General features: G+C 38.0%; 2 long non-coding RNA genes across 2 annotated transcripts; both read right to left on the bottom strand.

Annotated features, from left to right (window-relative positions):
• Window positions 1-39,362: 39,362 nt before the first annotated feature.
• LOC131402580 (uncharacterized) lies at window positions 39,363-43,427 on the bottom strand. Its single transcript, XR_009218793.1, has 3 exons — window positions 43,409-43,427; window positions 39,943-40,000; window positions 39,363-39,379 (listed from the first exon to the last, which is right to left on the bottom strand). It is a non-coding gene; the product is annotated as an uncharacterized LOC131402580 (long non-coding RNA).
• LOC131402579 (uncharacterized) lies at window positions 43,426-69,354 on the bottom strand. The gene is made up of 4 exons (XR_009218792.1): window positions 69,238-69,354; window positions 59,964-60,027; window positions 44,839-44,934; window positions 43,426-43,606 (listed from the first exon to the last, which is right to left on the bottom strand). It is a non-coding gene; the product is annotated as an uncharacterized LOC131402579 (long non-coding RNA).
• Window positions 69,355-72,089: the final 2,735 nt, after the last annotated feature.

The raw sequence follows: 72,089 nt of genomic DNA, 5'->3' as shown, positions 1-72,089 counted from the left end.
CGGGCATTTTTACCCAGAGATGCATCCTGCAGTCAGCCCCATTAATATCCTACATAAACAAGCCACAAGGGGCATCCCTTGGAGAGTCTTTAAAAAAACATCTCAAGTAGTCTGTGCACAGCAGTAATCTCAAAGTCAGAGTGAGGCCACTGCTGGGGAGAGAGGAGTCCATGAGAAAAAGGAGAGGTTGGAACTGGGCTCTCATTCGGAAGTCCCCTTACCTCACTATCATTCTTACACATCCAATTAGACGTTGTCCTAGGCTGCCACACACCCCAGCAAACACAAATGAGGTGGGTTTTCTAGTTATGACGCAGATTGTGAGCACGCTCCCTGGAGCGTATGCTGCTCCATCCTGTGTCAGTGATCCAGAAAGAAAAGTGGGAAGAGATGGAACCAAATGGGGCCAAACTCATGGATTGGGTGTGGCTCCCTTTAGAGTAATTCTAAAACAAATAAAAGTGGATGCTTTGTAGAAAGAAGGGCATGTGGTCTGTCTGTTCCTGTGGCTCCCTCCAAGACTAACTGATTTCTGTTGGTGACAGAATTTCCTCAGTGGTGATACAGATGTATGTGGTACCTCTGTGGAGCCGTACCAAACAACAAAGAAACTATTCAGGAGATGTAAAATGATAATGATAATGACAGTAATAATAACTCAGCTGTTTTCCCTAGGAACTGTTGGTAAGAACTCCAGGAGACAGCTGTGCACAGACCTCACCATGAGCACCGAGACCCTTGACATCATTCGGCTATCTCTGTAGGCACAGAGCAGCCTGGTGCTGCAAGAGGCAGGCTTTCAGAGGGGAAACTAGAAAACTCCAGGGTCTGATGGTCGTGGAACCTCTAAATTCAGAGTCACTGCTTCCCCTCGCAGTGTGACAGAGGTCAAGGGGCATTTATATAGAAAGCATTAAAATTATCGGGGTGGAATGGATCCAAGTCAACATTTCTTCCCCAAATCTAAGAAAAAACAAAACATTTAGAAGGCCAGACCCACTCAGAAGGGCAGCCCTGCCCTTTACTTGCCCTCTTCACCACCAGTCAACCAGCGCTTAAGCACACGTCATGTGCAAGGCACCCTGTTGTGTGCTAGGTGCTCAACGATAGACACGACTGACAAGTTTCTGCCTCATCTACAGCTCTCATTCCAGTGTAAGCCTGTCGTTTTTTAAAGACAACTTTATTGAGATGTAATCCACATACCATACAATTCACCCATTTCGGGTGTACAATTCAATGGCTTTTCATATATTCATGGAATTGTTCAACCATCACCACAATCGATTTTAGAACATTTTCATTACCCTAACAAGTAGTGTAAAGCCTTAAGGAGCAAATCACTCAGTCGATTATTGAGTTACAATCGTGAGCATTGCTTCTACCTCTCTGAAAGAATGAAGCACATAACAAGAGGACCTCTCTGGTCTTGCGGCTCCAAGAAGGCTCCGTGCAAAGTGACATTTGAATTGTGAGCTGATGGATGAGGAGGAGAGAGTCAGGCAGAAGGAGTGGAGCGAGGAGGAGGCAGGCAAAGCGAGAGCAAAGGCTCTGTGGTGAATCTGAGGAACTGAAGGAAGAATTTTGAATTTTGTCTTAGAACAATTGGTTTTCTATTTTTCAAGACATTTAAGTCTCCCTGCTCTCTCTTCATCCACTCCTCACACTCACGCTCAGATTTTCATTTTGAAAGTGTATCTCCTGCTGATGGCTGGAGAATGGCTCGGAGGGAGGCAGGAGTGAAAGCAGGAAGACAGGAGCCCATCACAGGAGTCCAGATAAGAGGTGATGGTGGCCTAAGTCGGGGAGTTGGCAGTAGAAGCGAGAGCAGAGAGTTGATTCCAGATTTGTTAGGACCTGAACTGAAAGACCTTCGTGATTGATTGACCGTGGGAGGGATAAATCCCAAATAGGATGCCTCTGCAGCTGGGTGTACGGGCTATGGAAGGAAAACTGGAAGAAAATTAGGGTGTTAGGAGTTGAGAGATCATTACAGATTCAACACTGGATAACGACAGTGAAGCGTCTACAGACTGGGCTGTAGGTGTGAGTAGGTGTGAGTCTGGCGTCAGAGGTGAGATCTGGGGTGGAGACACAAATGCTGGGGTCATTGTTGCACAGCAGGCTGTTGACCACTGGTGTCCCGCAAGCAGGTGACACCCAGGGAGAGACAACGAAGTACAGAGGGGGCCTCAGGCGAAGCCAAGGGGAGGTCCAACATTGTAACAGTGAGTAGAAGAGGAGGAGCTGGTGAAAGAGGCTGAGAAGAGCTGCCAGCGAGGAGGTAAACCAGCAGTGTGGTGACCTGGAAACCAAGGCAAGATGGCGCTTTAAGGTGGGAGAGGCTATTTGTTTAAACACTGCTGAGACACGAGGCCTAAAATAATGTCCTTTGGACTTGGTGACTTGAAAATTATTGGTGACCTTAGCAAGAGTCCTTTCAGTGACAGACAGGGAGGTCAAAAAATTGAACGTGTGTGAATCGTTTTGAGAAATTTGGCTGGGAATGGGAGGAGAAAGACGGTGTGATGAAGGGCCAGGGGGGTGAGGGAGGAAAGTCTGTTTTAACATGGGGGAGATGTAAGCAAATGTTAATGCTAACAGGAAGGGTTCAGTGAGGAGTAGAAAAGAGAGGAATGACTGATGGGTAAGGCACCTGAGAAGACGGGAGGGGGTGGGATCCCAGCCTAGCTGCAGCGTGGGCCTCAGCAGGAAGGGAAACCTGCTTCTGCCCTGAGGAGCCTGAAGCAAACCCTGGTCTCAGTTATAGCCAGGAATGAACCCGAGCCACACTGGGAGCCGGGGCGTGTTCTCCAAAAGCCTCACTGGGCGTCGTGTGCTCTTCACTGTGCACTGGGTGTGGGATGAGCGTTCTTGTTCTGGCCTGCTGCCCCCGCCAAACACAAACACATGCACACACACACATGCACACGCACTCATTAAACATGTTCTGGAAACAGGAGCCTCATAGAAGGAACCCTACCTCTCCTTCCTCTCTGAAGCCCTTCTCCTTGCACAGCTGAGACCTCTGTTTATCCTTCACACATCAGAACACCCTTTCTCCATCCCTCCTGCTCTCAGCATTCATCCTTCACCTCCTCAGGACGATAATAAATGGCCAAGCTAATTGAGACATAATTAACAGCAAAAGGGAGGTCAGAAGTATAACATCACTCCAGGGATGGAGTCACCGCAAGACATTCTTTTCCCAGAGGCAACAAGACAGGCATGAAGAGGAACGGTGGCGACAGAGCAGAGCAGCAGCTGCCTGACGCCCTGCCCCTTCTGACCTAGAGAATTCATGGAGCCTCAGGCCTGACCTGTGAGGGAGGTGGCTGTCCCCATGTCTCGTCACAGAGTTCAGATGGAGGGGCCTTGGACGCAGCTCCAGAGTGGTCAGCAGGGGTAAGGACTGGGCCAGCATTGGGCCACCGCTCTAGGAGGAGGGGACCGCCCCAGAGCAGGGCCTCACAGGTGGTCAGGATAAAACGGGATGATGCTGGGAAAGGTGCTTGAACAGGTGACTAATATCGTCATGAGTCACTAATGTTGGAGGATCTGGTGAAGATTCACGTAGACCTCTGGCCTGTAAGGGAGCTTTGGACCAAAGGCCCATGCAGTCACTGTTGTCACACCAGCATGGACATATTAAAGTCAGGCTCCCATATGTACAACGATACAAGGCCTGTATATAGTTAAAACTTCATTTTTATACATCACGTGACGGAATAACTACCACGCAGGCCTGTCGTTTTACACCAGGCCACCCTTAATAATGATATACTATATAGTGAACTGTTACACTTTTCAGTGACCTTTCTCACTTATTGCCCCAGTTTTTCTCCACAATGACCCTCTGAGATGTGGTGGGTAACTATGGGTTCCCCTCATGCATCTGATGAGGAGAGGGGAGCCGGGAGACCTCTGGATGAGCACGTGTTTCCTCCAGTTACTAGTAACGCAGGGTGACTAAAGGCAACTGTTCGCTCCAGCCAACACTGCACACTGCTGCCTTGGGCCTCTCCTTAGTTAAAGGATCTAAGGAAAATTTCACTGGCATAATGTATTTTAACCAAACAGTTGCCAACTAAGCTCGTGTCAAGGATTTGGGGCACTGGGCCAAAAGTAGAAGGAACTGTGTTGGGCTCATCCTCCACCTCCACAACAGAGAAGATTCACGGCTCTGCCCCTGACACATTGCGAGAACCACTTAACTAACTGCTGACTCTGCTAGTTCTAGTTATTTACTTCCCTGTTCAACAGAAGTTGAAAAATCACTTGTGTTATTAATTTGCATAAAACCTTCCAGCTTCAGAAAATGACTCGAAAGCCATTTTTACAAAGCAAAGCTGGAATTCTCAGGTTTTGCTTTCAAATGACCAGTCATTCCTGAGCGGTTCTCATAAACACTGAGCTTACAATCTTTTTACCTTTCATTTTCTAGATGAGATAAACACATACAGGTTTACTGAATTTCTCTCTCACTACAAAGTCATATATAAAACTACCAAAACAGCCCTTAGTTCCTTTCCTATTTTCAGACAACCAGACGATTACATTTCCCTTTGGGAAAATCCCCATTCATGTCAAATGTTTGTTGTCCACTTCTCTTCTGCCAATCAACAATCATTTGTTCAGCTTCTGCTACATGCTCAGCCTGCGGTGGGCAGTAGGTGGAGACACCTGATTTATGTAGCCTTTCTTGAGTGCTCGGCCTCAGCAGGCTTATACTTCATCTAAAGAAAGCATTGGCCTCAAGAAATAATGAATATATCAGTGGATAGCCTATATTCTGTAACTGCATGGAATTATGTGGCGTCCGTGGGCATCCCGAGACAGAGACTAACAGGAGGAGGAGGGGACACGAGGATGGAAGTGCTGAATAAGAGAGAAGGATGGGACGTACACTTCAGGCAAGGGGGCCACATCTGTGGCTGTTTTGAAGACCATGAGTAGCCTGGACTGATTCAAAAAGGCAGATGATAGGGAGCCATTGAAGTTTCATCTGCAAGATGAACAAGGTGTTTACAGACATTGTTTTGCAAGGCTAGAAGGGAACAGATAATTAGACTTGAGTCCTGAACTGGATGGGAGGAGGGTATAGTCAAAGTATTTGGCAGTGGGATAGATCTAGGGACAGAAAGTGACTCTCTCATCCCCTGCCAGTGGGGGAACTCAGGGAGAACAAGAGGACCCAAAAGGATGTCTGGAGTGTGAAAGGGAGGGGGAAGAAACATACTGATTCAGAGCAGTATCACTGTGGAAGCAGTCCCACAGTATGATTACGATGTCCTTCAAGGATTCTTGACTCCCCAGGATAGCATCGTTTCTCTCCTAAGGCGGCAAGAAATATCTTGATAACCCCATCGAGGTCATATTCTTTTTAATGGGGGCCCACGGCTGGTGGGAGGTGTACCATGGACTGTAATGTGAATGTAAAATGTGCCCTCCCTCATGGAAGAGGTGCACTTCCAGGCAGTCCTGAGCTGTTAGAACCATTCTGCATGAGTACAACCCACCCTGTTTCAAAAAACACCACTCCAGCCAGCTTCTTCTCTAATCTTGGGAGGTGGGCTAGAGACTTGGAGAGGTTCCCCCCGGGATCCTTCCAGGGCCTGGCTACAGTCTCTGCTTCCCCCCTCCACTGACCCCTCCACAGTGTCCATCAGGAGTTACAGCTCCACGTGGGGCCTCACCAGGACCAGGGCAGGGGCACAGGTAGGAAAGCTTCTGTCTCATCACTTCCTGCTCATGGCATACAAACACCATGGTTTAAACCAAATCGAGGGTTTTGTTTTGAAACCATGGATATTAAAATATGTTAAGTCTCAGATGGGAGAGATGTTTACAAGCCCTGCTGTTCCTGTCAATCAAATGAAAATGAAAACACAACATACGAAAATCTATGGGTTGCAGCAAAAGTGGTACTAAGAGGGAAGTATATAGCAATACAGGCCTACCTCAAGAAAGAAGAAAAATTTCAAAGTGACAAACTATTGCTAAACTAAAAAGAACAAGAAAAAGAACAAATGAAGCCCAAAGTCAGTAGAAGAAAGGAAGTAATAAAAATGAGAGCATAAATAAATAAAAATAGAAACTAAAAAGGCAACAGAGAGGATTAGTGAAGCTAAGAGCTATCTCTTTGAGAGATAAACAAAATTGACAAATCCTTAGCCAGACTCACTAAGAAAAAAAGAAGGCTCAAATAAATAAAATCAGAAATGAAAGAGCAGAAATTACAACAGATACCTCAGAAATACAAAAGATTTTAAGAGAATACTGTGAAAAGCTATATGTCAACAAATTGGATAATTTTGAAGAAATGGATAAATTCTTAGAATCATACAACTTCCCAAAAATGAATCAAGAAGAAATAGAGAATCTGAACAGACAAATCACTAGTGAAGAGACTAAAACAGTAATCAAAAAACTCCCAAGAAACAAAAGTCCAGGACTAGATGGCTTCTCTGGTGAATTCTAGCAAACATTCAAAGAAGATTTAATACCTATACTTCTCAAACTCTTTCAAAAAATTGAAGAGGAAGCGATGTTTCCTAATTCATTTTACAAGGCCAACATTACCCTGATACCAAAACCAGACAAGGACAACCCCAAAAAGGAACATTACAGGCCAATATCATTGATGAACACAGATCCAAAACTCCTCAACAAAATATTAGGAAAACAAATACAACAATACATTAAAAGGATCATACACCATGATCAAGTGGGATTTATTCCAGGGAAGCAGGGATGGTTCAACATCTGCAAATCAATCAACATGATGTACCACATTAACAAATGAAGAATGAAAATCACATGATCATCTCAATAGATAAAAATAAAGCATCTGACAAGATGCACCATCCACTTATGATAAAAATTCTCAATAAAATGGGTATAGAAAGAAAGAACTTCAACATAATTAAGGCCATGTACAACAAACCCACAGCCAACACGATACTCAATGGTGAAAAACTGAAAGGTATCCCTCTAAGAGCAGGAACAAACAAAGATGTGCACTCTCACCACTCTTATTTAACATAGTATTACAAGTCCTAGCCAGAGAAATTAGGCAAGAAAAAGAAATAAAAAGGATCCAAATCGGAAAGGAAGAAGTAAAACTGTCACTATTTGTGGATGACATGATTTTATATATAGAAAACCCTAAAGAATCCACCAAAAAACTATTAGAAATAATTAACAAATACAGTAAAGTTGCAGGGTACAAAATCAACATACAAAAATCAGTTGTATTTCTATACACTAACAATGAACTAACAGAAACAGAAATCAAGAATACAATCCCATTTACAATCGCAACAAAAAGAATAAAATAGTAGGAATAAATTTAACCAAGGAGGTGAAAGACCTAAACACTAAAAACTATAAGACATTATTGGAAGAAATCAAAGACGACATAAAGAAATAGAAAGATATGCCATGTGCATGAATTGTAGGAATAAATGCAGTTAAAATGTCCATACTACCTAAAGCAATCTAGAGACTCAATGCAATCCCAATCAGAATCCCAATGACATTCTTCACAGAAATAGAACAAATAATCCTAAAATTTATACGGAACAAAAGACCCTGAATAGCCAAGCACTGAGAAAAAAGAACAAAGTTGGAGGTGTCACACTCCCTGACTTCAAAAGGTACTACAAAGCTATAGTAATCAAAACAGCATGGTACTGGCAGGAAAACAGACACACAGATCTATGAAACAGAACTGAGAGCCCAGAAATACCACACATCTATCGACAGCTAATCTTTGACAAAGGAGCCAAGAACACACAATGGAGAGAGGAAAGTCTGTTCAATAAATGGTGCTGGGAAAACTGGACAGCCACATGCAAAAGAATGAAAGTGGACCATTATATTACACCATATACAAAAATTAATTCAAAATGGACTAAATTTAAGACCTGAATGTAAGACCTCGAATCTAAGACATGAAACCATAAAACTCCTAGAAGAAAACACAGGCAGTGTGCCCTTTGACATGGGTCTTAGGAGTATCTTTTTGAATACCATGTCTCCTCAGGCAAAGGAAACAAAAGGAAAAATAAACAAATGGAAATACATGAAACTAAATAGCTTCTGCACGGCAAAGGAAACCATCAGCAAAATGAAAAGACAACCCACCAATTGGGAGAAGATATTTACAAATCATATATCCAATAAGGAGTTGATATCCAAAATATATAAAGAATTCATACAGCCCAACAACAGAAAAACAAACCACCTGATCAAAAAATGGGCAGAGGATCCAAACATCCATGTTTCCAAAGAAGACATACAGATGGCCAGCAGGTACATGAAAAGATTTCAATATCAGTAATTACTAAGGAAATGCAAATCAAAACCACAATGAGACATCACTCCATGCCCATCAGAATGGCTATTGTTAAAAAGACAAGAGGGGCTGGCCCGGTGGTGCAGTGGTTAAGTGCGCGCGCTCTGCTGTGGCGGCCCGGGGTTCGCCGGTTCAGATCCCGGGCACACACCGACGCACAGCTTGCTAAGCCATGCTGTGGCGGCGTCCCATATAAAGCAGAGGAGGATGGGCATGGATGTTAGCCCAGGGCCAGTGTTCCTCAAGAAAAAAGGAGAGGATTGGCATTGGATGTTAGCTCAGGGCTAGTTCTCCTCACAAAAAAAAAAAAAAAGACAAGAAACAACAAGTATTGGAGAGGATATGGAGAAAAGGGAACTCATACACTGCTGGTGGGAAAGTAAATTGGTGCAGCTACTGTGGAAAACAGTATGGAGATTCTTCAAAAAATTAAAAATAGAACTACCATATGATCCAGCTATTCCACTTCTGGGTATTCGTCCAAAGAATATGAAAACACTAATTCAAAAAGATATATGCACCCCTATGTTCATTGCAGCATTACTCACAATTGCCAAGACTTGGAAACAACATAAGGGCCCATGAACGAATGAATGGATAAAGTAGATGTGGTATATATACACGACAGAATACTACTCACTCATACAAATGATGAAATCTTGCCATTTGTGACAAAATGGTTGGACCTTGAGGATATTATGCTAAGTGAAATAAGTCATACAGAGAAAGCCAAGTACCTTACAATTTCACTCATATGTGGAAGATAAACACACAGATACAGAGAACAGATTGGTGGTTACCAGAGGGGAAAGGGGTGGGGGGAGGGTGAAAGGGGTAAAAGGGCACAATTGTATGGTGATGGATAGCATCTAGACTTTTGGTGGTGAACACAATGTAGTCTATACAGAAGTTGAAATATAAGGATGTACACCTGCAATTTATATGATGTTATAAACCAATATTACCTCAATAAAAAAAATTTTTTCTTAATCAAGTAATATATTCCCAAATCTTGGCTAAGGCCTGTAACAATATGTTTAGATCGAGTATGTCTTAGGGAAGGACAGTTTTTAGAAAGTGATTATCGGGGCCGGCCCCATGGCTTAGCGATGAAGTGCGCGCGCTCCGCTGCTGGCGGCCCGGGTTTGGATCCCGGGCGCGCACCGACGCACCACTTCTCCAGCCATGCTGAGGCCGCGTCCCACGTACAGCAACTAGAAGGATGTGCAACTATGACATACAACTATCTACTGGGGCTTTGGGGGAAACAATAAATAAAATTATAAAAAAAAAAAGAAAATGATTATCATTTTTATGATTTTTATATAAGTGTAAACTTAAACTGTTTTATCTTATAATCCCTTGCCGCATTCTCATTAGCTAATGAACACTATAGAATATAAAATATTTCACTGAGAAACAGAAAAGCATTGTGTAAGTAGAGACTTTTTAATGAAAAGCAATTTAGTCACATCGACAGTCTTAAAATGCTACAATGCTGCAGTAAACATCAAATCTTAATCAGTTCTTGTTAGGATAAACTTCTAGAATAGAAATTATTACATTAAAGAGTGTATGGTAAAAGAAACCTTGATATAGCCTAATGAAGAAACATTATATAGACATTTAAAATAATATTTTATAGAAATAATATGAAGAATAACTATGATAGTATAAATAAATGTTAGTGAACGCAAAACTGAATATCCAATAATGGCTGTAACCACATAATAAGAAAGCCTATGCACAGTAATAGCCAAAATGTTGAAAACATAATGTTTTCCTCCAGACTTTTCAGGATTTTTCACATTCTCTTTGACGAGAAATTAATATTATTTATAAAATGAGTTATTTGGAATAAAATAAAAATAGCAATATTTATTTAGCTCTTATAATGAGTCAGACATTTTGTTAAGAGCTCTACACACATTATCATTTAATCATATATGACTACCATGAGTTAGGAATTATTATCCCTATATAATAGACGAAAAAAGTGAGGTGTAAAGAGATTAATTAAATTGTCCAAGGTCACACAGTTAAGAAATAGAAGAGATTGGTTTTATAGCTAGGCCTATATGATGGAAAGCTACTTTCGTGTATCACCTTCTTAAAAATAAAAATTTATTATATATATATGTGGTATTCTTTAATCTTCAGGAAAATAATTTGTGGAAAATTTCATGGACCTGTATTTTCACAAAACAAAGTACGAAATCTCCTTTTCTCCATTAATTTGAAAAATGAGAGACCAACAAGTATATATGTTTTTAGCCCAGATCTCTATAAATCTGTACATGATTTAGTAAATAAGTACTGACATTCATCCTAAATTTAGAACCTTTGCAGCTTGGAAAATAAGCTCTTATGATTAAAAAGAATTCCTTTCTTATTGGCCTTTTCTCCAAAGACTGTCAAAGTAGATCAATCCATTTTAATTGACATATGAAATGTGCTAGTCTACTTCTCAGATTTAAAGTTTGGGTTCACTGAAAACGACAAATGTGAAACAATTCTTTCAAGGATGCTTCAACACACATGATCTGATCTATCATGATAATTATGCCATAAATGTAAAATACTGCTTCAAGTAGCTGACCAAAATTACTCATATTGTGTTCACCAGTATGATGGCAAAAATACATGGAACTCTCTAAGAACCTTATGAGAGAACGTCACACCTCAGGGAAGAAGGGGCTCCCAAGGCCCAGTCCTCTGGTTTAGAAGAGGGCAGCTCTTTACAATATGGCTCATTAAATAAGAGGGGGTTAGAATAGGACTAAATAGGATAGGTTTTTCATCAAAGTTCAACAGACCTTTAAAAACTGTTAATAGATTCAAAATAAGAACAAAAAGGGGGAAGGAAATAGGGAAGTCCCAGGTAAGTTTCTAGATTTATTTATATTTATGAATAAATATGATTTTTTTTCTCAGAGTAAAATGCCAGGAATATAGGCAGGCTCAGTGGGTTGGACCAGAGCAGGGGCACAAATTGAGACCTGTAGTAGATTCGGTAAAACAATACTAGATCATAATATTCCTTGTACATCTTTATTCTGGACCATAAACCTTGCTTTCTTATTTGAATCTGTTGTTCCTCTTTTACATTTCAGCCATAACTATAAGAAGTCTTCATCTTGTACGTGAAATATTTCATTATATCTCATGCCTATTATTGGAACTTCTAATTTTAATAAGTTCAGTGGGTTAATTAGAAGGATGCTATTAAATGTCTTTAAGCTCATTTTTTTTTTACTTCCAATTTAACTTTTCTCAGTTCTGGATATTTCTGATCAAGGCATTTAATCTTCATTGGCTCTGGTATAAATACTAGTTGACAGGAGACTTTCATTTCCCTTAAAGACTGCAGACAGTATTACCTGAAAAGAACCTCTGTGTAGCTGTCGCATATGCAGCCTAGGCTTTCAGAAGCAGTTCTGATGCCTTAACTATTTTATTCTGTTTTATTATGATAATCATAAGAATGTCTGTTCAGTGCTCAAATTCACTCCCATGCCTATAGATAAATTTGGCTTTCTGGTTCCTCAAAAACACTTTCTTTCTTTGCCAAACTAATGAAGTAGATGTTTTCTTTTAACTCTTTAAGTAGAAATTATGTCTCAAATGGGTTAAACTATTTGAGAGCATTAGAACGAAGTGAACCAAATAAAACTGAGCCACGTGCAAAATTTACTTAAATGGTCAAAGATTAATAAACCTTTAAGAACTGTGAATAGATTTGAAACAAGAATAAAAGAGGGACATCGGTATAGGTTCATGTTGCAGGATTGCTATATAACAAATCTACTAAATTAGGAGAGGTTTATACCCTTTCTTGGATTGCAGCAAACTCACTTCCTGAGCAGATGGTCTTCCACCATTTAATCGCTCTTTAACTCCCTACAATCTGCCTTCTGGGCACACTATCCACTAAAATCACTCAAAGGTCACCAACAACCTGGATCATGGAAGCCAGCAACAGAAGTGCTAGAAAGAGATTTACGAATCAAACCCAGCCAAATAATTTTATGGATTAGAGAACTACACTCCAGATACATTAGGAGACCTTCCCCAGATTACACTGCGGGTGAATCGTGCGAGGTCTGAAGACCAGCACCTGAATTTCTGCCAGTGCTGTGCTGTTCCTCCCAGCCAACAAGGTAGTCAAAAGCCTTCTTGAATCACCGTCTCAAAGTCAAAATTCTCCACACTTTCACATCCACTGACACTGTTTTACCTTCTCACTAGACTCCTTTGTCCTGCCCTCCTTGAACATCCCTTTACTCCATCATCTGCATTACCCACACTCTGGCAAAGAACTAAGCCTCAACCCTGGCCTCCCAAGAACTTTCTGCTCATCGTTTCAAATTCTACCATAAGCCATGTTCAATAGCAACACAACCTTGTACCTTTTCTTTTCATTAACTACTGGGCACCTCGATTAACTACCACGTCTGCATTGGAACTATCAAAATGCAAATATTAATAATAGCTAACATTTGTTGAGTGCTTAACTACAAACTAGGAGCTGTTTTAAGCTCTTTACCTGTATTAATTCATTTAATCCTCACAACTCTTGAGTATTATTCTGATTTTACATGCGAGGAAACTAAGGCATAACAGAGGTTAACCAACTTGCCCAAACTTGGATTCAAACCCATATACTGTGCCTCCAGAGGCTGTGCTCTACACTGTTTTGCTAGGCAGAAGGTCTAGCAATATGGAATCTCTCCTATTTATATTCTTGAATATTAACACAGCATTTTCATATCATAGTGGTTTTTTTTCTGTGACTCGTCCTTTGATGTTAGAATGGCTTATTTATGTAAAAATTCTGTTGCATTCAACATCAATTTCAAGAAACAACATCAAATTTTCTCAAGTTGGTTTAAAAATGAAGAAAAGAAACCCAATTCCTGGCTGGTCTTATGCTACTGCCTGTTAAATATGTTAGTTTCAGACAGAATCCTGCAAACATTTAAAAAGGTATGAAGTGTGTTTTCCTATTTAACCACTAATCTTCTGTATTTTGATTAGTATAATACACATTTCAAAAGAAAGTCCATTTGCTCTACAACTCCAGAAACCTACCCCTGGTTGCTATAAATGGATGTCCTCTGTAGGGTCACCTTATCCCCAGTGGACCACTGCAATGTAGAATACAAAGAATCAGTGAAATGTACATGGTCTGCTGCTTACACTTTCTGCACCAGTCAAATCTCTTCCAGATATGAATGAGCAGCAAAGGCTGGAAACAAACACAGCCTTCAAGAAACCATTATCTGATGTTAACATGGCAGAGTCACTGCAGTGCGAACAACGAAAGTCTCATCGACAGATAATCAGTAGGTAGTCAGCACCAGAATTACTGAGGCAACAGAAAACGATGAACATCTACCGACAACAAGTTAGGGTGAAAGGAGAGGGAGAGTAAACACTCAAAGAAGCTTGCTAGCCTCCTGAAAGTGTTTTCCTTTGGACAAGGAAGAAGAAAATCCCTAATAAAATTACTAATTATTAGACTGTGGACTTGGTCTCATCCTAGTGCTAACAGGGAAGAAGAAAGAAGCTAACAGTTAGACCCTTTTAACATGATCAACCCCATGAGGTGACATCTCTGCATCTAATTCTTCAGATCATTTCCACAGCCCTCTCAGTGTGCTAAGGCACAGGTGCAACTATTTTTCTGTGGTGTAATATTGAGCCAGCCTGTTCAGTTAATAAGCTATTTCCTTTGTTAATTCCTTCACACCATTACAAAAATCATTGCTTCCAAATGCTTGACATCCCCTCCCCCTTTCCTTCTTCAGGTAACACCTTCATATTGGTTATGCCACTTGACAACTGTGTGACCTTGGAAAAATTACTTAACCCTTCTGAGACTCACATTAGTTATTTGCAAAATGGGTATAATAATATATATTTCAGAAAAGTGTTAAAATCAGATATAATACATACAATACATATAAAATACCCATACCGTAGGAGCACAATCAATAGTGGCGATTCTTATTTCTCTCATTTCCTTTCTCTTGCCCTGACAAATACCAGACTAGGCTGATAGAACACAAAGAAGAATAAGACACATTCTCTACCGTGAGGAGCCTTGCCAGGCCACAACTACGACAGTGTGACAAGTGTTGTAACATGGAGTGCGTAAAGAGCTATAGGAAAGCAGGCTTAGTGGCACAGCTGCCAAACCCACATGACTTGTTTCCAGGGAGTTGTTTATAGGATGATTGGATTATATGGTCTTTTGTATAATTTATCTTCTCTAAATCAAATGTGACATAGGAAAGTGGGAGCAAGAAGAGCAGGCATTGTTACCCTATTTATAAGAATAAAGGACAGACTAATTAACAGGTTGGGGTTAATTATTTTCTTTCAAATATTTCTTTATCAGATAATATGAATAATTTTGGCGTTTAATTTACTTGGTTTGCATCTACTTGGGGTCATCACAACTGTTTAATGAACATTTACTCTGCTTAAATCCCAGTGTTAGGTTTATCAGCCCAGATCTGTGGAGCATAGAGGGTAGCTGGAGAACAAAACACTCACAGAAACAATGAGATAAGACTCAAGCAAAGGAGGTAAGGCTTAGGTTTCTAGTTCCAGAGAGCAAAGTGAGCACATGCACTCAATTCTCATTCCTCCTCAGACCCCACAGAAATGACCATAAAGATGTTAATAATAAATAAAAAAAACTAATGCCACAGCAATGAAGAGAAAACATCAAATAAGATATTTCAGCACATTTCTAGTATAAGAGACGGCAAATGGAAGTGCATTAATGCATAAAGCAGAGCAGAGGAAGCCCATATATGCCAAACTATACCACTTAGAGTATCACCAAAATGCTGCCACAGGTGTGGGAGTCGATCCACCGAATAGAGGGGCCCCAGAGGGGCACCTGGTTTGCAGGCACAATGGAGGGCAGATGGGAGAAGTGGGGTGTGACACAGAACTGATGAAAGGCCACAGTGGCCAGCCTCATGCCCCACACAGAGAACCACAGTCAGCAATAAAACCAAGTTTTTCTCTTAATATACTGAACAAACTGACTGGCGCAAGTTAATGCTTCCAGTGTAGGCAAGAGCCTCCTCAAAGTTTCCCCTTCACATTCTGGCATTTGGCAAGAATGATGAGGGTCTGAACCCTGAGAGACAAAACTCCTAATCCCATCTCCCTCACCTCTTGTTGAGGTGGTGTGGGGGCAGACCACTTAAGACACTGAGACACTTAAGTGAGACCACGTAAGATACAATCAGATCATCCATCACATTAATATGACTGGATAAATGAAGATCATCAGGTAGGTGACAAAATAACCAGCAGGAAGAAAGAGAAACATCACATTAATGAAACACAAAAATTACCTTGGATATTACATTTAGTGAAATAAGCTAGACACAGAAAGGTAAATATTGTATAATTTCACTTATATGAGGTACCTAAAATGGGCAAATTCATAGAGACAGAAGACAGAATAGAGGTTATCAAGAGCTGGAGCGTGGGGAGAAGGGGGAGTCATTGTTTAAGGGGTAGAGAGTTTTTGTTGGGAATGACGAAAAGGTTTTGGGTATAGACAGTGGTGATGGTTACACAACATTGTAAATGCATTTAATGCCAACGAACTGTACACTTATGAATGGTTAAAATGGTAAATATTATGTTATGTATATTTTGCCACAATAAAAAAAAAGAAAAAAATTACTCTGGAGATTTAACAAATGGCACTTTGACAACTGGATATTCACATGCAAAGAACCAAGTTGGATCCCTACCTCACACTATATACATAAATTAACTCAAAATGGATCAGAGACCTAAACATAAGAGCTAACCCTATAAAATTCTTAGAAGAAAATATCAGCATAAATCTTCATCACCCTGGATTAGGCAATGGTTTCTTAGATATGACAGCAAAAACACAAGCAACCAAAGAAAAAACATATAAATTAGACTTCATCAAAATGGAAAACTTCTGTGCTTCAAATGACACCATCAAGAAAGTGAAATGACAGTCTACCAAATGGCATAAAAAATTTGCAGATCATATAAGGAACTCATATTCAGAATACATAAAGAACTCTTACAATACAATAATAAAAAGACAAATAACCCAATTAAAAAATGACACTGTATCTTAACAGACATTTCTCCAAATAACATAAATACAAATTGCCAATAAACACATGAAAAGATGCTCAACAACATTAGTAACCAGGGAAGGCAAAAAAAAAAAACCCACAATGATATACCACTTCTCACCCATTAGAATGGCTATAATCAAAAAGACAGATAATCACAAGTATGGACAAGAATGTAGAGAAATTGGAACCCTCATAATTTGCTGGTAGGAATACAAAATAATGCAGTCACTTTGGAAAACAGACTGGCAGTTCCTCAAAATGTTAAACATAGAGTTAGCATATGACTCAGCAATTCCATAATGTCCAAGAAAAATGAAAACATGTCACACAAAAACTTGTACACAAAATTTCATAGCAGCAATATTCATAATGGCCAAAAGTGGAAACCACCCAAATGTCCATCACCTGATGAATGGATAAATAAAATATGGTGTACACATACAATGGAATGTTACTTTGCCCTAAAAAGGAATGAAGTACTGATACATGCTACAACACTGATGAATTTTGAAAACATTATGGGAGTAAAAAAAGCCAGTCACAAAATATCACATATATGAAACCATTTATATGCTATGTCCAGAATAGGAAAACCCACACAGACACAAAGTAGATTAGTAGTTGCCTCGGGCTAGGGTAGGGAGAGAGAGAAAGGTTGAGGAAAGTGGAGAGTGACTGTTAAAGGGTACAGGGTTTCTTTTGGGGGTGATGAAAATGTTCTAAAATTGATTGTGATGAATATACTAAAAATTATTGAATTGTACACCTTAAATTAGTGACTTGTATAGGATGTAAATTATATTCCAATAAAGCTTTTATTAAAAAAAAAGTTCAATAAATGATAGCTGTTATTGTTTTATACAATTACTCTGGAGAAAAAAGATGTTTCAAGAACAGAAGAAATCTTAACTCCAAATTTTACTTACAGAAAGACTTACAGAGAGAAAGTATCTATTGAAAAAAGGGAAATGGGAACAAGATGCGTAGACTCAGTTTTCCCTCCTACTCTAATTACAATTTTTTACCCTGGAAATAATCAATGGATAACAATTAAAGGACTCTGAAAGCTGGAAAGAAGAAGGTAGACTGGACTGGCTAAGAACCTCAGGACTTGAAGAATGGCAATACAGTGCGATTCCTGAGATCCCACATATGCTGGGCTGAGCACCAGGGAATCCTGCAGCCTGACACAACAGGCATAGACAAAAAAATAAACAAACACAAAAACAATAAAAGTCTGTTCTCTCTGGCGAAAGGACTGGGAAACAGGAAGCACAACAGAGACCAAGTGGGGACCCCAACCCTAGTTCCTCAACTGAGGTACTTGTTGGCCAATTTGCCTTTAGCAGCAACTGCAAAGCCCTAATGGGCCCACCCAACCTCTGCTTCACAACCAGGGCACTGGTGGGCCAATACAACTGTAGCATCAGCAAAGAAGCCCCAGTGAGCTGTCCAGATCCCTGTTTGGCAAACCAGGCTTCAGTAGGCAGTCCAATTCACCTGCAGGAGCGGCAGTAAAGTTCCAAGAGCCAGCTCAACCCCTACTTCAGAACCAGGGCACCAGCAGGCAGTCTGATCCACCAGCAGCAGCAGCTCCACAGCAGTGACAAGCCTACCCAGCCCCAGTGCCACACCTGGGAACCAGTGAGTGGGCCGATCCACCCACACCAGCTCAGGCTGGTGTCAGGCCAGAGAGAAATGGCGTATTACCTATAGAAGAACACAAATTTGAATCGACAAGGGATTTTTCATCTGAAACTACAGAGGCCAGAGGAAGTGGTACAATAATTCTTAGTGCTGAAAGAAAACAACTGCCAATCAGGAGTCCTGTATATAACAAAAGTATCCTTCAGGAATGAAGGGGAAATAAAGACACTATCAGACAATGGAAAACTAATAAGTTCGTTAGCAGACCTACTTATAAATAATATCAAGAGAAAGCTATCTAAACAGAAAGAAAAGGATAAAATGTGGTATATACATACAATGGAATGTTATTTGGCTGTAAAAAGGAATGAAGTACTAATATATGCTACCAGATTGATGAATTTTGAAAACATTATGCAAGTGAAAAAAGCCAGTCACAAAATACCACATATTATATGAAACCATTTTTCCAGAAAGCTGAGACATTCAGAAAGGAAAGAATAATGGAATGGTAAAAGTTGAGATAAGCAGAACAGACTCTCCTTTACCTCATGAGTTTCTTTAATCAAATTTTATGGTTGAAGCAAAAATTTTCACACAACCTGATGTGCTGCTCAATTAATGCAGAGGAAATACTTAAGAAAATTATGCTTAAAAAGTGAAAAAGGGAAAGAAAACTAAACGGAAGTAAAGTTTCTACACTTCACTTAAAGTGGTAAAATGTTGATACAGTAGAGTTTTGATAATCTAAGTATGTATATGGTAATTCCTAGAGCAACTACTAAGAAAATTTAAGAAAGCAATACACTAAAAAACATTATAAATAAATCATAATGGAATTCTAAGAAACGTCAAATAAGCCACAAGATATCCTTCAGTGGGTGAATGGTGAAACGATGGTATAGTGATACCATGAAATACTACTAAGCAATAAAAAGGAACAAACTTCATAACACGCAGCAATTTGTATCAGTCTCATGGGAATTATGCTGAGTGAAAAAAAACAATTCCAAAAGGTTATATATCATATAGTTCCATTTATATAACATTCCTGACATGACAAAATTATAAAATGGAGAACAGATTAGTGGTTGTCTGGGGTTAAAACTGGGGGTGAGGGAGTGGGTGTGGTTAAAAAGGGGTAACACAAGGAAGCCTTATTATGATACGGTGATGGTACAATTAAGTATCTTGACTATGATGGAGGTTACAGAAAGCTACACATGTGATTAAAATGGTCAGAGCTCTACACACACACACATACACACACACGAGTGTATGTATAACTGGTTAAATCTGAATAAGCTTTATAGACTGTACCACTGTCAATTTTCTGGTTTTCTGTTGTACTATGTAATATAAGGCATTAACATTGTGGAGGCTGAGTGAAGGATTCACAGGCCCTCCCTGGACATTTCTTTGCAATTTCTTGTGGATCTGTATTTATTTCAAAATAAAAAGTTAAAAAAAGTTTTTATTCAATTGATACCTCAAAAATTTTTGACTCTCCAAATTTGTAGTAATTGTGACAATAATTTTAAATAAAAACTAGAAAGCTATGAAAATGAGAACAAGAATGAGCTATTAGATATTAAAATGTGACTGAAAAAAAATTCAACAGAAGGGGCCGGCCCGGTGGCGCAAGCGGTTAAGTGCGCGCGCTCCGCTGCGGCGGCCCGGGGTTCGCTGGTTCGGATCCCGGGCGCGCACCGAAGTACTGCTTGGTAAGCCATGCTGTGGCGGCGTCCCATATAAAGTGGAGGAAGATAGGCACCGATGTTAGCCCAGGGCCGTCTTCCTCAGCAAAAAAAGAGGAGGATTGGCGGATGTTAGCTCAGGGCTGATCTCCTCACAAAAAAAAAAAAAAAAAAAAAAAAAAAAAAAAAAATTCAACAGAAGAGCTGGAACAAAAAGTTAAGGAAGATTCCCTGAATGTAGAGCAAAAAACAACACAAAGAAATAGAAACCATATGAAAAAAAAGAAGAGATTCAGAGGATCACTCCTTTAGGTCTAAGATCTCACTAATAAGAGCACTAATAGAAAGAATAGAGAAAATAAAGAAAAGGAAATTATCAAAGATATAATTTAAGAAAATTTCCCACAACTGAAGAAAGTCACAAAATGAAAGGGGCAACCAAATGCCAAGCAAAATAAATGAAAATAAGATTCATACAAAAACAGGTTCCCATGAAATTTTAGGACATCAAAAATAAGGACAAGTTCCCAAAAGGAGATGACCCAAAAAATGTAGTTTTATTACATCGTTTAAAGTTATAAAGGTGATAAATAAAAGAACTAAAAATAACTACTAAATATTGGGAGATTAAGATGGAAGGGAGGTTGGGGTATACAAGTGATCTTTCCAAAACAAAGAAACAACAGATACTGTGTAAAGGTAAAACATCAAGCACAGGAGTTACATCTACATTATTCAGAAATTTGGAGACAGAGGTGAAAACAGATATAGATTTAAAAAAGGCTTTTCTAGAGATGGAGAAATGGTGGAATGGTTAATACTCCCAATGGATTGTAATGCAATTGCACTGTAATCTTATCTGTATTATTTCACATTTTACAATATGCATTTATGTAACTTTTTTTTTTGGTGAGGAAGATTGGCCCTGAGCTAACACCTCTTGCCAATCTTCCTCTTATTGCTTGAGGAAGCATGGCCCTGAGCTAACATCTGTGCCCGTCTTCCTCTATTTTGTATGTGGGTCACTGCCACAGCATGGCTTGATGTGTGGTGTAGGTCCGTGCCCAGGAGCTGAACCTGTGAACCCAGGCCACCAAAGCAGAGCGTGCAAACTTAAGTACTATGCCACCAGGCCGGCCCCTGCGTTTATATAACTTTTATATGTAGTCAAAGAAAAAGGCACTGCATGGGGCTTGGATTTTAAGGATTCTGACTCAAAAAGAGGCCAGGGTTTCAGGATGAAGGTTGCACTAAGTGTGGAGGTCTGGGAGTGGTTGAGGGCAGGGTGTGATATTAGATCAACAATTCTGCGAAGGAAGAGCAGGGAGAAATTTGGAGAAATTGCAGGATATAGGTGAAAAACAAGGAACTGAGGTGACCGTGTGGGGCCTCGAATGTCGGGATATGGAGTTTAGAATCTATCGTGTAGGTAGCAGAGAGTCAGGGAAGGTTTTAAGCAGAAAATAACATGAATGCACCCACGCTTTATAAGATCATGTGTTCTCAAGCACAGATGATAAACAGGAGGAGAGACTGGAGACAAAGAGATTATAGTAATCATCCCATTGAGCAGTAATAAAGTCTGAGTGGTACATGGCAGTGCGGATGAATATGAAGAGACAAATGTGGATGTTACTGCGAAGGCAAAGCCAATATGACAATCAACTGAATACAGAAGCTACTGGTGTGAGAAGAGACTACTGCAGTCCTTTCTTATCCAAGATAGGGACTGTGGAAAGAGGGGCAGGTTTGAAAAGAGAAGACAACAAATTTGGCATTAGAAATGTTGGCTTTTACTTCTTTTTAAATTTTTTAAACCACTGTATTGAGAAATATGCACATACAAAAAGCTGTGCATATTTAATGTATACAACTTGATGAGTTAGAAATAAGTATACAACCAGAAACATCGGGTTTTAAATACTAGATCTGTGGAGAGATGATTACCAGGTAGTTGGAAATTCAAGTTTAAATATTAGGAAAGAATCACAATTAGAGAAACAGATTTAGAGATATCTGCATGAGAAGTCCACTTCAGGACCACTAGGACAGGTCCTGAAGCTACAAAAATGAATAAAACATAGTTTCTTATCTCTAGGAGTTTACATTCGAAGACCTCCAAAAGGTTTTTTTCTTTTTTGGTCAGAATCTCATAATACGTTCAAGTATATCTGCTATTGCTTACAATGCTTTTCTTTCTACTTCTCTAAACTTTACTTACAAAATGGGATTTGTTTTATTCTCTAACTAACATCAAGAGGAAACAGCAATTTCTGACTAAAGAGTGAGTAGTGAGAAGGGTTACCCTAGATGATACCACACTTCTCCAACCTCAGTCTTACCCCCAGGTACAAAAGTATTCCCTTTTCCTGAAATGAATTTGCTACGGGTATTGTTAAGAAAATCAACAGTTCTCAATTTAGTCCTCAACGTTTTGGGTTTGCAATGTGCCAATAGCCCTATGCAAACTTGAAGGAATGGACCTTTCTACAGTGCTAGCACACTCCCTGCTTTCTGGATTCTGGAAACTTCCTTCTGCCATAACCCTTCTGTGAAGGAATGAGTTGATTCGGCAGGTCTGTGTTGTTCAAACCCTGAACATTCCCAAGAAAGGCATGTTTTCAGGATGGGCCCTTGGCCGGCTTCTTGGAATGTTCTGTCAGATAAGAAAGAGTGTTTTGCATGCCTGAGGCCTTGGGCCACAGCTTGTGCTGTGGTTTGTCCAGAGGGTTTCCCCTAACATTGTGGTTTATGGGGAACATCTGCTTTTTCTCTAAGGGGCTAGAGCTTGAATGACCGAGGTCAGTCATGCGGGTGCTGTACGCCCACAGGACTGACCCCCAGTGAAAAGCCTGGACACTCCAGCTTGAGAAAGCTTCCCTGCTTGGAAACGCTCTGCACGCTGTCACACGTGGCTGCTGCGTAACTGCGTCTCGCACGGCTCCACTGGGAGAGCACACTGGGCGGCTTGTGCCTGGTTTACCCAGACTTGCCCCACGTGCCTCTGCTGGTTTTACCCTGTACCCTTTCACTGTAATACACCCCAAGTGCAAGTACAACAGCTTCCGAGTCCCGTGAGTCCTTCTAGTGAATCTCTGAGGCTAAGGGTGGTCATGGGGACCCCGATACATCTTCCTTCCAAGTCTGGGATTTCACTCGTTTTCAGGAATTGTCTGAAATTTACTCCTCTCTATTTACTTTTTCCAACACTTGGCAGACTTTAAAGCACCTGGTCAACCCCCACACATCAGCTAATTGCAAAGTCTGACCTGGTCAATCATGACCAAGAGGCCACTGACACCATTTCAAGCAGAGGACTACATCTGACCTCTATATTTCGCCAGTCCATGTCACCCAAGCCAGCAATGGACATGGGCACGCCAGTCTTGGCTACTGCTTATTTGGCTGAGAAAGTGACAAGGGCACCTCACCATTTTATATCCTACCACAACTAAGCTGCCAGTAGGGTGGGGCATGACAGCTCCCCGCAATTTTCTGCTGCCAATCCTCCCCATCATCTCCCTCTCAGAAACCATACACAACTCTGCACAGACGTAATCTACCACATGGCTGCAGGAGACGAGCCTTTGTCCTTACCCTAGAGCAAGTCTCTTAGCTGCGATGTGGCTCCACCAGGGAGGCATGCCACAGACAACATCAGAAAATGATTTCAACATTAAAAAATACACGTAAAGCAAATTTTCTATAAAAGTCACTCTCACTCACTCTGATATGCTTTCTTGAGTGAGAGAGAAAGAGCTGCAAGCATATTGGATGTCAAAAAATAAAAATAACCCACAGCCTTCCTTATAAGTATCAAGCATAAAAAATTGTTTATATTGTTGATTTTGCTAGCCATGTGCTTTGATGTTCTCTGGCTCCTGCCCCCACACCTCAAATCTGTGACCTATTACTTTCTTTTCTAAGAAAAGGATTTGAGACTTCATTGCCCTAGAGAAGTGGGTCACACATGTGAAATGCTATGTAAATGATAAACACTAGTCTTAAAATGGCTCCGAGTCACAGCACTGGGTAATATGAAGTTAAATGTATTCCCTATTTTATCATTTCTTCAATGATAAACTGCATGTCTCAAATCTGTACAGAATGTACACTTGTACTGCACTGACCCCAGTGGTAACTAAGATAAAGGCTAAATCCCCACCTTGTGTAGGAGCTAACAGGCCAGTGAAAAATTTCTATCACATATTAACATAGGGATTTTATGTTCTTGAGAAAATCTTAACATTTATTTACAAGTCTCCCAAATAGCTTCCCATCTATAAACCACAAGGAGCACTTAACATGTTTGGTTGAAGACCAGCAAAAGACTCAGAAATAGTGTGATAGAATGTAACGGAGCTGGCTGACTCTCCTTTCTCTCATTAAAACAAACATTTATTTCTGTGTGTGTGTGTGTTTGTATATGTATGTTTTTTAAAATAAAAGGAGCATTTCAATTTTGTAGACATGTCTTCTATAAGTGCTGATGCTGTTCTTATTAAATAAATGTTAACTGCTTGGAATCCCAGGCACACACTCAAGTTCATTCCCTTTCTCCTCGGGCAGTTTCCATAATCCACAGCATTTTCATTTTAACAGTCCCCATTACTGGTATCATTTAATACTTGAGAGTTTGCTCAAGTCTACATCAATCTTGCTGATCCTGCAAACACTTATGTTGTTGACACAACACAATCTGAATCCATAGCTACTAAATGTAAAAAACTGAGAACTATTCCTTCACCCGACACATCACCAAGTACTAAGAAGAACTCTGTCAGTCACTTGTCCCGTCACGGAGACACAGCGCTGGAGAGACGTCAAGCACAGGGCCTTTCACCAGACCCCATTCCCTTCAATATGGTGCCGTCTCATCTATCTCCCTGCCTCCCATAGGTACTGCATCTTCTCAAAGACATTTGACACCTTAAGCTTACCCACTTTGAAGAGGAAAATGTTTACCTGGAAAACATCTTGTTAGACATATCTGGCTCATACTCCCTCACTAAAAAAGAGCCCTTTACCACAAGTAAATCTTAACTAACCAGAGACGGAGAATCTTCGCCCTCGGAAAAAGCAATAAAAACCCCTTCAGAATAAAACTTCTTCTTCAATTAAGCTTTAAATGTCTTTGAATGAGTCTAAATCAAGAAATAAAATCTCTCTTTACCTGATTGGAAAAACTTCACGCTCACGTTACGTTGATTCTGTAGTGGGATATAGCACTGAACAGGATCAATGTCTTTAGGACTGATTAATTCATCAGCTGAAAAAAAAAGAAGGGAAATGACATTATCAAAAACGCATCTGTACAACACCATAAACCAACCAGACCTAATATATATCTATAGAACATTCCATTCAATAAGAGCAGAATATATATCCTTCTCAATGCAAATGGAACGTCTTCCATATGCTAGGCCATAGAACAAGTTTCAATAAATTTAAAAGGACTAAAATCATACAAAGTATGTTCTCTGACCACAATAGAATGAAATTAGAAATCAATAACAGGAAGAAGTTTTAGAAATTCACAAATACATAGAAATTAAACAACGTAATCCTAAATAACCAATGGGTCAAAGAAGAACCAAAAGGGAAATTAGAAAATACTTTCTAATGTACTTTCTGATGAGATGATTAAAATAATGAAGACATAACATAACTTATGGGATATAGGTAAAGCAATGCTCAGAGGGAAATTTGTATCTGTAAATGCTTATATTAAAACAGAAGAAAAGCCTCAAACCAATAACCTATTCTTCCACGTTAAGACAGCAGATGAAAAAGAGCAAACTAAGTCAAAATCAAGCAGAAGCAAGGAAATAATAAAGATTAGAGTGCAAATTAATGAAATAGAGTATAGAAAAACAATAAAGAATATAAATTAAACCAAAAGAAGATTCTTGAAAAGCTCAAAAGTTGACAAACCCTTAGCTAGACTGACCAAGAAAAAAAGAAAGAAGACAAATTACTAAATCAGGAATGAAAGAAGGAACATTACTACCACCTTTAAGGATTATAAGAGAATACTATGAACAGATGTACACCCAGAATTTAGATAACCCAGACGATATAGACAAATTCCTAGAAATACACATATTACCAAAACTGACTCAAGAAAAAACAGAAAATCTGAACAGATTTGTAACAAGTGACTGAAACTTCCCACCAAAAAAAAAGCTCAGAACATATGGCTTCACTGCTGAAGTCTACCAAACAGTTAAAGAAGAACTAAAAGCAACCTTTCACCAACTTTTCCAAAAAATAGTAGGGAGAACACTTTCCAACTCATTCTAAGAGGCTGGTATTACCCAAATACCAAAACCAAAGACACCACAAGAAAAGGAAATTACAAACCCAAATCTCTTCTGAATATAGACACAAAAATCCTCAATGAAAATACTAGCAAACCAAAGCCAGTAACATTTTAGGATTACACACCATGACCAAGTGAGATTTATCCCACAAATGCAAGGATAGCTTAACATCCCAAATCAATACTTGCAATACACCATTTCAATAGAATAAAGGACAAAAAACTACATGATCATCTCAGTAGACACAGAAAACACATTTGACAAAATTCAACATCCTTTCTTAATAAAAAGCATTCAACAAACCAGGGATAGAAGGGAACTTCCTCAACCTGATAAAGGGCATCTATGAAAAACTGATGGCTAATATCATACTCATGATCAAAGAGTGAATGTCCCAAAGATTAGGAACAAGACAATGATGTCCGCTCTTGTCACTTCTATTCAACATTGTAATGGAGGTTCTAGCCAGAGAAATTAGGCAAGAAAAAGTAGTAAAAGGCATCCAGATTGAAAAGAAGAAGTTACAGTAATTAAGACAATGTGGTACTGGCATGAAGATAAGACACACAGATCAACAGAATAGAATTGAGAGTCTAGAAATAAACCCTTACATTTACAGTCAATTGATTTTTGACAAGGGTGCCAAAACAATTCAAGAGGGAAAAGAATAAGTTTTTTTCCCCCACAAATTGTGCTGGGACAACTGGACATCCAAATGCAAAAGAATGAAGTTGGACCTTCATTCCTCACACCATCTACAAAAATAAACGGAAAATAGATCAAAAAGTTAAACCTAAGAGCTAAAATTATAAAACTGTTAGAAGAAAATATGCATAAATCTTTGTGACTTTGAATTAGACAAAACTACGACATCAAACCATAAATGACAGAAAAAATGAGATAAATTGGATTTTGTCCAAATTATAACCTTTTGTGCCTCAAAGGACACCATCAAGAAAGCAGAATGTTAGCCCACAGAATGGAAGAGAGTATTCGCAAATCATATATCTTGTAAGGAACTTGTACCTTGAATATGTAAAGAACTCTTAAAACTCAATAATAAAAAGACAACCTAATTTAAAAATGGCCACAGTACCTGAATAGACATATCTGAATAGACATTTCTCCAAAGATTTACAAATTACCAATAAGCACATGAAAAGATGCTCAACATTAGTCATTTGCGAAATGCTTATCAAAACCACAATGAAATACCACTTCACATCCATTAGGATGGCTATAATCAAAACAGACAAGAAGAAGGGTTGGAGAGAATGTAGAGAAATTGGAACCCTCATACATTGCTGGTTGGAATGCAAAATCGTTTAACCACTTTGGAAAACAATCTGGAATTGCTCAAAATGTTAAACACAGAGTTACAATATGACTCACCCCTAGGTATAGACCATACATTTCACCTATTTAAAGTTTACAATTCAGTGGTTTTCCACCCCTAGGTATATCCAAGAAAGCTAAAAACATGTCATTTTATGAATGAAACAATGTCAAACAATAATTTGTACATGAAAGTTCATAGCAGTATTACTCATAACAGCAAAAACGTGGAAACAACCCAAATGTCTATCTCCTGAGGAATGGATAAATAAATCAGATGTGGTATATACATACAATGGAATGTTATTCCACCACAAAAAGTAATGAGGTGTTGATTGATACATGGATGAACCTTGCAAACAGTGAAAAAAGTGAAAATAGACAGTCACAAAAGGCCCCACATTATGAGTCAAGGTACATGAAATATCCAGAACAGAAAAATCTATAGAAAATAGAAAGTAGATTAATGACTGTCTAGTGCTGGGGTGGGGAGTCAGCCTTGGTGGTCTAGTGGTTAAGATCAGGTGCTCTTCCACGGTCGCCCAGGTTCGTTTCCTGATCAGGAACCACACGACCCATGTCACAGTTGTGACACTGTGGCGGCTGGGTGTTGCTGTGATGCTGAAAGTTATGCCATTGGTATTTCAAATATCAGCAGGGTCGCCCCCGGTGAAGAGGTTTCAGCAGAGCTTCCAGGCTAAGACAGACTAGGAAGGAGAACCCGGCCACCCACTTCCAAAAAATCTGGCCACGAAAACACCATGAATAGCAGCAGAACATTGTCTGATATAGCCAGGATGCTGGGGGGAACGGGAGAAGGGTGAAGTGATTGGGGGGAAGTGGGGGGTGACTGCTAAAGGGTATGAGGTTTTTTGGGGGATGATGAAAATTAAATTAATTAACTGTTTGTAGTGACAGTTGCACAATTCTCTGTGAATATACTAAAAACCACCGAATTGTAAACTTTAAATAAGTGAAATGTATGGTGTGTAAATTATACCTCAATAAAGCTGTTCTAAAAATAATGCATTTGCATTCTCAAGGAAGGAAATCATTTCACTAAGGGGAGTCAAAGTGTCTGCTGATGCTAAATTCTACAATAGTCTTCTGAGATGGGGCGTTTTTTCTGGGGCACTGACCAGCATGACGGTAATGTCTCCAACTGCTGCTATACTGTAAACACGGAAGCTCTTTTCATGTGGTAGTCCCTTGTGGCAACTTTTGATAAAATCCAAGGATACAACAAGGAACGCCACTTAGATTTTTGGGAGGGGAGGTTGAGAAGAAGGTACTAAGTCAGTGGTTCTTTGCTGTCTTCTGCTCTAACACACCTGAGAGGCCCATCAGCACCTGAGACTCACTGAGGCAGGGATTCTCCCTGGGCCTGGAAGAAACTAAGCTGGGGAGGAGAGAGTCGGTGGTGGGAAACCACAACTCAAATATAATTCTGCATAATCTCGTCAGAGGACAAGTTGGCAGTATTACCCAAATTTACAGCAAGCATACTCTGACCCAGCATTTGCACATCTATCAAGTTATCTTATTATGCTCAGACATGTGAAACATAATTAAATAATAACATCGAAAAAGGAATCCAACTATTCTAAAGTGAGTCAGCACACTTTTTTATTTTTACCGCACTTAAGTTATGAAAATGTGCTCATTTCACTCTTGATCTTCAATTCTATATTGATCACATAAAAACGACACCACGCTGAGTTTTGTATAAATTCACCCACGTATAATATTTACTAAAAAAAAGAAAAAAATTACACCTCATTTTCCATAGCTTTTTAGGTACTGCTTTTAGACAGTGAATAATTCTGAAAAACAGAACAGGGAGTTAACCACAAAAATGCTTATAAATTTCTTTGCAGTTTTGGGAATGTTTCTCATTATATTTCTATTTGAGGGTAACTTCAGGGCACATGTGTAATGTTATCCAACAGGCAAAATCGCCAAAGGTGTTTATAGTAACACTTGGAAGATGTTTTTAATAACAGTAAAAGTGATATTAAAAATAGAATAACAAAAAAAGGAGGAGCAGCCCCAGAAGCCACTGCTGCCTCTGCAACAGCAGCCCTAGCAACACTCACACAGAACTGACTACATCCCTGGCAGTATGTCACATGTATTAATTCATTAATCGTCACAACAACTTTATCATTTTACAGATGATGAAATGGAGGTACTGAGTGGTTAAGCAACTTGCACACGGCTGGTAAATGACAGAGCTTAGATTCCAACACAGGCAGTCTCTCTCTGGAGTCGGGGTTCTAAACCACATACAATTCTGTCCTTTGAGAACACTGACATTCTATACAATACAGATGGAAGAGACACCAGGAGGAAGAAACAATAAACAAACAATTTAGACCTTGATATGTTATACTTTCCTACCCAAATCAGGGAGCATATTACAGAACATTCTTCTCTCTGAAAAAAAATATACTTTGGCAAAATTTAAAACAAACCAATACAGGCTTAATTATGGCAAATATCAACATATAATTCCAATTTATTACTATCATTTTAGCTCATGATGCAAGGTTGACCATGATAGTCTAAATAGCAGCAAATTGTTTCCCTATTTCATTTGTCTGATCATTGAGATGTGGAAAAATTTCCACTACCAACAAGCATTTTACATAATTGATGTTTCACTGTCATTCTATAGAAATGAAATTCTATCTTTATTATTTTGTTATTTATAAATGATGACAGATAAATTAAGAAATCTTTATGTCCTTGGAAAGCATAAATGCTAACGTATCAAAATTGATATGAATCAAATAGTTAACCAAGTCTTTTGAAAGTTTATTTCTTTGTACTTCCTTCTTATTTCTCTCTTTGTACTGCACCTGCGTATCTAGCCTGATGTTCCCCCACTTATACCATGTGCTTGTCTATGTCTCCACGGGCTGTATGCTTCTCACTCATAGCTGTACCCCACTACCTAGCACAGCATCTGGCATACAGTAGGTGCTCAAGAGACTTATTAACCAAAATAATAAATTGGTGAGTTAACAAATTTGGAAACATTAATTGCCATAATCATTACTTTAATTTCCATAGAGGTAAAAGCGACAGGTATTTTAAAAGGTCAAGTTAACAGACATACATTTTTTTCACTGCACTGATTTTTATCACTCAGGAGGCAAAAACGGAGCTCCTCATTGCGCTAATTCCGTGACAGCAGCTTTCTGGCGAAGTGTGAGAAGCCTGAAAGAACTTACACCCAACCAACTACAGAATCGCTAAAGGGAAAATGAGACAACAGGAGAAAAGAGCAATTGGCTTTCTACATTTCACAATACAGTACCAAAGCTCACAGAAAATCAAGCATTTCTATAAATAGGAGTAGCTGTCTTTAAATCCTTAGAAGACAGATTAGGTTCATTAATATTTGCACTTTTTTATGCATAGAAAGGCTTATAAAACATACCCTGGGTTCACCTCTAACAATAATTATTGAGGGTAAAAAGAAAATATTAAGGAGAATTTTTGTTTCTTTAATGAAATGACAATTTAAAGGAAATGTAACAGAGTGATTTTTTATCACGACACCAAAATCACATAGGACACACTAAAACAGGCTCAGCAGCTAATTCATGGAGTAAAATTCTGTGCTGCAAAGCCTGGTTGATTCTCAGGGGCAGGGACACATGTTAGCAACACATGTATTAAGAAATGAGCTATGAAGAAAAAGAAAATGTAGATCTTCAACCTAATACATTATACCAAAAAATTTCAAATGTATAATATATGTTTTTAACTCAATTGATTAACAGTGATGAACTTTCAAAGATTAAATGTTAAATTCTATGGCAAAAAGTTAAATAGAAAAACAATGAAACACCTGAATATATAAAGACTTTAAATTTCATTCATCAAAAAACAGGACAAGCAAAGTTTAGAGGCAAACAAACTAGGAAAACGTCAGAGAGGTTTAGTATACCTAACATATGAAACATTTATGTAGACTGATAAGAAAAATCGTAAAACCAAGGTTAAATGCGCAAAGCAGATATCCAGACGATTCACAGAGGATACAGAAATGACTAAGAAATATGTTTTTAACAATCAGCATGTAAATGAAAAGAGGATACAAATTAATTCTTATTAGGTTACCAAAGTTTTTACTTTTAATAAGCATATTTACTGCCACAAAGGTTACAGGTGACGCAAGCACCTCGAAGACTCCTGAATAAATCAATCAAGTCTCTGTCAGTCCCGGGCTGGGTGACCTCGGGTGAGGTGCTGAGCTCTTCGGAGTTTCAGTTATGACACAGAGTACCCATCTCATAGAGGTGTTAGGAGGATTACTTAGGACATTATTTGTAAAGGGTAGAGCACAGAATCTGACACATTTTAAGGCAGGCATTATTATTAGCATTTCTGGGAAATAGTTTGACAATATGTATGCAGTCTTCTCGAACTCTAGGCATCACTGCTTTCATATTCAATGTCACTAAGATATTTGAGGGTGGAATCATAAATTTTTTATACAAGTTTTCTAGCCCTAGTAGCAATTCAACTAAAAATTTCAGTTTTAAGAAAGCTAGTCATTTATACAATAAGCTAAAAGAAGAAAATCTTCCTACGTGAAGCTTTTCAAGTAATACTGTATTACATGTGCTCTCAAGATGTTTATAATGCCCACTGCACAGAAATCCCATTATAGGTCACTATCAATCACAAGGATACCATGAAAAGGATAACAAAAGTGCTCAGAAATTGATGTCTTTCTGCTTGAAGTTTCCTGAAGTGTAACAGATGGGAAATCTTTCAGCAACCACAATTTATAAATATATCTGTACTCTTATCTATTCATTTTACCTTTACTGATCAGTAACAAAACACGTGCTATACTGAGCAATAAAATTAAGTCAACTGCATTTGAAGTCAACGGACCAATGAAAATCAAGACCTCAGTTTCGTATGATCTCATGCACACTAGGGGTGTGATCACTGATTTACTTTAACTTTTAAAAGCATTAAATTTCCAGGCTTAATAAGTGGCTTTTATATTTGAGGTCAATTGGGCAAGAAATATCATGAATGAAATCAAATGCAAATGGACTTATCTTAGTTACAAACACTGGAATTAGGAAGCGGTATATCAGAATAACTAGGCTGCCCTCAGAGGACAGAAATATTTCCTAGATTGTCACATTCCTTTCTTGCTGTAGAGCTACTGGATATCACAGTGACTAGCACAGAGCAGGCCTCTACAAATAGGAGCTGAATCATCAAGCAGATGAACGGTTATGGAGCAACTAGGCAAGCATTCTCTTCCTATGATGTTTTGTGGCAATGGGAGTACTAGCAAGGAGGGCCCAGGAGCATCCTGAGTTGCCTGGTTAACAAGAACTATGCAACATATTTTCACAAAACTATATCCTAAATAGTGGCTGAGAGAGGGAGGGAGGGTAGAAGGGCAGGAAGTAGAAGAACCATTTAAGTATGTAGTTGTCCCACAGTCAATGCTTTATGTATATTTCCTCATCAGTTAATCTTTCTGACATAAAAATAAAGAAACTGATGATCACAGAAGGTAAGAAAATTCTTCAAGTCATATAAATAGTAAGTAGTAGAACTTATATTCAAACCGTGAACTGCCTAGTTCCTAAGTTTAGGACCCCAAAACTCTTGATCTTTCCACTACAGTCAAAGAAAAACATGAAGAAAAGGAAAAAAGGAAGAGAAACTAGGGGAGAAGGAAGTGGAGGAAAAAGACGATAATGTCAGAGAAATAATCTATATCACATGGCTACAAGTTTGCTAGGTATTAATACTCATTTAAAATATAGTCTAGTGGAAAATAAATTGAGTTTGAAACAATGACTTACCAAAGAACTTTAGGTACCCAAGAAATTAAGTTGGAACTTTATATGTACATAACACTTTGGATATTTTAAAGTACTTTTATATCCATTTTATCACTTTAAAAGTCTCTGAATAAAACTCCCAGGAAATTAAATAACATTCATGCCAAAAAGACAAAAAGTCTTCACAAAACTCAAGAAAAATTTCATTCACCTGAATATTTTGGGAGTTTGTGTATATTGGAGAGAAAGTTGTACTTATTAAAATTACTCAATAATTCAAGCTTAATCAAAGAACATGACTGACTTTAACTCCTGATGTTTACTAACAATGTTTTCAAAGTATCCATTCTAAAAAAATCCTTCTATTCGCCTGTCTTAAGTTATACAGTATATAAAGCTCTAATCTTTAACGATTTGGGATCTTACAGTAGGACCTACATGAAGGTCATCACTGTCAATGTCCTACGTACAGAGAAAGGAAAGTCAGTTGCATGTATATTAAAAAGACAAGATAAAATCTAGAAGTCAGATATTTTTTAAAGCTAAACAACTGATATGTTAGTTTCTCTTTTTAGAAAATACTAAGAAAACATATTAAAGTTAAGTAATGGCTTTGGGAAAGTTTTAGAGTAAAGTTATCATTAACCTTATGTTATCTTATATTTCCCTACTTTTCTTAACCTCAAAAAAGAAATGCAATCCAAAGAACTTTTACGTGATAAATACTTTTACAGTTATTTTTGCAAAGAACTCAAAAAGTACACTGCTTTCTACAGACTGATCATCTCTTACATGGATAGTTTCTAAACTTCCAAATTTAAATAACAATTGTAGGTATAACAAATGATCACTTTATTCTAAGACAAGACAAATGTATCTTAAAATATGTCTCTGGTTTAAAATAAACATGTTTACAATTTATTTACCCATTTTATAGCAAACACTGATATTCTAAAAGTCTAAATTTTCTAAAGAAAATAAAAGAAATACTGTAATAATTAACTATTTTCTAAGAACACAGTGGGTAGGTCAAGCCTTCGGCCAGGAAACACCATATTGAGTATTTTTGCTCTAACAGTGGAATACAAGTCACATAGTTTTTTTGTATAATTATTCACTAAGGCACACACAGGACAAAATATTCTTAGTGGATTTCACTGGATACAAACTGGCCTGAATTAGTAAAAGTCATATATTCCAGAATATTTTTAAAGATTTACTGTTCTATTATTTTCACATAACTCCAATCAATTAACTGTCCATAAAATGTTGCCAAGCAGATATCCAACTGAGGCTTCTTTAATGAATAAATAAGCCTTTGTTGGTAAAAGTGGCGTCTAGAATGCTGATTAACGTCCACAGAAGTGTGTTGGTTCTTGGAGCAAGTATACAATAGTTAAGAGTGAGTTGTCAACCAGAAGACACACAGCTAGGTAAGAGTGCTAAAGAATATGCAGCATCTCTTTCTCAGGGAAGACAAGCATGTTGTTTCCTAGTTTGCAACACACCTTCTGCGTGTTCTCTACCGCCTTTGTAGAAGCTCAGCAGGGAAGAAGAGAAACTGACTCTTTCTTTGAAGGCTCTTTCTTCTTTTTGATCGTGAAACAGATCAAGGCATGACCTACACTATTTCTGTTCACTCTGGTCTTAAGATAAGAAAATGGTATCTAAACTCAAAATCTGTCTACACTGAATACATTAATTTTGGAGTAAAGAAGGTCCAATGCTTTTTTACTGATTGATATTGTTTTCAATTTTTTTCTTTTTTTTTAAAGCTCAATTTGCTTATGTAGAGTATAGTCAATTCTGCATTCCCAATTCACTAGGTTTCTCAATTTTATCCACAGGCTTTGCTCAAATAGCACTTTTTCTCACTGTATCAACCTCAGGCTGAATATACAGCAAGAAGCAGAATGAAGAAGGTTTAGATCTCAAATCCCATATCCCAGGCACCAGTTTTCAGCCTCTGAATCACAGAAAAACTTCCTTATGCTCGTTTGTAATTTCCAAGTATAGTACTTAGGATTCTGATGTTAAAATTCTTGTCCTTAGGTAGGTTAGCTACTCTTCTACTATAATATGTTTTATTTAGCTGTGAGTATCAACAAGCCTTCTTCATATTCATGTTAGTGAGAAGGAAATAACATTCTACCCAGAGATAACCTTACCAACTAGGCTTGATTCTAAGAACACTACTTCATCTATATATATTTGTCTGTTGGAAAATCTAAATGCAAAACCTGTATAAATAATATCAACTCCTTATTAAAAAGCTGTCCTTTCAAAGGAAGAAAATTTTTCTACAGGTTTTAGAATTAGGATTAAGTTTATATGGAGACCCAGAAAATACAGTTAGGAAAAGAACAAACTGGAAACAGCATTAAGTTAATTTTCTCTTCTTTGGTTAGCTTCTATTTGCCCTTATATATCATCTGTGTAAAGCTTGAATTGGAAATCTGGACTTGGAAACATTCTTCCCTAATGGAATAGAAAAAAAAGAAACCAAAGACAATAACTCCTACAGCACAAATTTAGCATTTATGCAGTAGTACTGGGGACAACAAAGACAACAACAGTATTTCACATAGCAAGCAGTTCTTTTATTCACGATCAGCCTGTTTCATAATCTTTTTGTCATAAAGGAATTCTGCCTCTAATAAGATAGCCTTTTTGATGGAAATGCTAATAACATTTTAAATTTTAGCAAGGAATAGCACAGGAAGAGGCATAATAGTTCTTTGTGTTCGTTAAATTAGCCTTCATTTCAATGTGTCCAAAGAGTACTTTTATTCAGCTGAAGTTTTAGGAAAAGCTAAAGAATAATTCTTCAAAGAATTATGAATAATGTTCCCGTTAAGCCTCTAGCAAACTGAGTAAATTGCTAATGTGTATTTACCGGAAAGAAGAAAACTCTGGGATAACCAATTCCTTTTGGCAAGTGGTTTACTAAAGCTATGACCAAACATGATTGTTATATTAAATCAGAATTTTATTACATTATATAAAAGTAACTCAAAGTTCCCATAGGCTTCTGTTAGAAACCTATCCACTAAGCTGAATGCAGCCCTCTAAATGATAATGGTACCCACACTATCTGACTTTCTTCCCAGAAACCGTCCATCATCATTCAGTGAAACAGACATATTAATATACCTTTACATACTAAGAAACTCCCCCAAGACCTCTTAGCAGCATGAAACGCCAGGCAAACACAAGAAAAATGTCTGCAAAGACCTACTTCTTCTTCTTTTTTTTTTTTTTTGGTGAGGAAGATTAGCCCTGAGCTAACATCTGTTGCCAATCCTCCTCGTTTTGCTGAGGAAGATTGGCCCTGGGCTAACATCCGTGCCCATCTTCCTCTACTTTATATGTGGGATGCCTGTCACAGCATGGCTTGATGAGCAGTGAGTAGGTCCACACCTGGGATCCAAACCTGCAAACCCCAGGCCACCGAAGAGGAGTGTGTGAACTTAACCACTAATACACTGGGCCAGCCCCTGACATACTTATTTCTAACGACTTGATAACAAGAGATAAAATTGTTCCCAACCTTCTCCACTTACCCAGGAGTTTTACGATGATATAAAGGCCTTGTCCCCAAAGAAACAGTTTTCCATCACGGCCACAGTTGCTAGGAAATCGCTTCTGACTACCAGGGTTTCTTTTTTCAGATTCTACAAAATCAGATGGCACATAGTAGTGCTTTGGTACAACAGGATCACCTATGGAGTTTAAAAATAAATATTTAAAATATAACAAATCAGTGTCCTTCCTAAATTTTCTCTTCAAGAAATTGCAATAACTAGAAGGGAGAGAGAAAGGTTGTAGAGGAGCTAACAGATTTGATAGACTACAGAAAATTGGATATTTTGGCTCCTTTCAGAAATTGCAAGTGCAAAATGCGGAAAAAGCTTCTTGACTTTAAAACACTAATTTGACAGCATATGTTATGCTTTAGCCAACAATGTTAACATATCTCCTTTAACAACATTTAATTTTAACACCTTTAAATGAATCAACAAATATACAGTACGCAAATATTTAGAGCCATTGAAGAAGCTATTTTTAATAGGATTAGTCTATGGAAGTTTTACAAATGAGATACTGTATAATCTTAAATGAAGAATTATAACCCTGAGCCATTGCTTAGAGGGAAGAAATCCTCATTTTAATCATTAAACCCATTATCTACCACTCAATATCACTGAAGAGAAAAAATCCATCTTACCCTGTGAGCAAACTGTTTAAAAATATTCCTTGGTAGAAACTAAAAATTATTATTTAAAGACTAGAATCTCTGTGGATGATGTAAAGGGGGAAAAAAACCCAATTCCAGTAGAGTGCTACAGAAGACTTTTTGCAATATCAGCCCATAGTAAACTTAATTTCCCTAATTTCCCTAAAATTTGCTTCCTTCTTCATGCATCAATCAATCACGATATTTGTGTCTAAAACTAGTAAAAAGGTCTATGATTCACAGGGAGTAGTTTGAACACCACTCTCTGAATGTGATGAAGCCTAAAGTGTGGTACACTAAACCACCATCTCAAGGCAATGATTTACCACTGAGTACTAAAAGATCTCATTCAAGGGATTTTAAATATCATATGCATTACCACACGCATTACATTATTTCTCACATTGCACAAGTAATTATTTGGAGCATAAAGACATAAATAAATTAATTAATTTTTATTTCAAATTCAATGTTTATCCATAAACATTTCACTACTTTAACATTACAAGTATTTTAAAGGGTGAGCACATACTGTGAAGTATTTAGGGTACTTGTGGAAAACCCTAAAGAATATCACAAACTTCATGTGAGATAGGAACAGGGCTCAGTGCTGTAACCGCCAGTTCATGCATTGTGCCCATAAACCATCCATTTTTTACCAAGAAATCATATATATATATTTTTTTTTTGTGAGGAAGATCGGCCCTGAGCTAACATCTGCCAATCCTCCTCTTTTTTTTGCTGAGGAAGACTGGCCCTGGGCTACCATCCGTGCCCATCTTCCTCCACTTTATATGGGACACTGCCACAGCATGGCTTGAGAAGCAGTGTGTCAGTGCACACCTGGGATCCGAACCGGTGAGCCTCCGGCCGCCGCAGTGGAGCGCGCACACTTAACTGCTTGCGCCGCTGGGCCAGCCCCAACAAATCATAATTTTTAACTTCCAGATAAATATGTTTTCAAAGCTGTTCACTTATGAGAACATATTCTCATTTTATTAATACTTCCAAACCCCAAAGATATTTGGAACTTCTCCTTTGGAATTCCTTTGATAACTAGTTTTCTAGTCATACAGAAAAATCAGTTATGTTCTTTTATGGGCCCTGACAGTGTTTAACTGCAACCAACATACTACTCATAAGATGGGGCCTTTTGACCATTTCTAAAATATTAAACCCATCCTCAAAGGATGACATTTTAGCATCACAGCAGACATTCAAAATAACATGCTAAAAGCCCTAGAAGCAACTCCAAAGAGGAGGCCAGAATGTTCTTGACAATGGTAGTACCTTTAGGCTAGGACAGAGCCTCTAGCTGGCCCTCTGGAGGGGGTAGCAGTCACCTGAACATACCATTTCTGGTGACCTGAATACAAATCAGTCATTTTATATTATTGCCGCACTACACAGAGTGGAGTTACACAGTAGATAACAGATGAAGAACCTGGGCCTAGCCAATGAACTATTTTCCAATTACTACAGCCATGACGACCTAAATTCGTCTCCATCCTTGTATTGCCTAATGAACTCCTTTTATAAAAACAAATTTATTATAGCAAATTAATAAATTATTCTTTCTAATTCATTCAAGATCTCATTCATTTTTTTCAATTTAAATAAACTGTTCTGTTTAAAAAGCAATATTTAGGTATTTCAAAAGAATGTCAAGGAAATATCAGTAGGAAGAATTTCTTGAAAAACAAGCCAACTATACCGTCTGTGGTCTGACGAAGTACTGGAGTCAGAAGGTCCTGATATTCCTTTACTTGGCTGGGATTTTGCCTCTAAAAACTCCTAAAATGTAAAATATAAAATCCAGCAGCATCTGAGCTCAATAAGCACCACAGAAATTTTACCTTAGGAAAATCTATTAGCCCAGTTATAATTATTTTGGTAATTTTCTACATAAATGATAAAAATAAAATTGAAAAAGGTAATGCAAACGTGTGTGATATTTTTTTCAGGAAATTGATTTTAGAAGGTCATGTTAGCATTTAGAATCGAAAACAGAATTTTAATTGAAATATCTCTATTTATATGTGTAAATATTATAGATATTCACAATGTTACGAATTATGGTATTCGTGCTTTCTATTCATAAAAAAACTTCTTTGCAAATATGAAAATATGTTTGCATCATTTTTTAAATAAAGTATTTCTTTAATTCTTTAAATTCTTTTACAGAAAATGATTTAATATTCACTCAGGAAGCAGAAGAGTAGCATACAAAAATGCAGAGCAGTTAACATCACTGGGTGCGGTCTATTTTGCTAGCTGAAAGGAGTCATATTTCATTTTTCTCTTCTTTAAACCACTTATATCCTATAGCTTAAATTTCAGGAGGAAAGCTCACTTACCATCAATCATCATGTAAAGGAAAAATATGGGAAATTCACATTCAATGCCATCAAATAGCTAAAACAGAAAATAAAATATTAAAAATTTCACTAAATTAACTAGAAAATTATATTAATTAGAATAATTATAGTTAGGATGTACATAAAAGATTCATTTATAGTAATAACAAAATTGGACTGATTTATAAGTAGTTTCATTGTTCTTTTTTAAAAATTTTTCTCAGAACTCTTATTATTCAAACACTCATTCATTTAATCCATCACACACAGTAGTCATTCATTCAATAAGCATTTGCGAAGTACTCAGCAATGCCTGGCACCAACTAGACAGAGGGCTGTGAAGACAAAAAGACAGAGAAGCTGCCCTCAAGAGCTCACAGCCTAGGGGACAGGCAGGCATGTAAACGAACAACTGTAGCACCCGATGAAATCTGTATACGTGATATACCAGAAACACAGGGAATGAAAGACCCAAGTCTGCCTAGGGGGTCAGGGAAGGGTGTATAGGAAAAGAGATGCTTCAGCTAACGCTTGATGGATTTCTCCAGGGAGATGAGCTAAGGGAACTCCACACAGAGAAACAAAAGTATAAACTACAGATGCATGGAAGCACAAAGTTTCTTAAAGAAACTACCAGCAATTCAGTATTTCTGGAAGAAGCAGGGAAGAAAGAGGGAAAGCTGAAGCCCAACACGGGGGCCAGGCCAGCCAGACCAAGAAGAGCCTGGCGGGTCACACTAAGAGACTAAGACTTTGATCTGGAAGCGACACAGAACCACTGTTGAATACTGAGCAGGATCAGATTTATTCATTAGATTTACTTGCTAGATGGACAGCAGGCAGTGTTGAAGAGAGTTTTAGGGCAAGAAATGAGACCAATTGGAAGGCTGCTGGGAATAATCCAAAGAGAAAAGATGATAGCCTAAACCAAGGTTTTTCCACTTCAGCATTTATTGACATTTTGGGCAAAATAATTCTTGGTTGTAGGGGCTATCCTGTGCATTGCAGGATGTGTGGTAGAATCCCTGGCCTCTACCTCCAGATGCCAGTAGCACCCACCAAGTGGTGACAATGAAAAAATGTCTGCAGATATTGTCAAATGTCCCCTGGGGAGCAAAACTGTTCTTGGTTATGAACCACTAGCCTAAACCAAGGAGTTAATAGAGAGGAAGGTTAAATCTGTCAGCCTTGGTGAGTGACAACGAGGGGTGAGTGAGAGTGAAGTGCCTAGGATGACTCTCAGGTTTGCGACCTGGGCAGAAGAGCGGGAGACGCACATAAGCAGACTGCAGGGCATCCAAGGGAGGACGTCCAGAAGGCAGGTGGATACATGGTAGGGCACTCCTGGGGAGAAGTATGAGTTAAGGACAGAGACACTAAAGTTAACAGTGATAGCTATGATTGCATGAATAGCAGAAGAGTAAGGATGGAACCCAGGAGAAGAGTAATATTTAAGAGGTGGAAGAAGAGGAACCTGCAGAGGAGACTAACAAAGACAGTGAGAGAAGTAAGCAGAGCCAGGAAGAGAATGGGCTCACAGAAAACGTTCCAAGTAAGAGAACTCAGTTAAGACACCCAAATGCCAAGGAAATAAGTGAAATAAGGCCAGAAAAGCATCCACTATGACCCAGTGACCTAAACTGACTGAAGCCAGCACAGCTACCGGAAGTACTGGGAAGAGGAGCAGGGTTATAAGGTGAAGGAGTGAGTAGAGGCAAACGAGGTACTACACCTAGAATGGACCATGCTTTTCAGAAGTGTAGCCACAAAGAGAGAGGCGATGGGAGGCAAACAGGGGTGAGTGGTGAGGGAGAGTTTTTGCTTGTTTTTTTAATGATGAACTTCATTGTGTTTATGTGAAGAAAAAGAAGCTGATTTGAGTTGGGGAAGCAAAACAGCGGGAAGGAAGAAGTAGGGAAGATGAGGAGACAAAAAGAAAGAGATAAAAACAGACACCTATCTATCAGGGAAGAAGACAAATGATACACCAAGAATCCTAGGAACTAAAAGAGAACAGGATGAGGTGTACATATGGAGGGTTAGCCTTAGAATGAAGAACAGACAGCAACTTCTGGGAGACAAGAGAGATGGAGGTAAGTATGGATGAAGGATAGATGCAGTGGAGGAGGCCAAACAGAAATGTAAGGCTAACAAGTAGAAAGTGAGAAGTCAAGTCTGGGAACTTGAGTACAAATGGAAAAAATTTTGAAAAGCTTATAAGAGGAGTCCCTGGCAGGGTCACATAGCAGAACTAACAAGCAGTGAAAGCAATGATGAGAACTGAACCAAGATGGATGTCCTAAATCCGGGGTGGCATCTATCCACACTGCTGTGGCCTTTCTCAGTGGTGCTCAGCAATAGGTGGGAAATAGAGAGAGCCTGCTGGACTGATCCAAACTTGAAAGTACGCAGGGTGGTAGTTACAGGGGGTCCAGTTCAAATGTAAGTGCTGTAAATCAGCACAGGAAAGGTATTAAATAGAAAAGAAACATCTCAAGGTGTTTAAGAGATAAACGGATCTTTTGGCTTAATCTAACAGACTGCTGTAAGGTTTCAAAGATGTACACAATACAATGGCTCCTAATGCTCCCAAATGATAGTCAGTTGTGAAATTAAATAAAATGATAAATAGTGTGTCTCGCTGTTCTGCAAAACTAAATGTATATTAAATTTTAAAAGAGTATTTAATTGTCAAACAAATTACAAGGTACCATGCTGCCTGGACATTTTTTATATACAGATTCATGGGATTTTCCCTATCTTCAGTGAATGAGTCAAAATTATGACAATGCTTACAAAAGTAATTTTCAATCTACCCCACTAATTGTATTCAGCAATGTGGAGGCACGCTTACCTTTTTGGGGGGTGTTATAGTTTTCTGGACAGCTTAAAAACACCTAGTATAAATCTAGATATAGTGGTACATATGTATATTTGAAATAGAAAATATTTTAAAACTAATTATTTAGAGGACTATATTTCAAAGGGAAGTGTCTAAGTGAAACAAAAAAAAAGAGCATTTGCTTAACAGATTGAAAATTGGATCACAAATAGATACTTTCTATTACATGAGACAAATGGTATGAAACAGGCAGGCAGAGTTCTGAAAGTGTGAAAGAAGAATTATTCACCCGATGAATCAATATGGCTCCATATGAGCAAATGGGCTTCACTGGTGGTAAGAGCTAACACTTATCAAGTGCTTACGATGTGCGAAGCACCGATCTAAGCATTTTTATACATACTAACTCATTTAATCCTCACAAGAACCTCAATAATAGGACCAATAATAGTAGGTACTATTATATTACCAATGAAGAATATTAACACAGAGAGGTTAATTAACATGCCCAAGGCCAGACAGCTAGTAAGTAGCAGAGCCAGAAGTCAAACCCAAGAAGTCTGACTCCTCAATCGGTGCTTTTGACCACTCTGTTATGCCCTGATATGGAATAGTTTTTGATACCTTCATTTCAGCTGGTTTGTAGCAGCGTCTGTTGGGATCTTCCAGTGATGTTCTATATCCATCTCTCAAGAAACGTTTAAATCCATATTTTCCTTTTAATTTTCTAACCACTTTATCAAGTGTCTGGCTAAACAGAACTTCATCATCCAGGGCAAATGCAGGATAAGTGATGCAGGGGAGCAGGGCAGCATCTGTGTTCTGGCAGCAATAAAAAAAAAAGAAGGGACTGTAAGTGCCTGCAGTGATATGATCAACACAGCCCAAGGAGAATCATGGAGATGAAAAGCCGATAAAAATAAGTCAATAAATAAGGAATAGATAATAAAAGGTAAATAAATAAGAAATAAGTCAATAAATAAGTCAATAAAAGTCTTTAACTGACAGTGAGATTGCTGTGCTGCAAGGGACACACAGACGCTTATGTGGTATGGTTTAGTGAAGCTTACAGAGGAGATAAAACTTTATTCACCAATAAGGAGTATTTTCAAGGTTCAACACTGGACTCAAACTTTAAGATATTAAGTAAGGCAGTGTGTAAAAATTTAACACCAATAACTAATCATTAAAACTTAGTTTCTCATAATTTTTTGGTATCAGTGAAAAACACAAAACAATCTAAATGTCCAACAATTAGATAAGTAAATTAGCAGCCATTAAAGTTTATATTGTAGAAACATTTATTGATCTGGAAACATGTCCATTCATAGAACCAGATTATCAAATATTATGAACAATATTCTCCCAGTATTATAAAATGAAAAGTATATATGTATATAAAAATATATAAAAACATATAAACACAAATGTTGTCACCCTAAGATTATAACTGAGTGGTGGAATAACGAGTGGATATTATATTATTATTTGCTTATTTGTGGGTTTTGTTTTTCTTTTATCATAATCCTGCATTACTTCTATAAAACAGTTATTTTTAAATAATTAAATTATTCCATTTTCAGTGCTTTCTAAGAATAGAGCCATAAATAACCCCTATAAAAATCCGCAATTGCGTACTATAGGCATATAAAAGTTTATCAGACCAAAAAAATTGTGACTCGAATGAGAGAAAAGAAGCATGAAAAATAATTTTATTCAAAAGGAATATAAATTATGAAAAATATTTTTCTAATATTTTGTGACAAAAAAATTCATTTTGGTATAATGTTGCTACTCCCTCCTGAAAAAATAAAAGGTCTACTTTTCTCCTGTTCTACAAAAGACTCGAAAGACAAAGCAGCTGTGTCCACAGCTCTGCTCACTTCCTGAACAAGACCTCCACAGACCAGGCAAGTGAGAGGCAACGTCTATTCTCTCTTCTCTTCTCTGCTGGCAACCTCTAACATTCTGGAACACATTCTTAGAAAAGTAAACAAAATTACATAACAGTCATAAACGATAGCTCATATTAATTTATTATAAAAATATCTCACATGAGATCTTGATTCTCTGGGTAAGAGTGAGCACAAAGTTTGCCTATTGCGATTGTGAGCATCGAGATCCACAAATATAACCGACCAAGAACAGCCCTGGAACGAGAAAGAGAAAAACATTTCCTAAATTAAGAAAAAACGACTTGTAGAACATTGGGCATTTTGACTGTAAGAAATTTCACAAAAACACTAACATTGGTTGCATTGAGAGTGGCATTACAGAAGATTTTAATTTTCTTTTTTTATACTTTCAGCATTTCCCAAATTTCTTGCAATAAACATTCATTTTATAATCATAAAAAATGTTATTTTTACATTTCCCTATTTCTCCTCAGTCTTCTTATAAATCAAAATGTATTGATTATGAGATACCTAATCAATTAAGGATATTTATGTTAATAAAAATACAAATAGTTTACTCACATTTTTGACAAGGAATAAAACAAGAACCAATTTGAGTTCACAAAATCTGAATTGTACAGTCCTAATAAAGAATGTTGATTATATGATCAAACTAAGCAAATTTAGATACAATCTAGAATTATAGATATAAAAACTACTTGATTAAAATATAGAGACAGGAGAATCTCAAATAATAAAAATGCAAATAAAAGCTAATATTCACTGTGTGTCAGGCACTGTGCTTTATGCTTCACATGGATTATCTCATTTAATCCCCATATATAGAGGATTATTATCCCCATTTTACTGAAAAAGATGCTAAATCTTAGTTTAACAGAGCACGGGTTCAAAATCAAGTCTCTAACACAGAAGCCCACACCTTAACCACTAAGTTATACAATTTCCCACAATAAAAAATATCTTTCAAGTAAGAGCCAAAAAACTTGAACAAAAAGACAGGTGTAACAAAAAATGTCAATTGGTCTGCTAACCAAGTTAAAAAAAATTTAATATTTAGCCATTAGTGCTTTCCATATTTACGAGCATAGCCATAAGTAAACATAGCTTTGTTCTTTTACTGGGGAGCTAAACATTTTGAAAACACAGAGAATGAAACTGGAATACAAATACAGCTTCCATTATAAGAGAATACTCAGAAAAACACATGGGGAAGGAAGAAGAGAACTATCATTCTAATTCTCACCAACTTCAAAGACGCATGCACTCTGAAACTAAAATACCTCAAATCAATCACCTAGACTGAAACTCAATGTCTAGTGGTACTAGGCCCTACCTCCAAATATCAGACTCACTATATGTACATTTTTCCTGTTAACCCATGTACATACATGAGTATTAGCTCATAAAATAGAATGATTTCTCAGGCCGGCCCGGTGGTGCAAGTGGTTAAGCGCGCACGCTCCGCTGCGGCAGCATGGGGTTCGTCGGTTCAGATCCTGGGCGCGCACCAACACACCGCTTGGCAAGCCATGTTGTGGCGGCGTCCCATATAAAGTGGAGGAAGATGGGCACAGATGTTAACCCAGGGCCAGTCTTCCTCAGCAAAAAAAGAGGAGGATTGGCAGATGTTAGCACAGGGCTGATCTTCCTCACCAAAAAAAAAAAAAAATAGAATGATTTCTCATTCATAATATCATTTCTTTTTTTTTTTTTTTTTAATTTTTTTTTTTATTGATGTTTTAATGGTTTCTAACATTGTGAAATTTTGGGTTGTACATTTTCGTTTGTCCATCACCCCATATATGACTCCCTTCACCCCTTGTGCCCACCCCCCACCCCCACTTCCCGGGTAACCACAGTCCAGTTTTCTCTGTCCATGTGTTGGTTTATATTCCACATATGAGTGAGATCATACAGTGTTTGTCTTTCTCTTTCTGGCTTATTTCACTTAACATAATACGCTCCAGGCCCATCCATGTTGTTGCAAATGGGACGATTTTGTCTTTTTTTATGGCTGAGTAGTATTCCATTGTATATATATACCACATTTTCTTAATCCAATCGTCAGTCGAGGGACACTTAGGTTGCTTCCACTTCTTGGCTATGGTGAATAATGCTACAATGAACATAGGGGTGCATAAGCCTCTTTGGATTGTTGATTTCAGGTGTGTTGGATAGATTCCCAGTAATGGGATGGCTGGATCATAGGGCATCTCTCTTTTTAATTCTTTGAGGAATCTCCATACCGTTTTCCATAGAGGCTGCACCAATTTGCATTCCCACCAGCTGTGTATGAGGGTTCCTGTTTCTCCACATCCTCTCCAACATTTGTTGTTTTTTGTCTTGGTGATTATAGCCATTCTAACGGGCGTGAGGTGGTATCTTAGTGTTGTTTTGATTTGCATTTCCCTGATGATTAGTGATGTTGAGCATCTTTTCATGTGCCTATTGGCCATCTGTATATCTTCCTTGGAGAAGTGTCTGTTCATTTCCTCTGCCCATTTTTTGATCGGGTTGTTTGTTTTTTTGTTGTTCAATTGTGTGAGTTCTTTATATATTATGGAGATCAACCCCTTGTCAGATGTATGTTTTGCAAATATTCTCTCCCAGCTGGTTGGTTGTTTGTTCATCTTGATTCTGGTTTCATTTGTCTTATAAAAGCTCTTTAGTCTGATAAAGTCCCACTTGTTTATTTTTTCTTTAGTTTCCCTAGTCTGGGTAGGCATGTCATCCGAAAAGATTCCTTTAAACCCAATGTCAAATAGTGTGTTGCCTATATTTTCTTCTATGAGTTTTATGGTTTCAGGTCTCACCTTCAGGTCTTTGATCCATTTTGAGTTAATTTTTGTGAATGGCGATAGCACATGGTCCACTTTCATTCTTTTGCATGTGGCTGTCCAGTTTTCCCAACACCATTTATTGAAGAGACTTTCCTTTCTCCATTGCATGTTCTTAGCACCTTTGTCGAAAATTAGCTGTCCGTATATGTGTGGTTTTATTTCTGGGCTTTCAATTCTGTTCCATTGATCTGTGTGTCTGTTTTTGTACCAGTACCATGCTGTTTTGATTACTATTGCTTTGTAGTATGTTTTGAAGTCAGGAATTGTGATGCCTCCTGCTTTGTTCTTTTTCTTTAGGATTTCTTTAGCTATTCGGGGTCTTTTGTTGCCCCATATAAATTTTAGTATTCTTTTTTCTATTTCTGTGAAGAATGTCATTGGGATTCTGATTGGGATTGCATTGAATCTGTAGATTGCTTTAGGTAATATAGACATTTTAACTATGTTTATTCTTCCAATCCACGTGCATGGGATATCTTTCCATTTCTTTATGTCATCGTGGATTTCCCTCAATAATGTCTTGTTGTTCTCATTGTATAGGTCCTTCACCTCCTTGGTAAGATTTATTCCTAGGTATTTTATTCTTTTTGATGCAATTGTAAATGGTATTATCTTTTTGAGCTCTCTTTCTGTTAGTTCATTATTAGCATATAGAAATGCAACTGATTTTTGTAGATTGATTTTGTACCCTGCAACTTTGCTGTAGTTGTTGATTGTTTCTAACAGTTTTCCAACAGATTCTTTAGGGTTTTCTATATATACAATCATGTCATCTGCAAATAGTGAGAGTTTCACTTCTTCGTTACCTATTTGGATTCCTTTTATTCCTTTTTCTTGCCTAATTGCTCTGGCCAAAACCTCCAGTACTATGTTGAACAGGAGTGGTGAGAGTGGGCAGCCCTGCCTCGTTCCTGTTCTCAGAGGAATGGCTTTCAGTCTTTCCCCGGTGAGTATGATGTTAGCTGTGGGTTTGTCATATATGGCCTTTATTATGTTGAGGTACTTTCCTTCTATTCCCATTTTATTGAGAGTTTTTATCATAAATGGATGTTGTATCTAGTCAAATGCCTTCTCTGCGTCTATTGAGACGATCATGTGGTTTTTATTCTTTGTTTTGTTGATGTGATGTATCACGTTGATTGATTTGCGGATGTTGAACCATCCCTGCGTCTCTGGTATAAATCCCACTTGATCATGGTGTATGATCTTTTTAATATATTGTTGTATTCGGTTTGCCAATATTTTGTTGAGGATTTTTGCATCAATGTTCATCAGCGATATTGGCCTGTAATTTTCTTTCTTTGTATTGTCTTTGTCTGGTTTTGGTATCAGGGTGATGTTGACCTCATAGAATGATTCAGGAAGTGTTCCATCTTCCTCTATTTTTTGGAATAGTTTGAGGAGGATGGGTATTAAATCTGCTTTGAATGTTTGGTAAAATTCACTGGAGAAGCCATCTGGTCCTGGACTTTTATTTTTGGGGAGGTTTTTGATTACTATTTCAATCTCTTTACTTGTGATTGGTCTATTCAGATTCTCCATTTCTTCTTGGTTCAATTTTGGGAGGTTGTATAAGGCTAAGAATTTATCCATTTCTTCTAGATTGTCCAATTTGTTGGCATATAATTTCTCATAGTATTCTCTTATAATCCTCTGTATTTCCATGGTATCCGTTGTAATTTCTCCTCTTTCATTTCTAATTTTATTTACTTGAGCCTTTTCTCTTTTTTTCTTAGTTAGCCTGGCTAAGGGTTTGTCTATTTTGTTTATCTTCTCGAAGAACCAACTCTGTTTCATTAATCCTTTCTACTGTTTTTTTGGTCTCAATATCATTTATTTCTGCTCTGATTTTTATTATTTCTCTCCTTCTGCTGGCTTTGGGCTTTGTTTGTTCTTCTTTTTCTAGTTCTGTTAGGTGTAATTTAAGGCTGCCTATTAGGGCTTTTTCTTGTTTGTTCAGGTGGGCTTGTATCGCTATGAGTTTCCCTCTCAGGACCGCTTTTGCTGCGTCCCATATGGTTTGATATGGCATGTTATCATTTTCGTTTGTTTCCAGATAGTTTTTGATTTCTCCTTTAATTTCATCAATGATCCATTGGTTGTTCAGTAGCATGTTGTTTAATCTCCACATTTTTGTCACTTTCCCAGTTTTTTTTTCATGGTTCATTTCCAGTTTCATAGCCTTATGGTCTGAAAAGATGCTTGTTATGATTTCAATCTTCTTAAATTTATTGAGGCTTGCTTTGTTTCCCAACATATGGTCTATCCTAGAGAATGTTCCATGCGCGCTTGAGAAGAATGTGTAGTCAGCTGTTTTTGGGTGGAGTGCTCTGTATATGTCTACTAGGTCCATCTCGTCCAGTTTTTCATTTAAGTCTAATATTTCTTTATTAACTTTTTGTCTGGATGATCTATCCATTGCTGTAAGTGGGGTGTTAAGATCCCCTACTATTATTGTGTTGTTGTTGATTTCTCCTTTTAGGTTTGTTAATAGTTGTTTTATGTACATTGGTGCTCCTATGTTGGGTGCATATATATTTATAAGTGATATGTCTTCTTGATGGAGTGTCCCTTTTATCATTATATATTTCCCTTCTTTGTCTTTCTTAACCTGTTTTATCTTGAAGTCTACTTTGTCTGATATGAGTATGGCAACACCTGCTTTCTTCTGTTTGCCATTAGCTTGGAGTATTGTCTTCCATCCTTTCACTCTGAGCCTGTGCTTGTCTTTAGTGCTAAGATGTGTTTCCTGAAGGCAGCATATTGTTGGGTCTTGCTTTTTAATCCATCCTGCCACTCTGTATCTTTTGATTGGAGAGTTCAATCCATTTACATTTAGGGTAATTATTGAAATATGAGGGCTGAATTTTGCTGTTTTGTCACTTATTTTCTGGTTCTTTTGCATTTCCTTTGTTTCTTGTCCCATTTGTTTTGGACTGCCAATTCAGTTTGGTTGTTCTGTCTTATGATTCTTCTAGTTTTCTCTTTGTTTATCATATGTGGTTTTAATTTGATTATTTGTTTAGTGGTTACCTTGAGGTTTGGGCAAAAAATCTTGTGTATGAGATAGTCCCTTATCTGATAGCCTCCTATTTCCTTATACTAAGTCAATTCAGTCACTTTCCTCTTCCCCTTCTAAGTTGCTCTTGTTATACCTTATTCTATCTTGTGTTGTGGCTGTGTGTTTACAGTGATGAGGTTAAATTTATTTTTGGTGAATTTCTTCCTTTGATCTTTGAGTTTAGTATTTAAGTGGTTGCTAACCTATTCCGGTAAAGATCTACTATTTCTCTGATTTTGTCTACCTACTTTTCTCCTTACTCCAAGCTTTGTGTTCCCTTTCTCTTCTTGTTTTCAGGCCTGAGGGCCTTCTTGAGTATTTCTTGTAGTGGGGGTCTCGTGGCCATGAACTCCCTTAGCTTTTGTTTATCTGGGAGAGTTACTATTTCTCCATCATATTTGAAGGATATTTTTGCTGGATAGAGTATTCTTGGCTGAAAGTTTTTGTCTTTTAGTATTTTGAATATATCATTCCAGTCTCTTCTAGCCTGAAAAGTTTCTGTTGAGAAATCCGCTGAGAGCCTGATGGGAGTTCCTTTGTACGTTATTTTTTGTTTTTGTCTAGCTGCCCTTAATATTGTTTCTTTGTCGTTGACCCTGGCTAGCCTTACCACTAGGTGTCGTGGTGAAGGCCTTTGTCTGTTAATATATATAGGCGTCCTGTTGGCTTCGCTTACTGGTATTTCCTGCTCCTTCCCCAGATTTGGGAAATTTTCAGCTATTATTTCCTTGAATAGGCTCTCTGTTCCTCTTTCCCTCTCCTCTCCCTCAGGAATACCTATAATTCTTATGTTACATTTTCTAATAGAGTCCGATATTTCTCGGAGTCTTTCTTCATTTCTTTTTAGTCTTAGTTCTCTCTCTTCTTCCATCTGGAGTATATCTGTATTCCTATCCTCTAAAGTACTAATTCTTTCCTCCATATTGTCAGCTCTGTTCTTTAAAGATTCCAGATTCTCCTTTATCTCCTCCATTGTGTTCTTCATCTCCATCAGCACTGATAGGTTTTTCTTTATGATTTCAATCTCTTTTGTGAAGAAACTCCTAATCTCATTTAATTGTTTGTCTGTGTTGTCTCGTATTTCGTTGAGTGTTTTTATGATAGCTATTTTGAAATCTCTGTCATTTAGTTTATGGATTTCTGTGTCTTCGGGGTTGATTTCTGGGTGCTTGTCATTTTGTTTCTGGTCTGGTGATTTCATATATTTTTGCATTGTGGTTCCTGTGTTGGTTTTGATTTTCCTCATCCTGGAATTCTCTGGTTGCAATTTCCACCTGCCACCACTGTCTGGTGGTAAAGGGCTGTGTAGTCTAAGCCCCCTGCGCTCTGCCCCAGTTTTTCTGCTGCGATCCGCAGTTTTGTTTTGTTTTTTTTCCCCACTGCGATCCACGGGTCCAGTCCAGTTTGATCAGGTCTGCCTCGGATCGCTAGATCTGGTCGAGCTGCAGACTCCGGGTTGCGGGGAGGGGGGAGCTCTCTCTTTTGCCCTCTGGGTCCCTGACGTGGGAGGCTTCTCGTTTGCCCCTCTTTATCCGCTCTCTGGGGTGCTCAGATGTTGATGGTAGCCCTGTGGCTCCTCTGAGCCCTCTGTGCGGGAGTTTCTCACTGGCTGAGAGAGCCCGAAGAGCTACAGTTTCCCGCCAAGGGCTGCCCCTCCCCCCTCTCTGGGAGCCGCGCGGACCGGATCGCTGATCTGATGGGGAGGGAGCGGAGTTCTCCTTACCTCTCCCCACTTCCTCTGGGGGCCCAGCACGTTCCGCTCTCAGATGTGTGGCAGTGTGGATCCCTCTGCTCTAGCTTTTCACTGTCTGGGATTCCATTGTTGGTCTGTGGCTGTTGCTTTTATTGTATCTTGTGGGGGAAGAATTCACGGGAAAGCTCACTCCGCCATGATGCTGACGTCACTCTGATAATAATATCATTTCTTAAATCTGTTTTAACTCTGACGAGTAAATTAATAAATGAAGAAGAAATGAGTGAGGCTGTCATTCTACAACCAGATTAACACTAAACTGTCCTTTCTATTATTTGAAATTCCCTAGTTTTCATATCCACTGACAAAATTGAATTCAACAAAGCTTCATGCGGTATCTGCCACTGTCAGAGTGATGTGTTCTCTGCTTTGAGGAAAACAAGATAGAACTTGACCTCTGCTCTCAAGGAGCTGACCCAGGTGATATTCAGTCCTAACCAGATGAATATTAAACAAAACAAAAAGACTGCACATGGCAGGCAATACATGACGATGTACCAAGATATGGGCCTATGTACCAAGTGAGTGGCTTAGATGAGAGAATAATAATGATAATAAATCTCTAAAGGTAACATAAAAAAAACAAAATAGGGAACCTGGGATACTTCATGGAGAAGGCAAGGACCAAAGCTAGGATCTGAATTTTTGTGGGAAGGGGAGCAGGCAGGGTAGTTGGAACAAACAGCAGAGAAATGAATAGGTATGAGATGTTGGGAGCCTGTGAATACACAAAATAACAGGACTTATAATTTATCCTTAGGCTCATAATTAATAAAGTTAATTGCATGCCAAATCAGTCTGCCTTGAACTGAATTTTTAAAAGATAAAATCTAACTAGTGTAATTTATAAATAATGAAGTGAAATAGCAAATTTGGCAATTCTTGCCATTATCTGATTAATGTAAACAAGCCAATTTCTATTTTCTGGCCACGAATAAATGGTTTATTTATCTAAATTCATCAAAGTATTTGTTCAGGTTTCTTCCTCTGCCAGCCTCTAAGAAATATGCACAAAGGGAAAAATAATTTCATAGTATTACTGGATTTTAACAGTGAGAGCAAATGCTAGTTAACTATATTGTGTGGCTGTCCTCTTAAAAAATATACCATGCTTAGGCATAGGGCCAAGATTCACAGGAAGATAAAATTCACCATAAAATTCACCTAAGACCATGGGCACCTATTCCTGTTCAGAAGCAAATTTTTAAGAAAGTCATCAAGGAGACCCTACTTATGGAATTAATTATCACCAACTTTAAATCATCAAACACATTAATTTTATGCCTGCAAATTTCAAAGGAAGTTTGATATGTCTGCATTGCTTTGAATGCTCTGCATAACATGAGCAATTTCTCTAGTCATTACCTTTTAGATTCTGGCCTCAGCTCATTTGTCAGTATTGTGATTTCTCCAATCAAAATCAGGAATATGAAAGGATGTTTTATATGTATATGTCACTCCAAAGTATCTGATTAACACTGTATATTTTATTTTCATCTTCCATTTCCTGAACAACTCTACCATCATATCCTGACTCCATCTACAAAGCATATTTTAAGACTGATAGCTCAAACTGTATTCCCAAACTGAGTTTCTATGACTACTTTCTAGTAAATACACTAGAATATGATTCAACCTAACCACTGTCATGGGGACTTGAGTTCCAATGGTGGGGAAGAGCTCCACTGAACCATCTACCCCAGACTCCATGACTGCAACAAACACTTTTGAGATGGTACCTAAAGCCAAGGGTGACATCTATGACCATAAGACACTGCTGATCTCTTTAGTCTCAATTCAAAGGGAAATGATTTGAAGGATTGTCTGGGCCTTTCTTTACCCCATCAATCACTTCTCTGAACCTGAGCTAATAGGCTTGCTGCCACATAGCATCAAAGCATAAAACAAGATGAACCCACTCAGTGTATCTACTACACATGATTTCTGTTCTTCTGAACGCAAAATCATACCACAGAACTACCATCAGGAGACTTTCTTCCCTAGTTCAGCATTAAGCTGTTCTTGAGCTCCGTGGCAGAGCCTGGAGAGCAGGATTCTTACAGAAAGGATATTTACTGATGGGAATTACCCCTCTGCATCATGGCTGTGGTGGCAATGGGCATGTAAATAGTCAACTTTTACTTACTGGCCCAACAGTAGCTTCCAGCAGCCCCTCTCACAAGCCATGCTTCTCTTTTCTACAGAAGATTCTACTCACATGCGTTAAAAGAACTTTCCAACTACAGAGCGAGGTGAACCTGAGTAGTAATTCTTAGGGTTTCAGAAAGGGGAGAGCTGAGACTCAGACCCAGGAACCACGAAACTGTTGCTTAGCATGTCTATGACATTTGCTGAGTGTGAATTATAATTTATTTAAACAATGATGAAATATGTGATTCTCATATTGATGAGTATGTTTCTAAATGCTCCAAATTAGCCTTTATTATAAACTTATCACTAAAGACATTAGGTCATTTTATCACATTTTCTTCTTAGATATTTTCTGCCAAAGAAAAATAACTTGCTTTCAAAGGGAAGATTTAAATGATAAGGTTTTTTCCCTTGAATAATAAGACAAGTCTGACATTTTAAAAAAAAGAAGAAAGGAAGTGTAAGAACACATAATAACCATTATCAAAGCTAAAAGCTTATTCCACCCAACAATTTTCCATAAAAATAAAAATTAACATTTGTCTTATCTCATACACTGAAGCACAAAAAGGGCAAAAGGCAAGCCTTTCACGCTGTTTGCCAAGTGGATGTCTCATTCAGAAGTTCAACAATTAAGAAGAAAATAATGTGGTCAAAAGGTAAAAACTTCCAGTTATAAAATAAATAAGTCATGGGGACGTGATATACAGCATGGTGACTACAGTTAACAATACTGTACCGCATATTTGAAAGTTGCTAGGAGAGTCGATCTTAAAAGTTCTCACCACAAGAAAAATAAATTTGTAACTACGTGTGGGTTTGGATGTTAACTAGACTTATTATGGTGATCATTTCATAATATATACAAATACTGAATCACTATGTTGTACACCTGAAACTAATATGTCGATTACACCTCAATAAAAAAATTAAAATTTTTAAAAAAGAAAAAAATGGCTTAAAAGTTTTCAAAAGCAAATGCACAGTTCTCACCTCTAAAGGTAGAAAGCATTCAAGATTTAAGATTTGCTGTACTAATAGTTGATATTCCAGATTCATTACCAAGTGGCTTTGGTTTAATTCCTGTTCTGCCTCTTTGTTGCATGACCAGTGAAAAGCCACCTCAACTCTGTGACCACTCATTTTGAGAGAAGGGCCCTTCCAGCTCCAAAGATCTAAGATTGTCTGAGTTGTGATCAATAGGTGTACTTTTTCAAAGCTCTAAATTAATTTAGTTAAAGACACATGATCAGGTCTTCTAAAACACTACATCAACAGTTTTTGGAAATAGCTGAGAATATTCATCTGATCTGAAATCCCTCAAATCTTGAGGAGGTTTCTATAGGTTTTCATTTGAATAAAAACATTTCTTTGTTACATCAGTTCTTTTCCCAGCCACTGACTTCTAATTAGACCACAGCCCATTGAAGTACATGGAGCAATATGATAAAATGATTAAACACTGAAAAGATCATATGCACTCTTAAATGTGCTACTATTTAACAGGTATATTTTTAACTTTGCTGTAGAGGTGGGAATTTTAACATTAACAAAGTCAGGTTTCTGTAATTCTCCACATCAGAAACAAAAATGAAAGGGAATTGGTAAAACTAAGATACTGTTTGATATTATCCAAAAAAAAGGAACATGGAGAGCTCCACTGGCAACATGTGACATCTATGTGGCTAAAGGAATAAGACATTATTTGTCTATATTTCCATCCAAAATACTCAACGAATAGTCAACTCGGCAAACATTTGGCACACAGCTCTGCTGGGAATGGACATGAGCTAACCAAGGTCAATATTAACTCTGCTTATAGCAGTCGTTCTCATCCTTGGCTGAACATTACAATTCCTGGGCAGTTGGAAACATCTCAAGGCCAAGGTCTCCCCCTAGACCAATTAAATCAGAATCTCCAGGGGTAGAGCCCAGCAATCAGTATTGCAAATAATTCCACTGTGCAGCCAAGACTGAGACATTATGTCTGAGGAACAATTCTAGCAGTATATTTATAACTCAGAATCAGAAAGTATAGTAGAGCAATTCAGTGCTTTTAGAGTTATGGCTAAGAGATCTATGAAAGCTTCCTGGGAAAAGTAGGCTGAAGACAGAGCCCTGAAAGATGGGTAGTTAGGAAAGGTAGCATGTATATGTGTGGGCTTCTATGTAGGTGGAGGCATATATGTAGTATATATACCAGACACATAAGCAACATACACTAAGACTCAGGGACATCAAAGGAGATGGCACGATTGCAAAAAAGAGCTGACCAATACCTTATAATGTCCAACCTAGACACAAAACTCCATTCAGCACACTACTTGGTATGCCATGGAAGGCAGAAGAGCAAGACCTGTATCTTTCCAGACTGCTGCTGTAACACTATTGATTTAGTCCATGACTCCTCTAAGTCTCCTTGAGATACTCTCTAGAGGCTTTTCAGTCCAATCTCTTCATTTCCGTTCTTTAACATTACCAGTACTTCATTAACAATAACAAGAGATAATATTTATTGAGGATTTAATCTTTGCCAAGCACTATACTAAGCTTTTTATTTGCATGAAAACCTTCTGAGTTAGGTCCTAGTATCATTATCCCTATTTTTTTAGATGAGGAAGCCGAGACAGGTAAACAACTAGCCAATGTCACAGAACTCACTGGTGGGAGTACAGAGCGTACAGTGAGTCTCCTGACTCCAAATACAATGCCATTCTTTTTTTTTTAATTGAGGTATAATTGACGTATAACATTATATTAGATTCAGGTGTACAACATAATGACTCAATATTTGTTTATACTGCAATATGATCACCACAATAAGTCTAGTTAACATCCATCACCGTACATAGTTACAAAAATTTTCTTTCTTGTGAAGAGAACTTTTAAGATCTACTCTTAGCAATTTTCGAATATGCAATACAGTATTATTAACTATAGTCACCATGATACACATTACATCCCCATGACTTATGTTATAACTGGAAGTTTGTGCCTTTTGACCCCCTTCTCCTATTTCACCCACCCTCCACCCCCGACCTCTGGCATCCACCAATCTGTTCTCTGTATATATGTGCTTGGTGTTTTGTTGTTTTAGATTCCACATATAAGTGAGATCATATGCTATTTGTCTTTCTCTGTCTGACTTATTTCACTTAGCATAACGCCCTCAAGGTTCATCTATGTTGTCATAAATGTCAAGATTTCATTCTTTTTCATAGCTAAATAATGTTCCATTGTATAGTCATGCATCACTTGATGATGGGGATATGTTCTGAGAAATGTGCTGTTAGGCACACTGTATGCTGTTCATCATTGTGTGACTATCACAGAGTGTACTTACACAAACCTAGATTGTATAGCCTACTACACACCTATGCTACATGGTACTAATCTTATGGGACCACCATCATATATGCAGTCCATTGTTGACCAAAACATCGCAATGCGACGCATGATTGTATATATATTTACCACATTTTCTTTATCCATTCATCCATCGATGGACACTTAGGTTGTTTCCATATCTTGGCCATCGTAAATAATGCTACAATGCCATACCTTTATGCCATGTTTATGCCTTTATACCTTTATGCCATACTCCTTCCTTCCTTCCCACCTACCTATCTATCTAATATACCTATATACATACACAAACACAAACACAGACATACACACACACATATACACACACAAATTCATACATACACACGTACACACTAATTTAAAGGAATGTACTGAGAGTGAGGCAAGGGTGAAAAGGAAATGAGAAGTACTGAAGGATACATGTGGGACTTCCATGAGTATGTTGACTCTTCCAGTGAGAAAGAAATGTTGACATAAGCCAAGAGATCAGTGCCAGAGGCACCAAGAATCTCCAGGAGAGGCATAATATTAATAATCATGATTTCGATAGGCTCACACCCCTCAAACCCCCATGAGCTCTGATCTCTCCATTTCTCCAGCCAGAGGTCTTGAGAGAGGAGGAAGAGTGTGGGAAGTGGGCGATTTAGTCTTGGGCACCCAAAATAAGGTGCTGCTCCCCTCTTCCCAATCCGTTCATGTCTATGTTCATTCTTCATTCTTCATGTCCTGGATGTAAGCAGAGTCCATCCTCCAAGAGGAAGTTAGAGTGAGAACAGAAGTGAGTTTGTGGATGTAGGGAGTGAAAGAGAGGCAGTTGTACTATAACACTTCAACTTAAAACTTTCTTAAATTCAAGACTTCGGGTACATAGTATTATAATTGCCATAACAAAAACCATGTTACCTTTTGCATATCTGCATAACTTTCTAAAATGTATTTTTACTGACTCGGCATTTTAATTGGTTGTTGTTTTTAGTGCCATCAAGTCCGTTCCGACCCCTAGTGACCCTGTGTACCGAAGAGCAGAACCCCGCCTGGTCTTTTTGCTCCATCCTCTCACCTTCTGGTGCTGTATCAGATAATGCTCCAATGCTATTCATAGGGTTTTCATGGCCAATTTTTTCAGAAATGTGTGGTCATGTCCTTCTTCCTAGTCTGCCTTGGTCTGGAAGCTTCCCTGAAACCTGTCCACCACGGGTGACCCTGCTGGTATTTGACATACCAGTGGCATAGCTTTCAGCATCACAGCAACACATGGCTGCCACAGTATAACAACCAACAGATGGGTGGTGAGGTTCCCTGACCAGGAAACGAACTCAGGCCACAGCAACGAGAGTGCTGAATCTTAACCACTAGACCACCAAGCATTTCAATAGCTTAGGGTTAATTATAATATCAGCTGGAAACTTCCTTTGCCCTCCCATCTTAAGAATCTTTACAAAAATTGCTAAAGACAATTAGCCTACTTCTTGATCCAAAGTAATAACCTGTATTCCTACATTTTATTCCCTTTCATTGACAACTCAATCCATGGTCACTTGATTGGGTGCAGAAACTTGTTAAAGATCTTGTTTTAAGAAAATTTAAGGCAACCCTTAGGATTTCTCTTTTATCCTGAAGAAAATGAGATTTAGACATAGAATTACAGCCAGTTGAGGGTTAAGCTAGGATTAAAAATTCCAATTCTTTGGCTGCACATATTACACAAATTCCCCTCTACATAAGATTTACATTAAGTTGAAACCAACATGAGAACTAATATGGAAAATATATGATATATAAGGCTAGGAATATTTAAAACTGTGAAAGCTCAACAAGAGACCTGAGGAAAAAGCTAGCGAACAAAGACAATGAGAATTCTTTATGAAGAGATTTTTTTCTTTCTAATTAAGCAATGTTTTTTAGTTAGAAAACTAAAATTTAACCGGCAAATCATATTCAAAGGAAAGTCTGTTCAACCACGGTCTGCCACATAAATTTCAGACATTCTCTGATCATAAGGAACAACTTGGTTAATGAATGGCCAAATTAATTAAAAACATAATTCAAAAAAACAATCACAGTTTATTGTTACTATTGCTGTTTTTTTTACCTGGTTGCCAAAGAGGTTGAATCCATTAATTGCTTCTAGAGCTGCTTTTGCTAAGCCAACAGAGCTAAAAGAGAAAAGGAAATACTTTATAACTCTAATATATCTGGCTACAAAATAAGAACCATTATCTGATGAATATTCACAAGTAAGTTTCTTTATTAAAACTTAGAACAACTTCTGTAGGAAGAATAATGTCTAAGAGATCGCAGTCTGACATTTCACTATTTTAATTTCTCTTTTTTATAGTTAGTGATCTTCTGGGAAAAATATTTCTAAGTTCACCTTGATCTAGGCAAATGGTCATACTATTGATGGGAGTAGTTTTAATTCCAGTATCATTTATATTCACTAACTCAAGAAAAAAAAAGATGAACTTTAGAGGAAGGTATATTATAATATGTGCACAGTAATAACAAGGTTGCGCATCATTAGCTCAGATCAATGTAAAAGAGCTTTTCTGATATCAACTCTGAGCCTTAAAAAAAGTTCTTGCACATCATACACTTACCACAGAGTGGGGTTTAATATACCCATTCAAATACTCTTTGCTTAGAGTCCAATAAAATAGGCATTACTTTATGCTCACAAAACAACTGATCATCATACCTCTCATTTTTTGCTATATTGTTCTGTTTATAATAAAATACGTACTCCTTTGCCCTCTCAAATGCCACATACAATAGCGCTGGAAAATGGGAAGACCCAAATTTCATTAAAAATATGACTGTCATCTTATAAATAACATTTAAATATTTTAGATCTAATATCCAGTTTATTTTACTTATTGCATTTTTTCTGTTTTTATTAAAAGCAAATGCATATGCTATTAATATCATTTAAAATTAATGATCTGTCATCATTTCAGCATTTCTCTAAAGGAGTGATTATCAAAGTGTGGTCCCCAGAGCAGTAGCATTATCTGGGAACTTGTTAGAAATGCCAATTCTCACTCCTCTCCAGGAGTGGGGCCCAACAATCAGTGTTAAAAAGCCCCCCAGGGGGTTAAATGCACTTTAAATTTGAGAACCACTGTTCTAAGCTATTCGAATCATCATTATCTACATTTTCAATGGGTTGTTTACATGAAATGTTCTCAAGTATGCATTACTTTTAATACAGGATAGTAAATAGGTGGGAAACCTTTTAAAATACATGGATGGGGAAGTGGAGTAGACATAAGTTTCCCTATTTCTCTCACTAAGTACAACGAAAAACCCTGGACATCACATAACAAAAATAAAAAGCCTCAGAAAGATGGAAAGGCAGACTGGCTAGGAGCCTTAGGATTCTAGGAACAACACTTGGTAAGTTCCCTGAGTTTCCTTTTTGCCTCCAATATACCAGACTTAGAGCTAAAGAAGCCAAAAACCAGGAAATGCCAGTAGGTGTATTAAAAAAAGCCCCAACAAAAGCCTGCTCTCTCTAGCCAAAGGACTAGGAAAAGGATAGCCTAGCAAAACACAATAGACAACAATCACTCAAAATTTAGACAGTTTAAAATTTAGAGAAGAACCACTCAAGAAAAGAAAACTGTGGCCCTACCCCCACTCACTCCTGTAAAGGCTAGTGGGGAACCTAGACTTCTACATTGAGTCTATAATAAGGAACTGCACCCAACCTGCAACCCTCTCAGCTGCCGTGTGGTGTCAGAGAAGTCCAAGAAGGAAGCCAAGACTTTCATTACCAATGAGTGTTAAGAAGTCTCCCCCCTCACACTTCAGCGTCAGTGGAGAACACACGGAAAGCCTAGACTTCCACACCTGCTTGCCAGTAATGAGGTGAACCTACCCTTCCTGCTGGGATGGCATCAGAGGAGGTCCAATGGAGAGTCAGTACTTTCACTAATGCCCAGCTGCAAAGAGGCCATATCCTCTCCCTGTTCCATAAGTAGAGGCCAACTGGGAATGAGTAATGAGGCACTCCTATCCTTCCTAGCCAAGGAGGTATCAGTGGAGGCCTACTGGGGAACTAGGCATCCCAACTAGACCCAGCAACAATGAAGAGTCTCCATCTTGGATATCAAAGAAAAACCTAGACTTACATTCCTACCCAGTAGTAATGAGGTGATGACCCTGCCCCCTTCCCCTGGCAGAGTGGTGCCAAAAAAATATAGCTAAAATAGAAAGTTAAAATAAGATTCAGGGTGTTACAACATAATACTCAAAATGTCCACATTTCAATCAAAAATCACTGATCATGTCTAGAACCAGACCCAGCCAAACTGAATGAAAAAGGACAATCAATAGATGCTAACACTGACACGAAAGCAATGTTAAAATTATCTAACAAAGATTTTAAAACAGCCATAATAAAAATTCTTCAATGAGCAATTATAAATATGATTGAAACAAGTGAAAAGATAGAAAGCCTCAGCTAAGAAACAGAAAAGTGTAAACAAAGTTTTTACAAGTGAAAAATTACAATAATAAAAATTAAAAGCTCAGTGGACAGGATCAATGGCAGAATGGGGGAGAAAGAGGAAACAATAACCAAATTGGAAGATAAAACAATAGAAATTATCCAATCAGAACAAAAGAGAAAAAAATTGACTAGAAAAAAAAAACGAAGAGAGCTTCAGGGACCTTTGGGGCTATAACAAAAGATCTAACATTCATGTCATTGGACTCCCTCAAGGAGAGAAGAAAAAGGGCAGAGCTAAAAAAAAAAGTACTTGAAATAATGGCAGACAACTTCCCAATTTGCAAGAAACAAAAAGCTACAGATTCAAGCAGCGAGTGAAACTCAATCAGAATAAAATAAATATATCCACGCTAGGCACATCAAAACTTTTGAAAACTAAAGACAAAGAAAAAAATCTTTAAAGTAGCCATGGACAACATTTTACCTATAGGGGAAAAACAATGGAATGACAATGAATTGCTTACCAAAAACCATGAAGGCTAAAAGGATGTGGCGCAAGTGTTTTCAAGCATTGAAACAGAAGAACTGTCAACCCAGAATCCTATACCAGTAAATATATCCTATTTATTTATTTACACAAGACATTCCCAGATGAAAGAAAAATAAGAAATCTGTCACCAGTAGATCTACCCTAAAAGTATGACTAAAGTAAATTCTCAAAACAAAATGATTGCAAGCAACCAACCAACCAATCAACCTTGGAACAATCAAAAAGGAAGAAAAAATATAGTAAGCAAAAATATGGGTACACACGATAGGCTTTTCTTCTCCTCTTGAGTTTTATAAATTATGTTTGACAATTACAGCAACAGTTGTAACACTGTGGGTTCTAAATGCATGTGGGAAAAATATTTATGATAACTATAATATAAATGGGGGAGGGTAACAAGACATAAATGGAGGTAAGACTTCTATATTTGCCTCCAGTGGGTGAAATAATGACCGCGGTACACTCAGTTTATATATATAATGTAATACCTAGAGCAATCGCTAAAAAGCTATACAAAAAGATACCTTCAAAATCATTACAGATAAATCAATACGCAATTCTAAAAAATGCTGAAGAACCCACAGGAAGGTAGGAAAAAGAAAACAGAGAAATGACAAGGCCTAGAACCTGAAGGAATAAAGTCCAAGCGAAAAATATATGCCAGTTTAAAACACGTCTGCAAATTCTTTGACAGTCTTCCCATCAAGAGGTGGAGTCTTATTCCCCTCACTAGAATATGGCCTGGTCTTACTGACTCTAACAAATAGAATGTGGTGGAAGTTATACTGCATGACTTCTAAAGCTAGGTCATAAAAGGCAATACAGCCCCCACCTGGCCCTCTCTTTTGTGACGCTGGACCTTGGAACCCAGCCACCATGTTGTGAGGAAGTCTATATGAAAAAACTTCATATAAGTCTTGTGGCAGACAGCTCCTGCCAAGGTTCCAGTCAACATTCCGATACCTGAGTGAGGAAGCCATCAAGCTGACTCCAACCCCACCCACAACTGACGGAAAATGCATAAAAGACCCTGAGCAGGAACCACCTAGCTTAGCCCAGCAACCCTCAGAACTATGAGAGTTAATACTAATAAAATATTGTTGTTGTTTTATGCCTCTAATTTGGGGGTAGTTTTTTGGCAACAATAGGTAACCAGAAAAGAACCTAAGTCAGGTTCCTAATTCTATCACGTACCCAGAATAAGTAGGCCAATCATACTCAGCCTTGCACGCTCCAAATGGAAACCAAATAGTACCTGCATAAGAATTCTAGACTCCTGGAACCTAAGGGTTAGGAGAGCCCCTAGGGGTCATCTATTCTGACAGTTCATGCAAAAACATCCATTGTCAACTGGTGTTCTTGCTTAAGAATGTGTTCCTGATGTCCTAGGAGTTCCCTTATAGCCCCCAACGCACAAACATTTACATGCATTTAACTGAGTAATACCAGAAAACCTCCACTTACAGTGTGAGGTACATGTGTTATGAAGACTGTTTGTAGTATTTTGAGAAGCAAGAATACATAAATTATTCAAAAGGCAAATATCCAAAAGAAATACTGCACTGGAGGAGATACATGATGTAGCTAACTCAAGGTTTTGTCTTTAACAAGACAGCTAAAGGATGAATTTGGAAATTGTCTTCTAAATAAAGCATTACAAAAAAAAACAAACACTGTACCTGGACTAGAGTAAATGTGGAACTCTTTCTCTTTTAACTTTCTTTCCCAATGCAATTGGTTAAATAATTGGACTTAACTGAAATTCACAAATATGTTACTTTATTATCCACTGGTTATTTAAATCTCTGGCTACAGCAAGCTATTTAGAAACTCAAACATACTCCTAATGTGATCTTACATTTTACTGTCAACTATAATACATACTGTTGTAAGAGTTAAAAATATTTTACTAGCACAAGACATTCTCAGAAAATTAAATTACTCTATAATTAGTTATTGAATATATTAATATTAGGTGAATACTACCAGTAGAACATTCACCAATCTGGTCTTGAAAAGTGTTACCTCAACATTCATTTAACAGGGCTAAAATGAAGTGATGTTTGCTTGGGAGATAGTTTGTAATAAAAGTGGTTTGTTGCATATTTCAAAGCTTTTCTAGAAAAGATGATGGGTTTGGACTCAGTGATTGATAACCCACCACAGAATCCAAAAAATTCATTGACAAGCATGAGAACTAAATTCACATCCTCCTGCTCATTAACACTATGCTTTAGTTCCCCGAGCCACCCAATCATATCCCCTGAAACAGCAAGGACTTGACAGGACTATAGTTTTAATGGGTGCTGATGAATTGTTCAGTACAGCAAAAATATATAAAATGAAGCAGAACGGAGGGATAGTTGCTTCTATCATAGTTCAATGACTGGAACATCAAAAATGATTTAAGAAGATTAAGTAGTTACTTTAAATAACAAGCACTGTGTGGAATAAAATGGTCACTAAAAACATCTTAAACTGAGTAAAGTGGTGATATGATGGTTACTTATCTGATATTTTAGTGATGGCTTTCTTTATTGGAAAAGCCAAGCGAATAGAAGATAAAACCATGAAAAAAAAAAAAACTGAAAAATCAGATCTAAATTTCTAAATTCTCTTTGCTTCTACAGTCTTCTTTGTACCGCAAATATTAGATTTAACAAAGTAAAAAAGGAAATTATGCTATTAAATAGAAAGTTCTATTTAGAGGAGTTAATGTTTCAAAAACTTTTCTTTCTATTTGGGCAGATATCCACATTACTAAGTTATTAAGTACAATTTTCCTTTTTCTTCCCAACAGCCAAAAAATTCAAAGTTAGTCTTGGTGAAGATTCAATTCACATCTTATAGATGACTCATCTCTTCTCCAAAACAAAGAATTTTGGTTTAAAGGTAGTCCCAAGGTGTAGGAATATCCTCACATAAATGAGGAAGGGGAAACATAAAGATTAAAATACTTTAATTCAACTTGGAGCAGCTGAGAAGACTACTTGGATACGTAATTCTGGGGGTTAAGAATTAGTGCTACAATAAATAGGTACCAAAAAGATATATGGAGGAAAATGTAATTAAATCAAATAATATAGGATTTTAAAATACATAGGTATTTGTTAAAGACTTAGAGACTGAACAAGAGAAAAGAGGAGAATTAGCTGACACAGTTCCAGACACCCTGGGAGAAACTGAAAGGAGCATGTCACTTGAGGAAAGTCAAGTCAACAGAAAAACCAGGAAAGCAGGGAACACTTGCTTAGGAAACATTTCAAGAAAATCATAGTGAGCCTAGAGCAATGGATCCTTTTCCTAAAGCCCTGAAAAGGGTGAGGCAGCTGCTAGAATGCGGTTCAGATAAATGTAAAGAGATCACCTTTCAGAAAAAAATTCTAGGGTTTATCTAAGAAATACTAAATAATTCAAAAACTTGGACTAAAAGGGATACCAGCAAACCTGGGGCTGAAAAGGGCAGATCAGGAAGGGTCTGATCAAAGCATTAAGCTGAATCAAGCTGTACTGATTACTAAACAAAGATATACTTGAAACTTATAACAGTTTCACCAAGAGCATATACCCTACTGTTCTTTCAAACTTTAGAAAAACTTTTTAAGACTTGAAAATACAACGTGAAAGAGCAGAAACAACTTTGGACTTGGAGGCCAATCACCTGGAATCCAGTTCTGGTTCTACTACTTACTGGGGTGTATCATTTAAAGGCAGGGTCGGGGGGAGATCGCTAAACCTTCTAAACCTTAGTTTCTTCCCGTAGAAAAGGCAATAATGTTCCCTGCCCGACCTAAATAAAATATATTCTGTAACTGGACAGTGCCACAGATTGCAATTATTAAAGGACCACTGAGAATGGATGCTGAAAAGGGAGGCTCTGACCTCAGAATACTATGTGTGCCTTTTGGGGGCCTAGGGGTGGTAACCTTCTTTGATCAAGTTGCAGCTTAGAAGGGATGTGCCCAGTGTGATAAGGGAAGAAAGGAACATTCACCAAGCCAGTCGCTTTGGCCAAGGCCCTAGTGAGCACCAAGGCAACAGTCAGATTGTGCTCTGTCTCTTCTCTGACTCCTGCTAAGGAGGACCGTATAGTACACAGCTAGAGGGAGAACGGCAAAGAAAGCCAGAAGGCAAAAAGGGTGGTATGGGTACTTACAGCAAGAGTTACTGTAGACTACTTCAGGCTGTCTGAAATGAGGAGGACAGCTTAAGGAGATAACAGGGTATTGCACTACGCAGTAAAGATCAGATCCAACCAGGCACAGACAGTTCTGGGATGTCTTACAGCAGCAACAGGCTAAGCAGCAGCTCCACATTCCACTACCCAGGCCTGAGCACAGAAAGATACTGGCCTCCCACCACTACCGCTATCGCTGCGTCCCTCAGTGCCAAGTCCGCCTGCAGTGTCAAAATAGACCCTTTTGGCACCAGAGGTGACACATCCAAGAAGGCTTGTGGAGATCTGAGGTCAGACACATTTGAAAAAAATGTTTAAAATTCTTATGGAGAATTGTAAAGTGTTATACCATAGAAAATTAAAAGATCAATGTTAAATGTATAAAACCCATCATCCAAACCTAATGGCAAACTTCATTACCCATCCATTTGAATAGAATTGGCCTGCTACAATTAAGATTAATTTTGCATGCAAAAGGTAGCAAAGAACATCATATAATGATCTTCCAAGCCTTGAAATACAATCCTTAATGGTTCAATTAAAGATTAGCACCTTAGTTACAAGAAAACAAGTTGGAGCCTGTTTTTTCACTAGAAACCTTCCAACACCTTCACTTTCTAGGATGGTATCTTTCACCCAAGGTTCTTTCTGAGTTTACTACACTTTTTATAAACAGAAAAAACCCTACTCCAAATATTTTATACTGAAAATAATGTCAGTGGGATAACATTGGCATGTATCAAACGGTTATTAAAACGCAGATAAAAGGTCTGATAAATCATAAATGCTAGAAAGGTAAATTTTTAAAAATCACCTTTTCTAATCAAATCCACTTTCCTTCTTGTAATTTGATAATCTGGAAAATGTTGAGAACTTAATTTGGATTATGGCTGAAATATAACATTATCTTCCTATTTTTAATATTTGCCAGAATTTGTTTAATGTCTGAACTGAACTTTCCCACAAATTATTTCTCCACCTCACTGACTTCTTCACTGATTGCTACTATTCTGCTGTGCACTATAAAAATGCCTCATATGAATCATAAAGCTTACAGAAAAATGTTTGTATTTTAGTTAACCAGAGTTAACTGAAGTCCTTTTTGTTTCAATCTTTGTTATTAAAATATTCTTAAATGTGTGAGTACACTTGTATTCTAGTGCTCACTTATGCCAGGTATTCAAATGCTTTACATATATATTAACTCAATCATTATAACAACTTTATAAAGTAGAAACTATTATTATCTTCATTTTATAGATGAAGAAACTGAGGCATGGAGATGATACACAGCTAGAGATCTGGAGCCAGTTTCTATATCTTAGTTTATATCTTATATTGGCTTAGTTTTCTGTGTGATTAGTTCTTCTACCCAAAAAAGTATACAGCTGTGGATTCCTCTTAACCAGTGTTTCTTAAACTGTTTCTCTACTTCAAGTCTCAATGATCTAAACTGACCTACAGTTAATCACCTTTAAATTCTTAAATCTTTTAGTGTGAAATGGATAGGACCCACTGAGCTACACTTTTTAGTTAAAAGATGACCTCCTGGGCAAAAATTTACAACATCTGAAAGGTGCAATCAGTCATTAAAGCTATTTCCCTCACCCTAAGGAGTAAAGGAAACTCATAAACTACTAACATAAGTTATCAACTATTCTTGTTTATTCAAACCCCCTAAACCACAGCTCAAGATGGTGACCACACCTCTCAGAGAAAACAATGAATGTTAAGTTTTATATGAAGGGTATAAGTATCTCTGATTAGGACAAAAATCAGCTCTATAACATGGAAGGGAATTTTACATGCAATGTATATACATAGGTGTTTGGCAATTTTAATTTCCTTGATCTTTCAAAGAGTGTCATTGTAAAGAGGAAAAAGAAAATGACTTGGCTGAGCAGCAAGGCCAAGCCGTGGACTGGAGGCTGATATGCATGTACTAACACCACGGGAGGCTGGGAAAGACACCCTGCTCCTTTCCTGCATCTGTTTATGGGCACTGAGAGCAGACTCTTCTGGTTTAATTTTAAGTGAATTTCATCTGCATCACATAGGAAAAAAAAAAAAGAGATGAAATTAACATAGAAACCACAGTTCCCATCTAATACTTTTGATTTTTATTCATATTCAAATTCCACACATTTAAATTAAAAAAAAAAAACCCTTAGAAATAAACAAATTACCTCGAATGTAGCTCTGTGCTGCCATTATTATATTTGCTTCCTCTTTCCCAGACACCAAAATCAGGCACACGGTAAACTCTTTCTACACAAAATACAAGGTTTTGAATAAAAGAGACCTAAAGGAAACGAAATAAAACATAAGGACACATGCAGTAACAGGATCTTTTGATACTGATAAGAACAATTAGATACCGTTTGAAAACCAAATACATACTTGCCTACTAGCACTTTATTACCATGTTGAAACTCTTGTGATTATTACATTACTATTAATATTCTGCTATACCTGGCTTTTCAAATATAAAGCTTAAAATGAGAACTTAATATTATACCGTACAGATACAGAATTTAAATCCTGCCAATGCTCCAACGATAATTCTTCAATGATACACTTATTACTGTTCATGACTACTGTGCATCTTAAGAATTAAGAAAAACATAAAGCACTCTTTTATACTAGATAATAATATTTGGAATCTAAAATAGCCATATGAAATGTTAAACAAGCCTAAAACTTGAGAGATAAAAAGGTATTTCTCAGTTCTGCAACGAGCCAGTCCCATGTTGAATAAACCAGGAGTCTTGGGTCTATTACTCCTGGAATCTAATTTTCCTCCTGCCTTTTCGACAGCTATGGGTACCCATTCTTATAAACTCAAAGCTTGCACTTGGAGGTAGGCTCCAACCAACAGGTCAGGAGTCACAGCTTCCATGTAAGGATTTCAAATATTTGATGAAGTTTACACTCTCAGAAGTAACTACGGAAAGCAAAGATTACGGTCAGTTCTTATTTAATAAAACTTTAGTCATTTTAATAAAGGCAATATCTTAAGTAGGCTATGGTCCTGATTATAGGGTTTTCAATTTAGTCATCATGTTTGGTTCAATAAGACAAACTGAATATGTGCATCGAGCCTAGCCTTCATCTCAAGATCCCTCTCAAGTGGCAATATATATTCCCAACTGCCACCCTACACACACATAATTAATATAATGTATATACTTTCAGAATGACAGAATAATAACGCTGAAAACCAAGGTAAGGTTCCACCAGTAGACCAGAAACTTTGAGAAATTACAGGAAGACAGAAAGCAGTAGGAAGGAATTGATCAAGAAATCAGAACAGGAGCTGGCCTGGTGGCATAGTGGTTAAGTGCGCGCGCTCCGCTGCGGCGGCCCCGGGGTTTGCGGGTTTGGATCCCAGGCGCACACCGACGCACCGCTTGTCAAGCCATGCTGTGGCGGCGTCCCATGTGAAGTAGAGGAAGACAGGCACGGATGTTAGCCCAGGGCCAGTCTTCCTCAGCCAAAAGAGGAGGATTGGCGACAGATGTTAGCTCAGGGCTAATCTTCCTCACACACAAAAAAAAGAAATCAGAGCAGAGGAAACCATAGTCGCTCAAAATGGTTCTTCACTGTAATCTAGCGTCTCTGGAAAGTCTCTAAGGCCAGAGTCAACATATACATTGATCAAGAGTTGAGCAGGGAGCAGTCTACCCAGATTCTCTTACAAATGATAGACAGCTGGGGCACTTGACACCTGCCTTTTCCATTCTCCATTCCAACAGAGAGATATTTGCCCTCAGGGCCAAGAACAGCTCACACATTTCAGTGGACAAAAAGGACCTAGGATGTTGGGGCCTCACAGAAAGAGAACTGAACATAAGATAATTCTGCGTTTCCACAAAACATGCATCTATCTCACAACTTCTCTACCCAAGAGTGGAGCAGTACATACCTACAGTAAACTTTTTTTTTTACTTTGATTATTGGTGAGGGTCTCCCTAGCTTTCCCAACCTCTTGCTACGGTGTCTACATACCCTAAGGAAAACCTGCCTGTATAAAAACTCTGGTCCATTTTCACAAAACCTGGTGTCTTTGCCTCTTCCAGGGTCTTTCAAGTTATTTAGATTCTATAACACATACAGGAAATATGCTATACTTTGTCAGGTCTCCACGTTTACAGCTTTGAAACCATCCAAACCTTCTTCCTTTCACGATAAACTTCTCAAGTGATAGTCCATATACCTCTTTCTTAATCCTCTTAGAAGAGCTTTAGGAACAGGGTTAAGCCCAAGTAAGGCAGTCTGGTCAGGCTGTGTAATTGGTATAACACGTGGCTAGAAAGGCATTTTTGGCTAACAAGCCCTGTGGGGAAAACTAAAATAACACTTACATTCCAGTTCTGCAAGTAAGCAGTTTGGAAACTGCCATTCCACTCTGTCGTAACAACAAGTAAAAAGCTGAACAGACTGAAAAATCAACAACTCTTCTTGGATCCATAAGAGAAAAGAGGACACAGAGCAAACTGCTGCTCTATGACTGGAAAGACAACAGGTGAATACAGGCAGTCACGGCTTCCTGGAGCAGAGACTCACAGGAGAAACCAACTTGGGAACTAGCACTGGGGTAGTAAAAGCTTAACTGTAACTGACAAACTGCTCAGTTAAAAACTGAGAGTTAAAAACTCCAGGAGGACCCAGTCATAAGGGGGTGCCCACAATATTGTGAGATTTACCTCCCAGAGTCCAACTAGATTTCCATACTAAATATCAGAGAAAAGTCCCCTCTGGCTTCCAACAGGGGGAGGGGAAAAGAAACCATTTTGAGATACAACAAAGCACTCAGTTTTTCTTAACAAGGCCTGCCATTGTGGGGCAACTAGTCAACCAGAGCTTGACCTGCTGGGCTATTATCAGAGCCTAACTGACCTGGGGAAGGGAAATACCCAACTCCAGCCAGCTCTAGCCTTCCACAAAAGGAAGCCCACCATAGCCATTCTGCCCTCTCTAAGGGGAGAGAAAAAAACTAAGAAACACTTGTGAAGTCCACAGTCCAGAAGCATAAGGC

This window comes from Diceros bicornis, unplaced genomic scaffold (genome assembly GCF_020826845.1).
Source record: "Diceros bicornis minor isolate mBicDic1 unplaced genomic scaffold, mDicBic1.mat.cur scaffold_160_ctg1, whole genome shotgun sequence".
NCBI lineage: Eukaryota > Metazoa > Chordata > Mammalia > Perissodactyla > Rhinocerotidae > Diceros > Diceros bicornis.
Note: the sequence above shows the minus strand (reverse complement) of the source record. Positions and strands in the feature narration are given on the sequence as shown.